The sequence below is a fragment of the Herpailurus yagouaroundi genome, unplaced genomic scaffold, assembly GCF_014898765.1.
Source record: "Herpailurus yagouaroundi ecotype Mexico unplaced genomic scaffold, PumYag 182, whole genome shotgun sequence".
Taxonomy (NCBI): domain Eukaryota; kingdom Metazoa; phylum Chordata; class Mammalia; order Carnivora; family Felidae; genus Herpailurus; species Herpailurus yagouaroundi.
Window position 1 is genome coordinate 18,481,267 of NW_024412413.1, and position 72,089 is coordinate 18,553,355.

Below are 72,089 nucleotides of genomic sequence, written 5' to 3' on the forward strand. Positions count from 1 at the left end.
TATTGTTTCTTGAGCACTTATTATGGGTCAGGTTATTCCCTTATTTCACTTTCAAAATGACCCTCAAACTTAACTTCTATTGCTGTCATTACCATTCCCACAGTTAAGGATGGGGAACTTGAGAGGCAAGAGAAGTTAGCTTGTCTGGGCTGCCAAAACCAGTAAGTGCAGGATGCAGAATTTGAAGCCAGTGCTCGTAGTTTTGCCACAATATTATCCTGACCATGATATTTAGGGAAGTGTTTTATAAATAGTAGATGTCCATAAAAAGTTAGAGGTTAGTGTAGTTTGGTGGAAATAGCATGGACTCTAGAGTCAAAAATGGCCTCTATTTACTTTTCAGCTTCATCTCTCCCAGCTGAGTGGTCTTGGACTCCTAATTCCTCTGAGTCAGTTTTTCAACCGAGAAAATGGCAACAGTGATACGTGACTTGATGCCTTTTTGTGAGGGTTTGAAAGACTGTATATGGAGATCCTAGCACAATGTCTGAAAGAGTAGATTCTAGATCAGTGATAACTGTTATTCCAGACTCCTCGCAGTCCCTCACGTGCTTTTACACCCAGTGATTTTTTTCTTATTCGATGCTACGTAGTTATCGTCAAAGAATGGAGAACAAGGGGTAGCAGTAAGAGATTCCATTATTACAGCTGACCCCAGAGAGACAGATCGAGTGTGTAGATTCATTTATCAGCTCATTCCCACACATTTATTTCATGCCCATGTTGTATGAGCAACCGGGAGAGGCATGTCTGGGGGCAAGCAACAGACACAGTGGAGTGTGGCCTCCAAGGGCTTCACTTCCGCATGGTGATAGGTGTAGATGTGACAACACTCTCCATCCATCTACTTGCCAAAGTGGGCCAAATGCCATACAGTACATGCAATCGTAGCAAAAGTATAAACTACACAAACCACCAGTGTCCTGCACTTTAAAAAAAAAAAAAAATCCATCTTCAGTTGATAGAGTTGAGTGAATTTTGAGATGAAGCAAATGAAGACATTTCTTACAAACATTTCAACAGAATCCCAAATCACTCAGGAATGATTTTCAACTTGCTACCTTTTAAGGGGATGCCGAGAGCTTTGACTTCATTGGGAATGTTCATTTGCCATAATTCTTTCTTTTTTTTTTTTTTCCGAAACTCATTAAATATTAACTAGATGCAGACTCTTCCTGCTCAACTTGGGGGAAAGCATCTTTTAAATATCTGTCAAGTCCGTCCCCATTACACGTAGAAACGTACCTAGTTGTGCGCCTCAAAATGCTCGTCTCCTTGCAGGAGTGCCATGATATGTCACCCAGTGCCCATGCGAGGGAAGCACATGGACAAACAGTGGAGCACAAAATCTTCCCAGAAGTTTCCTGGTGCATTAAAACTGGAAGGCTTGATTTGGAAATTTCCCATTCAACCCTACTAAAGACTTGGGGGGTGGGGTGGGGAGAGAAAACCCACTTATCTTAAAGATTCATGATTCAAGCGCCTGATAGAATCTGCAGTTTCCATAGTGCTGGGCTCTAGATTTCCCTTTAATGTAATTAAGCCTCAAGATTTATGAATACAACAGGCCAGAACTTGATCCGTGTTCATTTTCAATTACTGCAGTGAAAGGGCCCTATCCAGATGTCTCTATTTACAGCATTCAGGCAGGCCGGACCAGGGGCCGAGGGGGGAGGGCCCACAAATTGTCACACTTGTTAATTCTTCACAGAGGATACTCAGCCGAGGTCCTGGCTTTGACCCTGTGACAAAAGGCTGGGGGCCCCCGGGGCAAGGGCATCAATGCTTCCAGGGACAACACAGTGACCCAAGGGGGTCACTCCCTCTGCTTTGTAGGTATTTGTGTAATAATGGGGTCCATTCCTTATTTTTATTTCTGTTACAGTTCTGGGAGCATCCAAGGGAAAAAGACTGGCTCTGATGTGAAAGACAAACATATATAATGAGAGCATCAAGTGTCCCCTGGCAACAGTAACCACGATAAAATGCTACAGGGGAAATACACAGTATGCAGTGACCCACATAATCGGGCCTATTTTGGGAGCATTGTTTTATTTTTCTTTTGAAGGGTGTTGTGTTTCTTTTTCTTCCTTCTTTCTTTCTTTCTTTCTTTCTTTCTTTCTTTCTTTCTTTCTTTCTTTCTTTCTTTCTTTCTTTCTTTTTTTTTTAATGTTCCCAGGTCTGCAATTTAGTTTTGTCGGGATGATTGGAACACAAGTGTCTTTTCTATTGTTACAGTTACAGTCCTGCTTGTGTGAGAGCAGGTTTTCAACCATCAAATACCCACCTGCCAGAGCAGCCTAAAATATTCCATTTTGTTCCCTTTATTTTTGCTTTAAAATATTTCTGTGCTTTCTATGACCATTCTACAGGTTTCTTAGGCGTGTGCTAAGTGTTTTCTTACATAATGTGGACGTTTGCATTGAGGTATCATTTTAAAAGGAAAATCTCACACAAAAGGCTTAGAAATAAGAGCCCAGCGGGAGACTCAGAACCTCTAATGAATGAACTGCCACCAGTAAAAAGCCCCAAATCCTACCCCACACTTTTCCTCTGTGGCGTGTGTCCAGTCCATCATTTCATATTCTCAACTCACAGACCAGAGTCGTTACCTTGAGGAAAAGAATGAACTGGGAAACTGCTTTTGCTGAACAATAATTGGCTGTTATATTAACGTGATGCTCAGTAAAATGGACTTGTTGGCCAATTCTCTTCCATTTCAGAAGGTTGTTTCATGAAAGTGCTGCAAATCTCTCCTTGATTAGCCTCTTTCAATCAGTTTTGGGTTTCTTTTTTTGAGTCATGACCTTCACAGGACTCAAATTCATTTCTCTCAGTTTAAAGAGATTTGAATAGAACAAGGGATCTTTTAAAAATAGAGTTTTCTCCCAGATTTATTCCATTCTTGCCTCTCAGAACAACACCTTTTTTTTTTCTTTAAGAACTGATTTAATAATTCAATACCGACTCTAATCAAATTCAATACTTCATTATACATATATTTATCGCTCTGGCTCCATTGAATATATTTCAGATACAAATGGCATAATTCCTGACCATCTTATTTCCCTCTGTGGAAGATGATTGTACTAGGTGGATAGGACCAGAGAATAGGACTGAAGCTTTTTGTGATTAGTCATTCCTTCTGGAAAGCTCTTCTCTCGAGGATTTTAGCAATTTATGTGTACCTTGCGCAGACATCCTTGTGAACATTCAGGCAGCAAGCACCCTTCAGTTATGAGAGGGAATCATACCCCAGTGCTGTTTACTGGAACAGTTGTTTGGGAACAGCACTGAGACAATTCAACTGTATGCGAATATTTGCTTTCTATTTGCTTTCTCAAGTTGTTTTAACGTCGTTCTTTCGCTATTTCTGATTGTTGATATTAGTACATCTTGTTTTCTTTTTTTTTTTCAACGTTTATTTATTTTTGGGACAGAGAGAGACAGAGCATGAACGGGGGGGAGGGGCAGAGAGAGAGGGAGACACAGAATCGGAAACAGGCTCCAGGCCCTGAGCCATCAGCCCAGAGCCCGACGCGGGGCTCGAACTCACGGACTGCGAGATCGTGACCTGGCTGAAGTCGGACGCTCAACCGACTGCGCCACCCAGGCGCCCCAGTACATCTTGTTTTCTAAAGCATTTTAAAGTTCATGTGTATTTGGTCTTACTCTGCTTGTTGCCTCTTTACCTCTCTCTACATTCTTTCCCTCCCTTCTGTCTTTTTCTCATTTTATATCAGTCTCTGGATCCGACCCCCCCCCCATGCCTTTATGTTTTTGTTTATGGTGATAACAACCATGTAAATGGGTGCGTATGAAGTACAGTGCACCTTTTCGCCTTTCCAACTTTTCCTTTGATTTCTAAAAAAATGCAGTTGTGGACGAAATATATATCTGTATATAAATTTTGCACAGCTCTTCATAATTATGGAAGCTTTTGTTGCAGAAAACTCTCCACAAGTTCAGTTTTGTGCCGGAACACCCCTTGGGTAAAATCCCTGCTCGGGGGACGCTGCAGAGATTTGACATCAGGTTTGGGCTCTAGGAGGCAGAGCTTGGGCAGTGCATCCCCAGAGGAGGCCCAAAATGGAAATCACCAAAAGTTGATTCTCAGAGAAGGTTCTCTGAAAATGCAAAGGTCAGGCCAGAGAAGCCAAGTTCAGCGAAAGGGGTGGACATAAACACATCCAGAGGACTAGTGTGGGCAGAATTGGAGAATCTGGGGGTCCAGCCTGGAGGACTCTGGGCAGGGGCCATTCCAAGAGTTGGGGTCACTGGGATACTTGCGGTCATCAACGGCAAGATCTCCTAAGTCTTACTCTGCCTCTAGTCTTTTCTTATCCCATAAAATCTCCACATTTGGGGCCTCTCTAAATGTGATCTCTCTAAAATGTATCTTTGCTTGAAAAGTCACGCTTTGGTTTCAAAGCTTCTACGGCCCCCCCCCCCCCCCACTGAGTACAGAATAAATTCCAAACTTCTTTACAAATATATAAATATAAATAAGTTCTTTTGCCATCTAATCCCTGCTTCCCCTCTAGGTTTTTTTTCTGCCGCTAACCTCCCTTTCTTCTCTCTGCTGCCATTTCTCTGAATTATTTCTCTAAATTGCGTGTGGTTCTGTGCACATGGCCGTCATCTTTCTGCCATCATATGTGTTGCCTCCCCACTTGTCAGTCTGGGCTAGTTGGATGACACTTCCTTTAGGAAGTCTTCTGTGGTTTCCCAGGACCGGATAAATGACTCTCCTCTAGTGCAGCTGTCTGGGACACATCTATTGAATTCTCTGTTTCACTGATGGGTTCAGAGAACCAGAAGCACATGTAGAAAAAACTCCGGACTTTTGTCAACAGTAGAGGCTGTTATATACAGTAAGTTATATAATATGGCTACCAAAACAAAAAACAAAAAACACCCCAAACCCCAAACCAAAAACTTAATGAGATGTTGCATATAGGAAATGAGCTTCTTGGAACAGTTTTAAGAAGTTTTCCTGCACTCTGCTTGGCAGTTGGCGGTAAATCATCAGTTTTTACTGCAGTACATACGTGGGTTGATGCCAGATCCTCTTGCTGTATCCAAGTAGTGGCTTGCAATCTGGGGCTTGTTGGAGATCAAATCATCTTGGTAACATTGTGTGTTGTCTAAGAGTCTATAGGCTTTGAGTGAAGGCTGCACACCCCTGTCTAAGCAGAGCACATGCCTGCTGATATCAGGCTTTTCCCATCCTTGCTTTGGAATCTCAAAGACCCGTGCCTAGATGTTGATTATTCTAGAAACCTGATTTTTGATCATTTTATTGAGAAAACAAAATGTTTTGCCAGTCAGTGAAAGGAGAATCTGGTTAGGTAGTACTTTAGAAATAGATCTGGATTGAGATTAATTTAAATACCATTCCTGTGCTAACTATATAAATAGCTATTCCAAACAGCTCTTGGCTGTAAGGCAGAGTAGCAAAGTTATCTTTTAAAAATGTCTTTGACAACAAAGTTGGATGAGACCAGAATCAGAGTTCAATTCCACAAATTTGTTAGTGTCAAGTGACTTTATTAGATGTTTTTTTTCTCTTACTTGGATCTCGTGTAATAAGATACAGTCCATGAGTTCATTCAGCCAACCATTGGCTCATCTATCCTTTTATCCACTTACCTCCTCAGGCCTCCCACCCACCTATCAATCTGACCATCTTTCCTCCTATCCATCTCTGCATGCGTCCATTTATCTACCCGGGAAATATTTGTAAGCATCTACCCAGAATAAGGCCTTCTTAGTTACAGAGGGGACTGAAAAACAAGCAAGACAGTCTCTGTTCTCAAAGTACTTAAAGGTTACTAATGGGCTCTTAGATCATTACAATGGGGACCTGGATAGAGATAAGGAGAGAGAGTGTGTCAAGGCAGAGGACAGACTATGAATGCTGCTTGGAGCTGGGAGTGTGTGAAGCATGGTGGGATAAGTGAGGTGTGTGTATGCGGTAGGGGTGGGGGTCTGGGGGGGTGGTTGACTAGGGGAGAATGGTGGCTCTGGCTGGGAAGGTGGTCTGTGTAAAGACACAGAGGGACTTAAATGCCAAACAAAAGAGTGTGGAGAACCTTTGGTGATTTCTCACCAGGGAAAATAACGTGACGAGTAAGTAGTCTTCAGGAAGATCCATCTGGTCAATTTGGGAGAGGGACTGGAAGAGAGAAATAAGAGAGAGATAAGAGGCAGAGAGACCGGTTAGTGCTTCCAGATAATTAAGTTTACTTTGATCTGGGTCACTTACAACACATGGACTGGGCCACAGTTAAGTTAGGGGACTTTCCCATTAAAACTACTCAGGTACCGGTCATATTTCAGGGATAGAAGATAGAAGTTATGTTTATGTTACTCTTTTTAGCTGACGTTTAATGTTGACTTTCTCCTAAATGTTGAGGAGGGTGATTTATTTAGTCACAAGAATTGTTCTGGAACATTGAGCTGGAACATTCAGGTAGCTTTTGCTTAGGAGGAAGACACAATTATCAGGCACAAGTTTACGAGTGGGGGAAGGAAAAGTCCTTTCTCTTAGTAAAATAACATCGACATTAGAAACCAATCTTTTGTCCTTGCACATACTAGTTGTAATATCTTTTATGTAACTACTGTGATGACAAATATTTGGCTCATCAGTGATGTAGTTTTGAAACACAATGCTCTGGGAAGGGAAGGCTAAAAAGAGAAGTGAAGAATTTTGAATCCGTTCTCAAGGTCACCAATATAAAAGAAAACAAAATCAGAACCATGCAAAGTATGGAACAGTAGATTCTTCTTACAGAGTGGCTAGGATGTTTGTAAAGTTACTTCAGGGCAAAATATCTTTGCTGTCTCGGGAGCAAACTGTTTCAGCTCCCTGCATACAGCAGTAAACGGCATGTATGTGAATAAACTTGCTCCTTTTTGGGGAGCGGACCATTTTAATGCTTTCTCCGGTATCAAGAAAATGTCTTGTCCCCACGAATTTATTATTCCTGCATAGCCCCATTGAAGACAACCTAAAACCTCACTGCAGAAATGTTCTCTGGTTACCACTGGATTTCCAGCCTCCCAAGGAAGTTGTCCTAGTATGTTGAGCTCGGCCCAGGTCTGTGTGTCATCCCCTAAAATGCACTGAACCTTTTGGTTCATAGAATTCTCTCTCAGATCTTGAGGGCTTGCCCCGCTCCTCACATTGATTAAAAAACTCTGTGAGTCAAAACCCTTTTCCTACATTGCATTTATATCAACTTCTGTATTATCTTATATAAATGTACATACCTTTATTGAAGAACACACATTTTAATTATAAAAGAACCAGCAACCCAAATGATACCCCAGCTACATACATGAACACACAGTTGCAAAAAGGCTGGTAAGAAACATATTGGGAGTGCCTAGGTGGCTCAGTCGGTTAAGCATCCAACTTCTGCTCAGGTCATGATCTCACAGTTCGTGAGTTTGATCCCCACATCGGGCTCTGTGCTATCAGCACAGGCACACTTCGGATGCCTTGTCCTCCTCTCTCTTTGCCCCTCCCCAGCTCGTTCTCTCTCTCTCTCCCTCAAAATAAATCAAAACTAAAAAAATAAAAATAAAAAAAACACTTTGAAACAAAGACAAAGGTGTCTCAGTAATTACCACAAAGTCATCAGGACCCATCAGAAGAACAAGAATACTTGCAAGAGAAGACAGAGGGGGTTTTCTCTTCCTGGAAACGGGCGAAAAATGAATAAAATTTGGCACTTTCTCAGTGTAACAGCTGTGCCTGTCTCCACAAGAAAACACCATCAAGCAATTCGTGAATTCATGTTAAATAATTGCTCTTCACGTAAGGTGACCATTGTGTTCTGTCCCTCATTATGAATATCTTGTGGTCTGATTTTCAGCACATTTAATCCTGTTCAAAACCAAATTAAACTCTGAAAGCATATGTTACTGTAAAGTATGAGTCACAGACTGTCATGATATTTTGCAGAAGATTATTCAGCAGCTGTCTTAAAAATAAAAAAAGCAAAGAGCTACATCTACGCGAAGCTTGTTATGTGCCAGAGGCTGTATTAACTGATTTGAGGCCAACGTTAGGGGAGTGTGGCTAGGGACACATGAGGTCTGCATTCAAAGGGTCTGGGATTCGAACCCACAGCATCACCTCCTATCAGAGAGGCGAGCTCACCTGAAGGAGGACCTGCTTCACTCTCCAGAAAATCCCCGCAAGAGACCATCTGGCTGACCCCTTGGGGAGGCCCCACATTCCTGGGCAGTGCTGGGAAGAGGGGAGACCATCAAGAATAGCCCACCTAGGGGCACCCGGGTGGCTCAGTCCCTTAAGCCCCTGTCTTCAGCTCAGGTCATGATCTTGTGGTTTGTGGGATCCAGCCCCCCATCAGGCTGTCTGCTGTCAGCATGGAGGCAGCTTCAGATCCTCTGTCTCCCTCTCTCTCTGCCCCTCCCCACTCTCTCTCTCTCTCTCTCTCTCAAAAAAAAAAAAAAAAAAAAAAAAGAAAGAACAGGCCACCTAATGGCTGTGGTGTTTCAGTCTGTGGTTTTCTACCAGTAGCAGGGTTGAGTGGGTTGAGGGACATGTGAGACAACGTGAATGTGCAGTTATAGAACGTATTAATTTCATTGACCAGAATCTACAAGAAAGGAAAGGGGCCCCTGACACCCAGGCATTTTTAGACACGCATGCTTGAATTTACAATTTAAACAATTACTCCCCTCTAAATATTGATTTGTTTTTATTGCTTCTTCTTGATTTCTATAAAGTACCCCCCCCCCCCCATTCAGGGGAGTCTCACAGGGCTGTCTAACTCTTTGACCGAAGGAGGCGTATTCATCACCGTTTTTATAACCACTATCATTATGGTGCCTGGACTACCTTCGTTGCTGGCCATGCAGCCCTCTCTTGGGTGACACCAGGTACATACAACTCCAGTGTGCTCCTGACATCTTATAGACCCATTCGGTCTGACAATCGTAGGTTTCCACTGCCCTCGTATATTGTGCTTGGTGAAGCCTGGCGTTTCCTCAGATGATTAAAGTTAATTTCTCAGATACATCTTTAACTTGATCACTTCACATATGTCATGGTAAGTTTTATTTACCACATGAATTCCCTAACATCTACTTCATCAGACTGTGATTAAAAGAGCTAACTGGTGTAGATGCTTGGCACAGCGTAGGTGTTTGATAAATGCTCGCTTTTGTTATTAGTCACTGGAGATCACAGCGCCAGCAAAGGAAGGAAGAGACAAATGAAACATGTCAGGCTCCAGAGCCCAGGCTTTCCCCGCCTCACACACAACTCGGCCTCTCCTGTGAACAGAAAAGCCAAGTTCACTCTTTGATATGGAAGATTAGTATCTCTCAAATTTTGTTCTGGCTCATCTGATAAACACCACAGCACGTGTTTGTATTACAATCATATTTATTTGGTTATCACTGTTTAGTTGAGGGAAAAGAATCTCAGTGTTTAGCTTCAAGGCTCTTAATAATAAAGGGCTTGATGTTCAAAGTATTCTCATTTTGATTCTGACATATGACATTTTACTCGTGCTCATTCAAAGGTTAAAAATTTGGACCTAGTTAAAATGTTAGTGAGCAGAAAGAGTTCCAGAACATGCGCTTTATGAAGCTGGGGTATCAGATGGCGTTTGCTGCCTTGGTAACAAGTCCAGTTGTGGCACCTGTGTTTCTGTGTCATCTACTTAATTACGCTCTACAGGGGCGCCTGGGTGGCGCAGTCGGTTAAGCGTCCGACTTCAGCCAGGTCACGATCTCGTGGTCCGTGAGTTCGAGCCCCGCGTCAGGCTCTGGGCTGATGGCTCAGAGCCTGGAGCCTGTTTCCGATTCTGTGTCTCCCTCTCTCTCTGCCCCTCCCCCGTTCATGCTCTGTCTCTCTCTGTACCCTCCCCACTCTCTCAAAATAAATAAACGTTGAAAAAAAATAATAATTATTCTCTACAAACTCAGAGCACCCTAGTTAGTTGCGAGGTCTCATTGCATTGGTCATTCAGGCCGTTACCAGGGGAAACACTATTGGGCTCCTTTATGACTTATATTTAGAGTAGGAGTAGGGTATGGAATTCCAACAATCAGTTTTATGTCTCTCTCTCTCTCTCTCTTTCCAATTGTGCTTATCAGAAATTTACTTTCTGTAATTTTACTTTTGGATAGAACATTTTATAGTACCTGGCGGTGCTATATCAAATGGAAGAAAATTAGAGGGTTCTGTGAAGAATATACTGCTATAGTTTTGCATAATAAAATCGACAAGTAAGTCTTCCTTGATCATTAGTTTGCTTATTGGGGCCATTGGTTAAGCACCTTGGCTCTGATCACGACCTCACGGATTTGTGGTCTGTGTGCTGATGGCCTGCATTCGTCTTCTAGCTGATGGCACAGAGCCCGCTTGGGATTCTGTGTCTCCTTCTCTCTGCCCCTCCCCTGCTGGTGCTCTCGCTCGCTCGCTCTCTCTCAAAATAAATAAATAAATTTAAAATAAATAAATAAAGTGTTTGCTTATTAAGAAAGATTAATAGGGTTCAATGTATATCCTTGTTAGAATAGCGTTATTACTATAAAAGATTGATTTAAAAAAATTTTTTTAATGCTTATCTTTGAGAGAGACAGAGAGAGTGAGTGGAGGAGGGACAGAGAGAGAGGGAGACACAGAATCCAAAGTAGGTTCCAGGCTCCCAGCTGTCAGCACAGAGCCCAACTTAGGGCTTGAACTCATGAACTGTGACATCATGACCAGAGCCAAAGTCAAATGGTCGACCGTCTGAGCCAGTCAGGTGCCCCAAGATTGGTGTTTTATTTTTAGGTATGTAGCAAGTTAATTAGTTGCGTATTCACTTGATATAATGGATAAAACTGGTAAAGGAATCTGCAGTTGTGCGATGCACTAGAATAGACGGGAGAGTATGGGAGCGACACAGCAGAGTATTTTTCTGTACTTCTATCTTGAAGGGAAATAAAACAATAGTGAAAGCTAGTGGGGGTATATTTTGAGGAAAAATCTTAATTCAAATCCGCCTGATTTAGTAGCAGCTACTCTTTCTGTTTTCTCACCTGGAGACAGACTGTCATACCTACTCTGTAGGGTTGTTGAGATGTGTTCAGTCACTGCTGATCCTACTTCCTCCTTAACCTAGTGCTTGACTTTCAAGACAGGGAATGGATATGAGCTTAGAGGCTCTTTTACTTTTAGCCCTGATTTGCTGATCAAAGGTTGCTCTGAACTCTAAGAACAAGAACTTCTCTGGGAGTAATTCTCACGTGCCCTGGTCTCCCAGCTGTTCTTGCTGGACAAAGTTACGACCCCAGATGTCCTCCTCATAGCTCTTTTCTAGGCATTACTTACGGCTAATATGGTAAACATGGGCATATGTTTCCCCATCCACCCTGGAACTTGCTTGTGCCCATGATAATCATGGTGCTCTTTCCCAAGAACCCTGGGAAAGCTCCACATCTTGGTAACATTCCAGGGAGCCGCTGCCAGTTGATCTGAGCTGATGTTCAAGTTGAAGCTGATTTTTTGCCCTGACCAAACAGCCCTGCAGGAAAAAAATTTACAGCACACAAATTTGAACACAAGGATCTTGACTCAGAGATGGGCACACAGATATTTTTACCTTTTATTTACACAAGCATGGAGAGATTAAATGAGCTGCTCAAAATCCCAAGTTGGTTGAAGAACCAGGATTAAAACTGGGGGGCTCTTGATCTCAAAATTAAGGCTCCTCTCAGTCTGGATTTTCACATTTTTGCTTATTAAAAGGTTGTCCCACTGCAAATGAATGGCTGCAGGAAACAGTGACTCGGAAGTCTTTCTGGGATGTTCAGCTATAGCCTGGATGACAGAGAAGGGGAGTGTTAGAGGGGGGCTCAGACATCAGCTGGGATGTTGGATTAAATGATCCTTAATATGTCTTCCGGGCCCCAGATTCCAAGATTCTCCTAACAGGGTCCCTGAAGAATGCAATTTCCTAAACATGAAACATCTCAGGAAGTGAGTTCCATGTCTGGGGCTCATTTGTAATTAGCCATGCAAGGCTCTAAATAAAATTTGGGTTAATTAGCTTTTGTCTGGTTGCATGAAACACAGTTAGCACTTCTGACCGTGTCAGTGCATTTGCTCATGGAAACGTCGTTAGCAGACTTGTGAAAACGGAGATTTGGAAAATAAGGATTGCTATGTCAGTACCTCATGGTTTTAAAGTCAGGGAGCTCCTGAATGCATGACCAGAAATCACTTTCTTTTTGGTAGGGAAGAAATCTTACTCACTTAAATACCATTTTTAAATAGGCTGTATAAGAAAGTTGGCAACTTGAGATAATCCTAGAATACGAAATTTCAGAAGTGCACATCTGTCCATTTCTGACAACAATGAATGTTAAGTAGATGTTCAAGGTTTTTTTTTTTTTAATGGATAACACAGTTTTGTTCTTATTGAACCTTAAAAACCATAGTGAGCCTCTCTTGTCTCCCACCTTCCCCTTCCTGTGCTGTAAATCTAACTTCCGCCTGTCCTATTGTTCAGAAAAAAGCAGCCATATTGTGCTGATTGCTATAAAATTAAAGCAGAAAGAGAGAGGCACAAATGTGGGAGCCCATCTTACCAGCAGGGATACCGCTATCTTTTATTTTGCATTTTGGGAGGGTCAGAAAGTCATGACAGGCATCTGACCTCTGATAACCTCTTCAGTGCTTCTGTGTGCAGTTTTTGGGGGAAGAACTTAATTAAATACAATTGAATTTCCCTGCTAACATTGCCACTGAAAAGACTCCTTTTAAATGGCTTGGTGTTTGCTGGTGAGGAACAAACAAAGATGCTTCTTTTGTTCCTCAAAGAAAAGTTAGCATATGTTAGTTAAGGATTTGTGATTTTCTTTTGACTAGCCTGGCGGGTTCCTAAAAAATTCAATGAGTCTTCTGAAATGGGACCCACAATAAAAGATAAAGCATATGAAGAGCTAAAACCCTAACTCTTCTTATTCCTGATAATTTTTGTGAAGGTTAATGCTTTTAAGACTTTACTAGGTTTGTTTATGCTCAAATAAAAATGATGACCTTAGATTTATAATGTAGTTGCTAATACTTGGCCACAAAAAATATAACTTGTCCATCTCCCGCATTCTCCAGCTACCAGAGGAAGAGAAGAACTGCCAGCAGATGTATTTCTAGTACTTTCTGTTAGGAAACTGTTACAAGAGGTGTTGAGAAAGAATGCACAGTTTTTGGTTACAAGCAATTTCTCATGTATAGTAATTGTTGATAAGAAGCTCATCTGCAAGTTACACATCAATAAAAAGCAATAACTACATAAATATGTGGCTTAAAATCCATTTTCCCATTGTTATTCTTGGGCTTCTGAAACCAGAGGAATTGGAGAACCAGTTTTATAATCATGACCTACAGAAAGAGTAAATTATTTTATTCAAGTTTGAGTCTTGGTGCTTATTTTGAGAGGAATCAGGTTTATGTCTTAGATTCAAAGAATCTTTTAATCCCACATGATTTTGTTTTCCTTGAAGAGAGGATTAGAATGAGGAATTGGTGCTTTTGAATTTAAAGTTGACTATTGTGTGTGTTAAGCCCACTTCCTCAACTCACACCCCCTTCCTCTGTTTCTGAGCTTTCTCAGGTCTCTCTAATTATTTAGGGGGTGAAGGAAGTCACCACTTGACCCCGCTGACCTGTCTGGCTTCTGAATCATCTCTTGTTTAATACCCTTGGTTGAACTCCTGAAAGTAGTATGTGTTATACCCATGGCTTTTCTTTCCAGATCACTGTGTCTCCAGAATCTAGTTTCTGTGTTCACCCATGTACCATGTACTATGTACCCCAGCTGCAGTCACCAACACTGGGGCTACCATGTAAGTTTGGAAGTGAATATCCTACACAAGCTTTCCAGGACAAGGGGCTAAGTGGAGGCTGAAATCCAGAGACATTTCCTGGCCCCACCAAACCCTGTCGTAGGGATGTAACAGTCCAGAGGGGTCAGCGTTTTATTTTCTGTTTTTTTTTTTTTTTGTACTTTTCCCAAAGTCTCCATAGTGCTAGCTGTGGCTTTGTCAACAATTCCCTTGACCCCAGTCTCAGCCTTTCCTGTCTGATCTTATTCTTCCAAATCTAGACCTTTAAAAAGATAATAAATAAGTATCTGATCAAGAGTGAAATCATTAGCAAACTGGTGTGGCCACTCTAGAAAACAGTATGGAGATTTCCTCAAAAAATTATAAATAGAACCACCCTACAGCCCAGAAATTGTACTACTAAGTATTTACCCAAAGGATACAGGAATGCTGTTTTGAAGGGGCACATACACCCCAATGTTTAGAGCAGCACTATCAACAATAGCCAAAGTATGGAAAAAGCCCAAATGTCTATCGACAGATGAACAGATAAAGGAGATGGCATATATACAATGGAATATTACTCGGTGATCAAAAAGAATGAAATCTTGCCATTTGCAGCAATGTGGATGGAACTAGAGTCTATTATGCTAAGCAAAATAAGTCAGAGAAAGACAAGTATCATATAATTTCACTCATATGTGGAATTTAAGATACAAAACAGATGAACATAAGGGAAGGGAAACCAAAATAAGATAAAAGCGGGGAGGAAGACAAACCATAAGAGACTCTCAAATACAGAGAAAAAACTGAGGATCATTGGAGGGGTGTTGCGTTGGGGGGATGAGCTAAATGGGCAAGGAGCATTAAGGAGGACACTTGCTGGGATGAACACTGGGTGTTATATGTAAGTGATGAATCACTAAATTCTATTCCTGAAAAAAAAAGGTAAAGGTACAAAGCTCAAAAAAAAAAAAAAAAAAAAAAAGTTCAACCTTGTGCCATATTTGGTTGCATGTTAGCAACGGGTTTGTGAGATGCCATAGTCCTATATGTGACCTACCAGTTACAACCATGGATCCAGCTAGTAGTGGTGATTTCTGTGAAGAAGACAGTCTATGTTACCTTTGTTAAGAGAAAATTACCCAAAACGTGGAAATAAAGTAGAAGAATGAATATACAAAGAAAAAAAAAAGAGAGAGTGAAATCATTAGTTTTTTAAGGGGACAAAATTTTTTTTGTAAACTGGATCCTGTCCAAGGTTGTTAAAATCTTAAATCACCATGGGATTGGATGTGTCATTTTTCTGTTTATTGAGCAAAATTATAGTTGAGGGAAGGAAAAATCAAGGCTGGAATCCTTAAAAAAAATGCCATGTCAATTCCTTATCAGATCAATCCTGCCTCCCATTCCACAGCCCAGTTGCTGAAGTCCTCAGAGCACAGGCAAAGAACAAAGCCTGTACGACCAGGCAGACCCATGTTGGAATCCCAGGGCCACCACTTAGTGATATGGCCTTGGGCTGTCATAAATCCTCTGGGCTTCAGAGTTCTCCTCTACAAAATAGTGATAAGAATAGGCGCCTCTCTGTAGTTCTTTGGTGGAGGATTAGGGGAGCTATTGGAGGGACTCACCTCCCATCTTGTGGGGAGTTGGGATATTCTCACAATGGAGACGTTTCTCCATGCTGATTATCTGCTAATGATACTCTTACTTCCTCTTCTTCAACTAGATATTTTTTTTTGCTCATGCTTCAGGATTCAACATCTCTTCCAAGAATTGTCTCCTGATATTTTTGGCCTGACTAAACATTCTTCTTAGCTCTGGGTTAGTTGCTCCTCTGGTACCTTAAGCATCTTTTTTTATCATAGATTTTATCCTGCTGTGTTGTAATCTCCCTGGGGGACACTTATGGAGGTTATGCTTCATTTACGTTTACATCCTGGGTGCTTAATGTAGTGCATAGTATTTCGATAATTATTTGGTAAACTCAGTTGTCTGGATTTCAACAGCTGGAGAAATGTTAAAAAAAACAGCTATGGCAGCTGGGAAGCGCATATTATGGAGTAGTGGGGACTGAACCATTTTCCTTGCATATTTCATTTCTAACGAGTATTCATTCCTCATTCTTAATTTCTGGACAATTAAACTTTCCAGGTTTCTTCTTGGAGAGGAACTGACCTATTTCCAAGGCTTCAGTTACCTCTGGTCCTGATCCTACAAACTTTTCAAACCAGTTACCTACTACAAAGCTGAGGAGATCAGCACCTTGCTGAATGGAACTCAACATCGCCTGGGAGCTTACTATAAAGGCAGAGGCTGAGGCTCCACTCTAGACCTCCTGAGTCAGGATCTGCATTTTAACTAGTTTCCCAAGTGATTTCAATATGCTATAAAATGTAAGAATCGCTCGATTGGTAGCAAGTGCTTTAAGAACAGTGTATTCCTTGAATATCCTTATATAAACGTATTTGTCTATGAAGAATCAGGAAAAGGTATTAGGATTGTTGCAAAGAGTGTGAGATAGGACACTGATAGATCAATGAGGTCTTGGTCAAAACCAGGAAGTAATTCTGTGACCAAGAAAACCTCAAATAAAACACTCCATATTAGATCAGAACAAGGCAGACAATCTAAATATTTTAAATGGTTTCAAATAAGTGAGAAATGAATTTTTCAGCTTAATGTCTTGATCTTATGCTTGGAAATAAACATGTTTATATTTTTAAAGAAAGGCCACATTTCTAGGAAGAAACATACACACCCCATTGTGGCAAACACATTTTTTTTTTTTTTTTTTGGTAGCAGTTAAATGATCTAAGTGAAGATTTCAGAGCTCTCTCCTAGTTTCCGTTTTCTGTTCCAATCCCTAGGCAAAGCAAGTATTTGCTTTTAGCATAGTTGATACCCAAGCACTTTGCAAATGTTTCCACAAAGCCAGCTGCCCTTTATAGATCCCCCTGGGAACCTTTCTTTTGGTTACTAACCCTCAAGCTCCCACAACCCCTGTTTGCGAAGGTATTTGTCATATGGGAAGGGCTCATGAATCTTCAGATCTTTTGCGTGAACATGTTCAAGACTCCAGTCTGGAAAACTTTTTGCTTTGGCTCAGATCTTTGGGCTCATCTGAAGACTAGGTCCTCCAGCCTAGTCATAGATTGTAGCCCTTGGAAAGAAAAAACTAAACCAAACAACACCTCTGTAGTATGTCTTGGCTAACTCTTATAGGATCGAAAGTTCTGAGAAAATTCATCTTGAAAGCTTTATTGGATTCCAAATATAGTTTTGGAGCAAAGTTTCTCATTATGAGTGTTGGGGCCACATGGAATCTTGGGTTTACTTGCTTTGTCTCTTCTCTAGTTCAGTCCTGATTTGTCCCTGGGGCGGTTCATTCATTATACCTACCATTGAACCTCATTTTTCTTCTCTTTCCTGAGTGCATTCAACGATGGACCTTTAAATTGAATAAAGGACTATAGTCAAACGCTGGGGGAATCAAGTTGCAAGATTGTCAGTGACAGAGACCTGGTAACTCCTGAGATGTAGTGGCTGTCCAAGAACCTGACTGTGGATTCAGGTTTTACTGTTCACACATCTAATAGCTATTTCAATTATGTAGACGGTGTGTGGGTGTACGTGTGCATCTATGTGCATGCCTCTGTGCGCAAACAGAACAAAAACTTGAACTCTCCAGCACATACCACCTGTTTTCACATCATTGTTGTTACAAAAGGGTTTTCTTTCTTTCTTTTAATTAGCTGAGCTGTCCTATTTTTCAGTAACTTGCCTCTTCCCTAACATATGGGCTGTAACCGTATTTCTTTTCATTAGACCTGGGCCTTGTTTGTCATTTATACCATACTTTTGCCTTTCTCTTTCATTTTGAAAGAAAGAGAGGTTTTTCTATTATTTTAGAGCAAAGCACCTCTGGTTTATGTGGCGACTCTTGTGGCTTTCTAAATGCACTTGATTTAGCTTTCAATGTGTAATTACTGCCAAACAAGTTAATTGCTTTATAACTGTCCAAAATTCCCTGGTTTAATTTTGCTTTCATTTTCCAACCTTCATTATACATCCACTGTTCAACATAAACACAAATGATTGTTAATGAATGCCTAATGCCATATTCATTAGAAAATCAGGTTAATGACTGGCAATGAATATCCCAGCTCCTTTATTCTTTCAAGACATTTTTTTTTTGCTTGTTGATTACAATAGTGTTTTTGTTTACAAAGAAATCCTACCTGCATTATAGGCTTGCTTAAAAGTTTAAGATAAAGCTTTTCTAAGAAATCAGATAACCCCAATCCCTGATTCTTCTTTCTGCATATGGGTGCCTTTACCCTTTAGAAGGAGTATCCTATAAAATGGAACAGTCAGAATGCACACGATTTCCTTGGACTGTCATAGATAGCCTGTTGGTTATCATGAAGCCTTATTGTTTGGAGAGCAAAAATCTCAGGATTGCTGTGTACAGGTGTTTAGGTGGTGCACTGAACAACCTTAAGAGGTATCGTTTGCTTTACACTCTGAATGATGCCACCTACTTGTGCTACCATATAACTCAGAGCAGTGACACAAGAAATCTCCACTGAAATAAGAAGTGTGCATAGTAGTGTGGTTTGGGGCAGCATTTAGTGCTTGGTGCTGACCACCGTGGACAAGGGTTATCTCTACTCAGAAGACTACCAGATAGGGTTGGAATGAGTGGTAAGAAGTCCCCTGAGGAGGAGAATGGAGGTAAAAATCGTGGAGATGGGCCTTACTCTCCACCTGGTGATTCTTGTTTTGTGAGACCCCTTCCTTTCCCCACAGATGTGGGGTTACTTTCCTAAGAAAACTTGACTTCTGGGTTTTGACGGCCATTTGTGTGCTGATTACTGAACGGGGGATTACGTGTGTACCTAAACACAGAGCCCAGACTTTTGTCTCTACATGCTTAGGTGGACCTGTGTGGTGTCCTCATCTGTCAAATAAGGATGTTGGGGATGTAGTATTCCTTCTAGATCTTGCGCTCTGTGACTCCTTTTGGGATCGTAAATAAAGTCCATCTGCATTCTTTAAAACGATTGATTGGATGCTTACCGTGTGCCTGGCACAGAGCTGATGCCAGGGATCCTGGCTTTGTGGGAAGACAAATAAGTGTGGCCTGATGCCCCCCATTACACCTGCCAGGAAGTACAAGTGTGACACACAGTACCAGTCATTGTCAGTGCTCTGGAATCTTGTGATGCTCCCCAGTCTCTTTCAATCTTCTTTCTTTCTTCTTCCATCTGGAACCTTCTTCTACTTCTCTTGTCACCTTCCTTTAGTCATGGTACTTTGATCTCAGAGACATCCCTGTCTCTTTTGGTTTTGTCTCTTTTTGAGGTTCTGCTCTCCACCAGCCAGATCTGCATAATCCACACTCCTTGGCTGCACGCATGTCTGTCTGTACTCCACGTGGCTCTCCATCATCACATCCAGTAGTATTGAAATTTCTTGTGGTTCTTTGGGTTCTAGCTTCTGCCTTGGACTCCAATCTCCTCAAGGAAATGAAGTGGTAGACTATTGCTTTTATGGTGTCTAGACATTTGCCAGTGTCCTGGTAATAGGTCTGTTAATGTATTGTTGTCATGACAACGGGCTCCTCAGGCGAACAAAAGGCTGAGGCACAATTTTAACAAATATTAACCACCAAAAAAAAGTCAAGAACCCTGAAGATTGTGACTAATTCAACAAAAATAGTATCAAATTGAAGAGCAAAAGTATGAAAATAAATCCTGATGTTGTCTTATTAAGGTTTGGTATTTTAATATTAAAATTACAAGATTCCCTACCTTTGTCACATCCTCAGGGGTACCTCTTCTGACTCCTGAGTGGACCTATTGCGTGTATATTTGTATCAGTCAGGTTTCTGCTCTGATCATTCTGCATAACAAACAACTCCAAAATCAGCGATTTTTCAGCATGAGGCATTTGTTTCTTATTTATGTTCACTGGTCTGCATGTTGGGCTTGGCTCTGTTGGGCTCAGCTGGGATCGCCTCAGGGCTGTGGGTTGGGGTCTAGTCTGTTACATTTGTCTCCTGGGTCTAGGAAGAGTAACTACTTCCGGCATGTTTTTTTTTCTCGCTAAGACGGAAACACAAGAGGCCAAGGCAAACTCTGCATGTGCATTTAAAGCCTCTGTTCATCTCACTGGCTAGAGCAAGTCACAGGGCTTAGCTCCACATCAATGAGACAAAGAAACATTCTTCATTTACTCAAGCGGGAAGTACTTCAAAGCCTCCCGGCAAAGGATGTAAATGTTTAAATCTATTTCATCCTAATACAGTATAATGTTCTTAAAATACTTTGTCTTTCTCATTCATGCATTTGTCACGGTTGAAAATTTGCATTTATTTGTTTTATTCTTTAGCCACTACCTGTGTTTACTTCTGGACTTTTGAAGGTAGGGATTTGTGTCTGTCTGCCTTCATGGTTGATCCCCTAGCCCCTAGCACAGTGTTCTGGACAATATCAAGTACTCAACAAATGAAGAGCCATTGTTCAAATGAATTAGCTTATAATCTACCTAAAAATCATCTCAGGAATGGAAATATATCTTTGTGAAAATTACTGAAGTGATACTAAGTGCCTTGTAGCAAATCTTTCAGAAATCCTCTTTTGCTATATTCCCATGGTGAGACGTGCAACCCTCTCCCATGCAGATGTGAGTTAGCAGAGGAGGACTGTGGAGTTTAATTGTTTGGGGTTCTGTTGCTTGATACATGGGAAAATATGTTCCTTTATATCTGTTTTTTTTCTTTTTTTCTTTTTTTTTTACTTTTTAGCTGGGAAGGATTTTTTTTTTTTTAATTTCAAAATAAGGAGAATATGGAAACACATCCTATGGAACTTTGGATCTCTGTCTGGGATTTACACTACCTTTTTATCCTGTATACACAGATATGTATCCTGAGAAAATAACATTCATTTGATAAACAACTGGCTTGTATCAAACAACTAGGAATCACAGCGCATCAGGTGTATGTGCAGTGCTTGTCCGTGGCACAATGTGCAGAAACTAGGACAAGAGTTCTATCTAAATAAGCAATAGAAATAAACAATTGAGTTCATTCATCATGCAAAAGGCTGACTGGTTAGTGATGTTCTCCCCCATCCCACCTTGTACCCACTGGTTCCTAGCGCTCTCCTCACGGTGAGAGCCACAGTGAGTGTTGCTACAGCGTGCCTATGCATGTCTATAAATGACTGCAGTGTGCACATGGAGATGGTCACCATAGCTGGCCTGTCCAGTTGTCATGGAGCTGTGGTAGCTTCCCAGGTTTCATCCTACCAGAGCTGTGTGTACAAAAGCAGGATTGGGAGAGAAAGAACCTTTCAGCCAACACTTATATTTACATCCTAGGGGCTCCAGTTGCCTTCATTTCCTTCCTATTTACCACGGAGGGAATGGCAATGTCTTTTGGAGAAGACCACAGAGCTCACTGACACTGATGACATCCCAAGCTCCGAATTCCTGCTTGCTGAAAAGTAGCATATGGGGACTGCAAATAGGATTCAAGGGCAGAAATCCAGGGATGCGGGACATCATATTTTAAGAGTAAGGAAAAAGACCAGAGGGAAGAGGAGAAACATAACCTAGTTAAAAAACATGCCCTGGTTTTCTAACTGTTCTTATACACCACTAAACAGCAAGCACAGGAATCTAGACAAATAAGGCACCTGAAGTATGCCGTTTCATCCCTTATTTTTCCATTTGAATTTCAGGCAGTTGACCTCTTAAGAATCTTTGCAACTAAAGGATTCCATGAGTCCCAGTATGGACTGTGTTGAGGACGGAAGAGACCCCGAGAGAGTCCCTGCACTGCTGTCATTCCACCACTAGTACCTTAAGGCTCCAAGAAGGCAAAGCTTTGTGGGAGGGGACCACGGGCCCATTCACTTGACAAGCAGTGACGCAAGTCACAGTGAGGATCGGAGGTTGTTAATTAGCTTATAGTACAGACACGTAATGCCTCTCAAGCTTACAGACAGGTACCACCTGGGCACATAACGCCCTCTTCTTCCTGCAGCTGAGTGAGCACCGGGCCACCGTGAGGTCAGGGGCTTGGCACCAGCTGGATCCTCTTTCAGATTGTTTTATCCCCTCTTTTTCTCTTCCCCTTTTTTCTTTCCACGTTTGTGTGACTTCAGAGGAATTCTCGAATAGGACTAGAACATTTTAAGATTTGTGTCTTTAAAAGATTTTCCTATTATTTGTCATTGTCTGTTTTATATTGACTATTATATTCTTTATTACCTATTATATATTATGTGTTCTATATTGTGTGTTGCACATTATATATTATATATATAACATACCTTATATAATAGGTTGGGCATCCTGTCTAATATATGGCCATATATTATAGATCAAATGGTCCATATTGTATATGTGTGTTACATATACTGGCTGCCTTTGGTCAGGAGTCTGTTCTGAAAGCAACAGTAAAGAAAAACTCTTTACCTTCTAAGAGCCTGTCAGATAAGGAAGAATATAAACAATGGAAAATTAGCAAACAAACAAAAAAAAATCAAGTAATTGCAGGGAGTGAAAAGTGCAATGCTGTGAAGAAGGTAAATTGGGGTAATCAGGTCAAAGATTAAATGGGTGGCAGGGAGGATGTGGCCTTAGCGAGGGTAAGGTGGTCTGGGTAGACTTTGCAAAGAGGTGATATTTGAGCCTCGTCCAGAACTATGAGAGAGAGACACCCAGGTGACGTCCTGGTTGGCAGAAAGTTCTTGGAGGCACACTATTTAAAGCAGAAAGAGCAGCCTGAGACAGACTGGGCTTAGCACATTGAAGAGTGGACAGGATGTGAACGCACTGTAGTGGAGAGCAAAGGAGTGGATGAGATGGTAGCAGGAGCCACTAGATCACACGGGGCCTCATGGCCGATGAAAGGAGTTTGTCTTCTACATGCAAGGCAGAAGCCATAATGAGAGTTTATTTTATAGCAGGAGAAGAAATAATCTGAACTTCTTAAAGTTCACTGGGCACTGAATACAGGATGAATTTTAGGGAAATAGGAGACCTTGAATCCAATAAAGAAGTTACTGGAATATTCCAGAGAGGGGAGATGGTGACTAGGACTAGGTTTGTAGCAGTTGAATGAGTTGGAGGAGGTGGTTAGACTTGAGAAATATTTTGGTAGTGGAGCTAACAAGACATCATGATCGAATGTGGGGTGTGAAGAAAAGAATAATCAGGGAAGGCTTTTGGATTTTTGCCTCAAAAAAAGGATGCATGATAGTGGAGGTGGTAGGAATCTTGAGAATAGATTTTTGGTGGCAATCATCAGTGGTTGCATTTGGAGAATGCTAAGCTTGAGATGCTTAGTAGTTAATGTCATATTAGTTAGAACTTAGTCTCATGGTCAGACCTCACTGCAAGAGAGGTGAGGGAATGTCCACTAACTGGGCACATGTGGCTTCAAACTAGTGCTCTATTACAGAGGAAGAGCAGAGAAAGAATGTGAGGGTAGGTGCCTCACAGTATCTGCCCCAGAAATAAATAATAAAAATATGACCCACAATATGGCTTCCAAAAATAATTACGTTGGAATGATTCATAGGTCAAAGAAGAAATAATGACGGAAAAGAAGGAAAATGCTCAGGATTGAATGATAATAATTTTAAAAACGTGAGATGTAGCTAAAGTGGTTCTTAGGGGATAGATATATGCCTTAAATGTCATATTAGAGAAGAATGGAGGTTGAAAATTAAAGAGTGAGGCATTCAACTTAAGAGTTACTCAGACAACAAAATGAATTCAAAGGGAGCAGAAAGAAGGAACTAATCAAAGTAAGAAGAAAAAATCACCAAAAATAGAAAACAGATGCAACTAAAGATAATTTAAAAAGCCAAAAGACTGTTATTTATTGGAAGGGGTGTATAAATGAGATAATCCAAGCAAGACTGATCTAGAAAAAAAAGAATATTATGAATGAAAAGGCAGATATAAGTACAAATACAATGGAGACTTATAAAATCCAGAGTCAATACTATATAAATAACTTGTGTCAACAATTAAAAACACACTACTGAGTCAATATTCAGAAATTTCCATACCCTCAAAAATAGCATGCTAAGAGTTTTGTAGCTGAGTTTTATTAAAATTTCAAATGTGAGATCACCCTTATTTGGAGAAAGAGAAAAAGCCCCCTAAGTTAATTTTTGAAGTTAGCAAAACATTTAAAATAAAATGGGATAAACTATGGCTCAATCTCATTTATGAAGAATATTAAATTGAGAACTAGCCAAATTATATTCAGCGATGTATACAATAAAATACCAAGTAGAATTTATTCTAGGGATGCAAGAATAGTTTCATGTCAAAGCATCAATTCGTGAAATATATATTAATAGATTTACAGAGTAAAGTCCTAGAACCATCCCAGTAGATACTTCAGCATTAATTTATGAGAGGAAAAAAATCTTTTTAGAATACTGGAAATAGAAGGGAACCTCCCTAACTTGAAAAAAAGCTATAAAAATCTACAGAAAAAATAATTAGATTTAACGGTGTGTTTTTGGAAACATCTCCATTAAAGTAAGGGAAAACAAGGGGCTCCTGGGTGGCTCAGTTGGTTAAGCATCCAACTTCAGCTCAGGTCATGATTTCACTGATCATGAATTTGAGCCCCTTGTCAGACTCTGTGTTGACAGCTCAGAGCCTGAAGCCTGCTTCTGATTCTGTGTCTCCCTCTCCCTCTCGGGCTCTGTCTCTTTCTCTCAAAAATAAATAAACGTTAAAAAAATTTAATTAAAGGGGCGCCTGGGTGGCGCGGTCGGTTAAGCGTCCGACTTCAGCCAGGTCAGGATCTCGCGGTCCGTGAGTTCGAGCCCCGCGTCGGGCTCTGGGCTGATGGCTCGGAGCCTGGAGCCTGTTTCCGATTCTGTGTCTCCCTCTCTCTCTGCCCCTCCCCCGTTCATGCTCTGTCTCTCTCTCTCTGTCCCAAAAATAAATAAACGTTGAAAAAAAATTTTTTTTTTTTTTTAAATTTAATTAAAAAAAAGTAAGGGAAAACAAGAATGTTTACTATCTTTGCTTCTATTCAAAAATATCCTGGGGGCTCAAGGCAATGAAATACAAGGAAAAAAAAAAAAAAAGAGGTGTAAGACTTTTTTGGAAAAAAAGATAATATCTATTATGTACCCTCAAAATCTAAAATTATACTCATATTACTAAAACTTATAAATTATTAAAACCAAAAGTATAAATTACTTTGGAAAAAAACTAACAAAATGTTTGTAAGACCTACAAGGATGAAAGTACAAAGCATTACTTAAGGATGTACAATGAGGGTCTGAATACAGGAAGGGATGCTATGCTAATGAATGAAAAGATTATCACGGTACTTTGATGAAGTTAAAGAGCTGATCCTACAAGTTACATGAAAGATAAAAGACTAAGAGAAGAAAGAATTATGAAGAATAAGATATGGGAGCTTATCTGACCAGATATCAAAATTTTTTATAAAGCTACAATAAGACAATGAGCTATTGGCTCAAGAATAAGTTGATGGAATATAATAGAATACATAAATCTGATGTGTGAAAGAAGGGACATAAGAGACTAATGGAGAATGGAAGTACTACCTAATTAATGGATCTGGACAACTGGCCATTCCTACACAAAAAAAGTGAAATTAAATGTCTACTTCACACTATATAGCAAAGTAAATTTGGAGGGTTCCTGGGTGACTCAGTCAAGTTGAGCATCTGACTCTTGATTTCGGCTCAGGTCATTATCCCAGGGTCATGAGATCGAGCCCTGTGTAGGGCTCCGTACTGAACATGAAGCTTGTTTGGGATTCTCTCTCTCTCTCTCTCTCTCTCTCTCTCTCTCTCTCTCTCTCGTTCTGTTTCTCTCACTCCCCTACTCCTCCCCTGCTTGCATTCTCTCAAAGAAAGAAAGAAAGAAAGAAAGAAAGAAAGAAAGAAAAGTAAATTTGGCATGAGTTTAAGACTTAAACGTGAAAGGAATAACTTTTAGAAGAAAATAAAAATCATTTTTGTGACCTTAAACCCTTAGGAAGGATTTGTTAAACAAGGCATACATACAAAGCACAAACTTTAAAAGTACATCGATATGTTTACTACATTAAAATTAAAATGTTTTATTCACCAAGATTTATAATAAAAGCCAAAAGACAAGTTATAAATTAATGATAAATACTGGGAAAGCAAATACTAACAGGAGATTGGTATCTAGCATTTATGGAGAATTCCTAGCAGTTGGTAAGAGGAAGGTAGGTAATGAGGTTGGAAAATGAGCAAAGGATATGAATTGACAATTCACAAAGAGGAAACCTAATATCCAATAAGTGTGCAAACAACTGCTCATGCTTGCTAGTGTTGAGGGAAATGCAGATAAAAACCATAATTAAGGATCGTTTCATATTCATCAGTTGACATGAGCTAAAAAGTTTGTTGATAACAAGTGTTGGCAGAGGTGTAGAGAAATGCTCATACCCACTGTTGCAGAATCACTTTGGAGAGTGTTTTCAGGATCCAACACAGTTGTATATTCCACAGACACCTTTGACTCAACCATGTCCCCTCAAGTGTGAAATTTGAGACTAAGTGTAGTTAAGCAGACACATAGAATAGTTCTGTTGCATTGATTTTTGATAATAGAAGATTGAAAGGACATACATGTCCATTAACGGGAGAATGGATAAATACATTGCGGTCTATTTATACAGTAGACTATTGCAAGTAGCTTAGAGGAATGAATGAAAACTACATATATCATCAAGGATAAATCTCAATAACCTAATGCTGAGTGGAAAAATCAAGTTATAGAATTAACTCCATGTTTAGTGTGATAGATACTGTCATTTAGGGGATAAATTTATACGTCTTTGCTGTCCCTTCCCAGTTCAGAGTCATTTGAGACGTAGACTCACAAATCAGACAGATGGTGGTAAAAATATATTCCAGGTCAAAGATGGATTTAAGGACTTATTAATGTTTCCCAAAATATAACAGATCATATCATCTTCTGTTCACAAATGGCCAATGGTCTTCGATTTCACTTCCAATAAAATCCAAAGTCTTTATTATGACTCCAAGACGCTATGCAGTCTGGTTCCCACTACCCTCCTGACCTTGTCACTTACCCTTTTCTTTCCAGCCATTCACGACTTCAGCCCTTCATGGATACTTCCCTCCTAGTCCCTTTGCACTTATTGTTCTGTCTACCTGGAATGCACTTTGCTCCCTCCCTTCTTTCAGGGCTTGGCCCCACTTGCCTCAGAACCAGCAGAGCCTGGTCTGGAGGGACATGCAGGGCTGGTGCTCTCCTCGGTGAATGGACTTGAAATTACCCACCTGCTAGTCTGTGCCCAAGGATCTAAAATAACTGTGTCCAAATTTTAATTGCAAACTCTTAGCAATGAAAGAAAAGTTCCCATTTCCAATGTATTTATATTTATTTATGTAACACATTCTACTCCATTCATTGGAATGTTATAACTATATTATAAATATATTATAAAATACGTATCCCATCAAATTTAAAAATAAATGGGACCAAAGTCAAAGTGAATATTATTTTTTCATGTCTGATCATGATCATTTCATACTACCTTTAATTAATATGCCAAGAAATATTATACACAAGGGTCATTGTTAAAACAGGATATAAAATCTTTATATAAAGTCTTCAGTAAGTCTTCTTACTAAATTTCAAATATTTTGGCCAACTTCTTGACAACCCATTTGAGATCATCATTTTTTTTTTTTACCCTGTAATGTGGTGGATGAAGACATTATACTAGAAAAAAGAGAAGTGCTAACACAGCCATTTTCTTCAAATGATTAATTCAACAAATACTGATTCAAGGCCTGCTATGTGCTAGAATGTAAACTTTGTAAGGGCAGGGTGTAGGCTATTTGTTTTACTTTTGGTTGTATCTCCTTACTTTTGGTTGGACGCCTGATACATATTAGATGCTCAGTTGGTATTTGCCGAATAAATGAGTGAATGAGCTGGGCACTCTGCTGGTGCTAGAGATAGTCTGGTGAGCCTTTGTCCCTGATTTTCTACTGCCGTGTTTAGCTGTTGTTTCTAGCATGACCTTGCTTTGCTTTGCAAGCTCCCCCATCTGTACCACCACTTCCACTGGTCTTGTTTCCCAGCATGTAACCCCACACTGGATGGGATTTGTTCTACAGGGTTTGGAGTCAACCTCAGTTGTTGCGTCCCTCCTCAAGGCATGGGAATGGAAAGGGGATTCCATCCAAAGAGCTTCCCACCAACTCCATCCTTCCAATGCTTGCTTTTCCTCATAACACTGTTGGGATACAACTGTTGGTACTTGTGGAAAAAATTGCATTTTCTTCTGGAAAGTATGGTTTCAAGTGATTCCACATTTTAAACATTTAGCCAAATCAGTGATTGCACGCTAAGCACATATTTTAAAGTTATGTGCAATTCAAGGCTTGAATACAAGCTGTGGTGGTTTCGAATGGGAAAACATGGAGGAGAGTTGGTCATAAACAGGTTAGTAACTTGGAATGCATCGTTTCCATTGCAAGTATTAAGAATGAGCCAGGAAGTAGGTATGCCGTGGATGAGCTGAAGGCTGCGAGAAGTAAGGTAAATGTAGGGCAGGTCATGACACTTGTGACCTAGAAAAGGGCATCAGTTTCTCAGCAGGTGTGAGTCAGATTTGCACAGGAAGACATTTTCAGATATTCTGGGAATGAGTAATTTGAGAAGTGGAGTGTCTTCATCTCAGCATGCCATGGTAGCAAGCTTGTTCTCTATCTCCTGTGTGATTTCAGCAGGAAATTAATCCTGCTGTGTCTGAGATGGTCTGGGGACACCTTTTATATTCAACTAAGTGCTTCTCCAGACGTTTAAGTGTGGCCCCTGGATGATTTTAGAAATGTTTGGCTTTTCTAATATCCACTATGAAAGTCTGAAAGAAAGAGGAATGTCCATTCACTTAGACCCAAAACCAATAGTAATTGGCCCAGATGATAACTGGCAAGTCAGTGCCCTACAGAAATGACACAAGGAGCTTATCTGCATCCCTGGAGGAGGTCCCACTAGAGACTCTGCTGGTGTCCAGGAATTGTCTCTGCCTGGATTCATAGGGTACGAGTTGCATTGCAGGGTGGAATCATTGGCATAGAAACTGAATGAACACACTCAGTTTTGCCTTTTAACAGACCTGAGTTGTTGTCAGTGTTAAATGAGTTGACAAGAGTTAGATGTTTCATTCAACCAACAAATTGCATTAAGTGAAATATGTACCAGGCATGGTTTTAGGCAGCTAGCAGTGAACAAAATAAAAGACTTTGACCTCATGGAGATTCCATTTCAGTGTGAAAGTCAGGCAGTACATCAACAGGTCAGACAGTGGTAAGTACTATAGAGAAAAAGTAGGACCAGAGAATGGGTGCATGGGCCATTGTTGATAGTGTATCAGATAGGATTCTTATTTGCACTCAAGAAAAGCTAACTCTGGTCAATTAATCAGAAAAGGGAGTGAGTAAAATGAAACTGGGTGGTTTACAGGATCTTCAGGAGGGCTACGGAACCAGATCCAAGGGTGAGCTTCCAGGAACACTGACTCCAAGTCCACTGCAGAACTGAGCTGATAATCTGCTGTCACCTCCACACCTCCACAGCTGAGAACCAGATGCCCAGACCGCACTGCCGTCACTTCCATGCAACACTCTAACTTGCAGCAGAAGGAGAAAGAGCTTCCTGCCCTTTCCTTGCATGTTACTAGCTCATGAGTCTGGCTGCTGCTGTCAGTGTCTGTGCCTTGACAGTGTCGGTTAGTCAGATTTATTTCAAGATCAAAAGAGTTAGGGCTTTCTCTGCCCGACCGCCGCTGCACCGCCATCAGGGTCATGAGCCGTGTGCAGTCTATCAAGTTGACCTGGGTCACCAAGGATGTGTGGCAGGACCGGCTTCCAGGGACAGTGCACGCAGGTGCACATGCAGTTCATGGACGACAGGAGACACTCCATCATCTGCAACATGAAAGGCCCCATGTGTGAGGGATATGGGCTCACCCTTTTGGAGCCAGAGTGAGCAGCTCAGAGTTTGCACGAACCTGTGGCTGGGTCCTGGGTGTCTGGGTTGACCACTTGGCTCACGGGGATGATCTGTGATTGTTAATAAAGTGTTTATGTTGTACGTTAAAAAAAAAAGGATCAAATAAGTTAGGGTTAATAAACTTCAGCCAGACTGCAGGACACAAAATCAACCAAAAAACCGGTTGTGTTTCTGCACGCTAGCAATAAACAATCTGAAAAGGAAATTAAAACAATTCTATTTACATATGTATCCATTTACATACTTAGGAATAAGTTTAACCAAGGAAGCTTAGGTTTTATATGTTGAAAATTATTAAAAAATGCTGAAAGAAATTAAAGAAGACCCAAATAAATGGAGAGACATCTGCATTCATAGATCAAAAGGCTTAGCATTACTAATATGATACCACTATCCAAAGTGATCGAGAAATGTAATGCGACCCTATCAAAATCCCAACTTTTTCTTTTAAGAAATAGAAAAAAATCATCCTAAAATCCATGGAATCTCAAGGGATCCCAAATAGCCAAAGCAATGTTGAAAAAGTACAAATTAGGAGAGCTCACACTTCTTGATTTCAAAACTTACTACAAAGCTACAATAATCTAAACAGTGTGGTACTGTCATAAAGACAGACATAAAGACCAAAGGAATAGAACTGACAGCCCAGAAATAAACCCTCCCAGATATGGTCAATTGATATTTGACAAGTATGCTAAGACCATTCAATGTGGAAAGGTCAGTCTTTTCAAGAAATTGTGCTAGAATAACTGGATATTCACATGCAAAAGAATGTAATTGGACCTTACACAATATATAAAAATTAGCTCAGAGTGGATCAAAGACCTAAACGTAAGAGCTAAAAAGGTAAAGCTCTTAGAATAAAACAGGGAAAAATCCTCATTATTCACCCTCATTGCCATATTTATGGCCATGACTTCTTAAATATGATATTATGACAGGCGACAAAAGAAAAAATGAGTTGGACTTCATCAGATTAAATGCTTTTATGCATCAAAGGACACTATCAAGAGAATGAAAAGACAACCACAAAATAAGAGAACATATTCGCAAATTTTTATCTGGTAAGGGATTAATATCCAGAATATGTAAAGAATTCCTACAACTCAACTACAAAAAACAAATAATTTGATTAAAAAATCGGCAAAGGACTTGAATAAACACTTCTCTGAAGAACTTATACAAATGGCTAATAAACATATAAAAAAGATATTCAACACCATTAGCCATTAGGGAAATGCAAAAACAAAACCACAGTAAGATATTACTTTATACCCATTAGATGACCATTATTAGAAAAACAGAAAATATCAAATGTTGGCAAGAATACAAAAAAATTGGAACCCCCCGTGCATTGCTGGCAGGAATGTAAAATGGTATAGCTGCTGTGGGAATATGTCCAAATGAACTGAAAACAGAGATTCAAACAGATATGTGTGTGACAATCAGAGCAGCCCATTCACAATAGCCAAAACATAGAAGCAACTCAGGATCATCAACAGATAAAGGAATAAACATACTGTGATGTATACAAACAATGGAATATTATTCAACCATTAAAAGGAATGAAGTTTTGATACATGCTAACACACGGATGAAACTTGGAAGCATTATGCTAAGTGAAAAGTTTTTGTTTTAATTTATTTATTTTGAGACAGAGAGAGAGAGAGAGAGAGAGAGAGAGAGAGAGAGAGAGAGTGAGTAAGGGGAGGGGCAGAGAGAGAGAGGGAGAAAGAGAATCCCAAGTAGGCTCCATGCTGCCAGTGCAGAGCTTAATGTGGGGCTCGATCCCATGAACCATAAGATCATGACCTGAGCCAAAATCAAGAGTTGGGTGTTCAACTGACTGAGCCACCCATGCATCCCCTGAGTGAAAATTATTATATGATTACACTTACATGCAGCATGTTGCCCCAAGGTCAGGAACTAATTGGGTGGCTTGTTGAATGAATGCATAAACATTGGGTAGAAAGAAGAGGGGAACTCAAGGGCAGTTCTGTGGTTTTCACTCATGGAAAGAGAAAGAATGGAGCTGGTAAACAGGTCCTTGGACAGTCAAGAAGGTCACTACATAAAGAGTAAGCATGTTCCAGGCAGAAAGAATGACAAGTGTAAAGTCCTGAGACAATAACAAGTCTAGGATATTGAGGGAATAGCAAAGCATCTGGGGTAGGGTCCCGAGGGGAGAGTAGTAGATGAAATAAGAGAGGTAACAGGGACTTCCCTCTTTGCCCGGCAGAGTCCAGGTTTACGCCTGTTGTTTCAGGATAATTATTGGTAGGCTCCCTTTTTATGCTAAAAAACACACTGAATTGGTCAAAGCCATTATGTGTGCACCAGATCCTGTTCAGATTGTCTGTATGTGTGCGTGCAGGTACCAGTCCTATTAAGTTCAGTAAGAAGCCATTGGGGATTGTACTCTGAATGAGGTGAGGAGCCGCTGGGGGGCTGTGAGTGGCAGGATATGATTTCCCTTTAACAGGACCGTTCATCTGACTTCTGGAGGTGACAGACAAACTAGCAGGTGTGGATTTCCCCCCAAGAGAGGGGGCTTCTGCAGGAAGCATTCCCAGGGAGCTGTCCTGACTCTCAAGACATCCTCCCAGGTCTAATACCTGGAGCCTCAGTCAACACTCTAGGGTACCTACTTGAGGGTGTTCAACCCACTTCAAAGATGCGTTGCCTTATGAGGGAGGGAGGGCGACTTCAGTCAGCTCTGTGTCTTTTAAGCAATCCCATAGTACAGGATGGGTTGCTATAATTGGGATCATGTCAAATCTCTTCTGTGATACACTTTATGCCTGAGGATCAAGGGCTCACATTAACAACTATTTCAGGAAGGCTGTGAGTGGCAGCCTCCTTCACTAATGGTGGATGTCACATTGTTCAGATGATTTTGGGGTTTTAGAGTGTTGAGAAAGGATGAAATAAGCCAGAGATAACCAGGGTGCAGGACAAGATGGGTTTCCAAAAGGCCAATTCACTTCCAGAGTAGAGTTTGGAATTACCATCGAGCTCTTGCCTGTATTCCAGGTTCCTTAGCAATGTGATGCTGAGGATGCTCGCACCTGCTTTCAGATGGCTATTGCTAGACTGGGTGGCAAATGGAAAAAAATGGTGAAGGATGGTGATTATACAAGCAAACCCTGGGGTCAGTCTTGGCTTTGCTGCTTTCTGCTCTGTGAGGTAGGTCTTGCCTTCCTATGTCTTAGCTTCCTCATCTGCAAGATGGGATGATATTAGCACCAACCTCGAATGTTGTTGTGGGAATTGAGTTCAGCGTATCTCTCAAAATTAAATAAATGTTAAAAAATAAATAAATAAACCTGTTGTCCTTTTGTTTTTTGACTCACACTAACTGATATTGAGTTGTATAGACTAATGTATTGAAGGCTGGTTTTTTGAGACTGGCCCATTTCGATCACTGTGATTGGGATTGCTGTTGTCTTTCTGTTTGGGGAAGTAGGTGGGTTGTTTCCTATGGAGGGCTCTGCACGTCTATCAGCCAACACTGTTGGTTTTAAATAAAGCCAAGCTTAGCCTTTGTCTCAAATTTTCATTTTCATTTCAAATTTGAGGAAAATAAAACGAAACTTGTCAAATTTCAAGGTAAAACTTTTTTTTTTTTTTAATCTGACGAGACAGGTAAAATTTAGAACCTCGGGAAACAGAAATGATGACATCAATTATCCTAAGAAAAATAAGGCAAAGATTCTCTAATATAGTAGGTGACATCATTACAGTTCATTATAATCATTTAAAAACTTTATTGAGTATGATCTGGATGTATTTATGAATCCTGTTTCGCCTGAGTAGTTTGCATGTTCTGTTAATGGGTTACTTATCACACAAGAAAGAGTACATCTCGAGGAAAGATATATTTGGATCCATTACTCATCATAAGTATAATTATTGTTTAACAATATTATGAAGGGCTAATGATGAGATGCAGGTGTTTAAACATGCAGTGCCAATAGACTTGACACGGTATTCAGTTCTAGGCATATACATTTTTAAAGGCTCCTATTCACCAGGGGGGACAATAAAACTCCACACAATGGTAAGTGTGTTTGCTAAAAACATGACGTGACTGGTTAAGTTTTCGTCTTTAGATTTTAAAATGGATTTTTTTTTCAGTGATACTTGTTTCTTAACTCACTGGTCTATACTTTAAAATTCAGAGTAAAAAACAAAACAGAGCTATATTGATAAAGGCCACTTCTCTGGGCCTTTCCAATCATATCTGGAAGGTGTTGGGAGGTTGGAGGACCCATGTGCAGTTCACCCTCAGACTGAACAAATAAACTCCAAAGTGGTGTTCTGAAGTTTTGACAAGTACCATTTACCTGGAATTATTGGTACCTTAGAAAGGATGCAGCTTCACCTTCTAGTTCCCCAAGTGAGAAGACTGAGTCTGGAAAAGGTCATGATTTGTCCAAGGAAACACAGCTGGCGGACCACACTTCATAAACTCAAACCGGAGCCTTGAATTGTTGTGCCAGAACTTTTCCTAGTGTGCTATGTTGCCTCTTGTCAAAGGGGAGACTCTAATTATTTGAATTCTTGATTAGTACACCCGATCGATAGACATTTTTAAGTATTTACTATGTGCCTAATTGAGGCTCTAGGATCTCTGAAATTCTCAGACTTGGTTTTGATGTAACTATTTTGCTCTTTATTTTCTTATGTGCTAATATTGTCTTCATTAAGTTCTGTGAGGGTGTTAATATGTTTTTGGCTTGTCTTGAATCTTTAGCCCTTAATTGGGAAGGAATAGGAGAAACCAACACTTACTACACAGTGCTTTACACTTGATATGTGTTACTTTTATGAAAAACTTACAAAGTTGACATTGCACCCTAGAAAAAGAGACGCTAAGTCATTTTTTAAAAATCTTTTTTCTTAACGTTTATTTATTTTTGAGAGAGACAGAGACAGAGCGTGAGTGGGGGAGGAGCAGTGAGAAAGGGAGACACAGGATCCAAAGCAGGCTCCAGGCTCTGAGTTGTCAGCACAGAACCCAAGGCAGGGCTCGAGCCCATGAACTATGAGATCATGACCTGAGCGGGAGTTGGATGCTTAACTGACTGAGCCACCCAGGCACCCTGGGAAGCTAAGTCATTTGATAAGGTTTAAATATCTTTTAAGTGACAATAAAAGAGATTTGTTTACTTAAAAGTTAGGATAAGTGTCTGCCATTCAAACCACTTAAATTTTGTTGAATGAATGAATGATTGAATGAACGATTGAATGCTGGGCTTTGAACTCAAGTCTATGTGGCTCCAAAGATCTTTCCACAATATTTAGTTGCCTTCTTTGTATCCCCTAAGGTCAAGAACACAATGGCTTAAATATCAGCTAGCATATAAGCAATGGTTTAATAAATGTTTTTGCTTATGATGGCATATCAGTTCCCTAAGGCTTAGAATACTTTATAGCTGTCATAGATTTCTTTTAAGAATAGAAACTATGCACCTAAAAAAATTAATTTTTGAAATTGTCATTGGAAGATCAAAGGACATAACAATGGCCATAACAGGGCTGTGAATGCTACTCAAAATCCTGGAGGCATGAACATGCCCTCCAGGAACTGAGGCAGCTCTTTCTGCACCAAACACTTCTGGTGATTTTCCGTATCCATGAAAGGGTCACGGCACCCAGACTCCACTTAAACATTTTATGTGGACATATGATTTTAGTTCAATAATAGCTTACATTGGCCTGGGTTCACCACCTTTTTGATGTCATTTAATCTAATCATTCAACAGTATTTAAAAGCATGTCCCCATTTTACAGGTGAAGAAAGTTGCATTCAAGAATGGCTAAGTAGAGATTAAATCCTATTGTACAAGCCCACTGTTATGTCATTTACCTTGGTTGTGGTTTATTATCACATTCCTAGCTATTTGCTGACTCATTCATTCATTCATTCATTCATTCATTTAAAGAATGAGTATTAGTTGTTATTATATCATAGGAAGCGGAGCCAGAGAAACACAAGTCAAATTGTTGTCAAGAGCACATCTACACTCCCTCATGTATCAAGAAATATGTGAACAAGAAATATGTGAACAATTATTCATTGCAGTATTCCTTAAGGTAGTCTCAAATCAGAAACAGCCTATATATTTACCAGCAGGGACTGGTTAAATGCATTCTCAACACTATATGATACCATGTCCTTTGAAAAAGAATGAGGCAGAACACCATGGGCTGAAGAGAAAACCTGCCTGTGATGAATTCATAAGTCGAAGAAGCAAACTGTAGACAGTATCATATCGTGACAAGGGGGACAAGGGCAAGATGTGTGTGTGTATTCACAACCTTGACCTCTCCACTGGCTTTTGGAAGAGAAAAGTGCCTTTGCTGCTTGGGCCCACTAGCCATGTCCAGCTTTTCATTGGGTTCATCCAGTATTGGCTCTAGAGAAGAACTAAAAGAATCCTAGGAGGACTATTGATTTTGGAATGAGCTAAAGCTATGAAGGGATAAAAGTATATTCAGGAGAGGAAGGAGGAAAGGGGGAAAAACTAAAGCTAGCATGGATTAAAATTTGAAGAGTTTCTGTTTTTGTTTTTTGTTTTTTGATTTTGTTTTGAGTAGGGAGGACAAAGGGTGTGAGAGAGGTGAAAAGGCAGAGGGGGTGGGTGGGAAGGAGGGAGAGAGAAATAGAGAGACAGAGGGGGGGGAGGGAGAGAGAAAGAGAAAGCTATCATGGTGTGAAGAGCAGGACCTTCGGGAGAAAGGGGAAGATGTGAGACACAATTTCAGAACACATTGCTATTTGCCATGCAAGGCAATACTTCTTTTATTTGCTGATTGTTTATAATACTGATGGGAAGATTTTACTTGCTTTCCTACTAGTTTTTGGATGTAGGGCCTGGCCTTGCTTTCTTTTGAGTGTGGCACCCATGCTGAAGTGGTGGACCATGACAAAACAGTTTTATCCGGGTTCCATCGTGCTCTCATTTGTGTAAAAAAATGTATGTGTATAATGGCACTCTATATGCATCAAAACTTTCTGAAAGCAACCCAAGAACATTTTTGTAATTTTAATGACTTCTTGAGAGTAGTGGGATCATCACACTCATCTATACTGTTTAAGTTTTTAGAGGGAGCACTCATTACTTTTATAATTTTAAAAAATAGGTGTATTTTAGTGATACCACTTTATTTCTGATAAATGGAATAGCAATATTAAGAGGCGCTGCCCCAAGCAACAGTTATATTTTTTGCCTCTAAAGGCTTTAAATATGTAAGATTGTGGAGAAAATTGCTTCTGATGCCTATCTTAAGTTTAAACAATTGCACCAAGACTTATTGGAAGGGGAGCAGTGCACAGACCAAAAGGAAGATGTAGCTAAACCACTAAGGGTTTAATTCCTCACAATGGCTCTAGGGAGTATATTAGGGAGAATCTTTATATTTTCAAACTGCAGAAAGGACCTGAGGGGTTCATTGCATCTAAATGGATCTAGACAGCTGAGTTTGGAAAATAGCATGAAGGCATTTCTATAGGTTGAGAAACAAAGGTATTTGCCAAGGGTTGAGGAGATGATGGAAGGTCTGTCTCTTCAATTTCTGCTGGGTGCTGCCTCCTGACATAGCGAAGAATTGGTTTGATGCTGAATAGACCAGAAAACAAAACAACCAAAAATAACAACAACAACAACAACAACAAACCAGACACATGTTTATATTGGGGTCTAAGGGATCAATACACAGCTCTTATTTTTATTTTGCATAATTTTGAACCAGGCAGAGACAGAGTAGCTGGCTGATAGACATCGAAATATCAAATAGGTTAGGAATGTGATTTAGGTGTGTGGCCAAAATGGGCTTTCTATTCAGACCCCCAGAATGGCAGCCTTGCCTGAACCAAGATGATAGCTCTCGGAAATGGCAGCACTCCCCTGAAGGGTGGGAGACAACAGACACTTCCTGACAAGCTTCACTCATGACTAAAGGCAGACTAGAGTCAACCGATTTCTGTAGACCCCAGAGACGAAGGAGAGTGAACGGAGTCAACCATGCTCAGTTCTTTCCTCCAAACTCCTCCATCAAGTAGGTCACTACACCTGTAGAGAGTGATGAGAAGGCAGGACTGATTTTTCAGGCAGAGTCTTCTCTCCAGTATAAAACTGAAGCATATTTTTTTCTAAAAAAAAAACCCTGAGAGGTTTAATGGGGGAGGACCTGGACTCTTCATATAAGAACTGGTGTCTTAGCATGAAGCCCTCTTGGGGCACCTGGGTGACTCCGTTGGTTAAGCGACTGACTTTGGCTCAGGTCATGATCTCATGGTTCATGGGTTTGAACCCCACATTAGTCTCTCTGCTGTCAGCACAGTGCCTACTTCTGATCCTCTGTCTCCCTCTATCTCTGCCCCTCCTACACTTGCTCTCTCTCTCGCTCTTTCTCTCTCTCTCAAAAATAAGTAAACTTAAAAAAAAAAAAAAAGAATGAAACCCTCTCATTCTGTTTGGAGGAGCCCCAGCCAGCCCACCCACCCACCCAGAAGTGAAGCCAGTTGGTTCACATGTCTTGGCTGCCTCTACCAGGCTCATGGTCATGGGAAGAAACCCCGAATTCTCTAATAAGAGAAGCACATTTGCACAAACAGAAAGGAAATTCATCAACTAGGCTTTTATTCACAATACAGGCATACCTTGCAGATACTGTGGGTTTGGTCCCAGACCACTGCAGCAAAGTGAATATCACAATAAAGTAAGTCAAATGAATTTTTTTGTTTACAGTGCATATAAAAGTTATGTTTACACTATACTATACTTTGTTAAGTGTGCAATAGCATTATGTCTAAAAAAAAACCCCATGTTTATACCTTAATTGATACTTTATTGCTACAAAATGCTAACCATCTGAGCTTTCAGTGAGTTGTAATCGTCAGTCACAGATCACTATAACAAACATAAGACTAATTAAAAAGTTTGAAATATTATGAGAATTGCCAAAATGTGACACGAACACAGGAAGTGAGCAAATGTTGTTGGAAAAATGGTGCCCATAGACTTGTTGTATGCAGAGTTTCCACAAAACTTCAATTTGTAAAAAATATAATATCTGTGAAGCACAATAAAGCAAAATGCTATAAAGTGAGGTATGCCTTTACCAAGAACTACCAGAATTTAAGGAAAGCCAATTGCACAAAAAGGACCAAGAAGACCCCATAGAGAAATTGACATTCGAAGAAACTGACATAATTCAGAAGCCAGAAGAAACTTTTCACTTTTGGAGATATCTAATTAGCGCCTTCTGGGGAATGCTGAGGAAATCTATAAAATAAGAACAGCTCTGTCCTTGAAAAAGAAGCACGGAACAAGTAGAAAGAGTTCATGGAATCAAATATATGCCGGCTAAAAGTAAGTAGTTTAGGGGCGCCTGGGTGGCGCAGTCGGTTAAGCGTCCGACTTCGGCCAGGTCACGATCTCGCGGTCCGTGGGTTCAAGCCCCTCGTCAGGCTCTGGGCTGATGGCTCAGAGCCTGGAGCCTGTTTCCGATTCTGTGTCTCCCTCTCTCTCTGCCACTCCCCCATTCATGCTCTGTCTCTCTCTGTCCCAAAAGTAAATAAACGTTGAAAAAAAAACTTTTTTTAAAGTAAGTAGTTTAACAGAAGACTGTAAGAAGAAGTTGCAAAATATCTCCCAGAATGTAAGGCAAAAAGAAAAAAACAAGAAAAATTCAAGAGGAAAAGTTAAGGCATGGGGAATCAATCAAAAAGTGATCAAAGCAAATATAGAAAATAGGAAGTCCACAGGGTGGACCCAGCCTGAAGCACCAATGATTCCTTACTGGTGGATCTGAGTCTGGCAGCAGGAGGCTGTAGGGCCGCCAGGCCCAGGTACCGACACTTGTCTCCTTCCATCAAGTTCTGTTATCATCCCCTCTCCTACTTCCATTGTTCCCATTTGACTTCTGTTTAGCAGAGAGCTTAGTGATCCGCCCCAGGTCGGAGCGCTCATTGTTAAGGCCTGAGCCCACAGAACTACCCTGACCAGTCCTAAGGAACCTTTGGCTTCAGGATGGTGTCAGAGGGAGCATTGCTGTAATACAAGTAGCCTGGGTATAAATCACACAGAATAAATTCTGGAAGCCCCAGGGGAAAAATTATTTGAGCTAAAGTTTAGAAGTTTAATATCTAAAACCAAATCCAGTTATGAAGATGACTAAAATTGAGATTTTGTTAGATATATTTGTATGTGTGTGTTTGGAACAGTGGGAGCCATTTGGGCAGTTACTGCACCTCTGTGGGATTCATTTTCCTCCTTTGTGAAATGGGGAGAGGAAAGTATTGGCTTCATCAGGTTGCCATAAGGATTTGATGAATTCCTGTGTCTAAAGTATTTAAAGCAATGCCTGGTCTATACCAGGTACTCAATAAAATGTTTGTTGCTACTGGTTTATAATGAGTAGTAGATCATTAATAAAAGCTACTCCTAAAAAAATAAAAATCTATAGAGAAGGACAAGCATGCTTTTTCTTCTAAAAAGCAGGTGACTCTTCATGTTTTGGAGGATCTCAACATTCTTGTCTGAAATTTTAGAAATTTAGAAATTTTTGAAATTTCCGAAATTTCACAACTTGATTTTCTTTTCATCCTCTTCATTAGATATGGGCTTATATATCAAACCTCTAACCCCTATTTCAAATAACTTTTTCCCTCTGAGTTCCCCAAATTTATTCTGCATGATATATGCTCAGGTTGCTTGCTTGTATTACAGCAATGCTCACTCTGACACGATCAGCTTTGCCAAGAATTGCTTTTCAGTCTTCAGGTTTTTGGTATTGTTTGGTAGGAAGCATTGTATTTATTTTCAACAGCACAGGATTAAGAAATCACACCTTACGAAAGAAAAAAAAACCTCACGGCAGAAGCTTAACATCTGTTTGTGCAATGGCCTCAATAGGTAACTCTGAATCCCCTTTGGTAAACTTCCTATTAGAATTCTGGCTGGTCTACTTCTTATTTGTTAGAAATAACTTTCACCAGAGGAAATTGGGCCAAAAACCTTGCCAGCGTATTTAACTCTTGTCCTTTAAGAAATTATACTTTGATTTTCGAGGTTTGACTTTGCTAGATAATGAAATTATCATGGTGGAACAAGCCATAGAAATAATAAATACAGTAATTCTTCTTTGCCTATTGTGTGTCTTTGCTATTCATAAATTTTAGGGCCTTAGATATTAGATACACTTACGTAAGGCCTCACGAACGGTAATTATCTTTTGGCCAAAGAAAAAGCCCAAACGAATGCTAAGCTGCATTATCGCTTGGCTTCTGACATGAGCTGATAATCAGATTTTCTTGCTTAAATCCATGGTGCTCGAACAATGCTACCCACTGTCTGTGCTTCCCGATATTACCCTTAATTAGAAAGAACAGAAACACAAATCTGAATTATTTCAAAATCTGGTTTCCATGGTCAGTGGTTTGAAGGGCTTAACTTTATTATAAATAAACCTGGCTTTATTGGCTAATGAAATCTGAAATGTGAAGCCTGGAATACAGGGAGTGTAATACTCTGATGTTTACACATCAAAATATCCAGTGTGGGCAAAGTGTTTTGTAATAAATCTTTGGATGATTGAATTATGATTCCTTTGTCCGAGTACAATCTAAAACCCCAGCCCTAAGGAGAACCTGAAAGGAACTTCAGTTTACGTTTCCTTGAGACGTGACACCTTTAGGTTTAATAATGTATGTACCCATAGCTGTCAAGGAGGTGTTGACCTTTTATTTATTTTCTTCCACTTTAGTAGGTTTTTTTTTGACAAGTTAGGGCACATAGTTGTAAGTGTGTGATGGTCTGGCCTTGTACACATGCACATACATCCCTCAATGTATTAGTTTTAAATATTCACATTGGGCCCTTTGTGCTACGTAGAATAGTGTGTGGGTTGGCATCTGAGGATAAAATGAGAGATCGGTTGTATTCTTATTTATGGTCATGTAAAAAGAAGGCAAGGATGCCTGACCCTATTTGAAGGGCTAATTAGTAACTAAGTGAAGATGGTGACTTTGTTATTTTCCTGGAAAACAACATCGGGAAGCTAATTCCTAGAACTTCTATTGCATATAAGGACCTCAGTGCTGTTGACAAATGTGTACACACATACACATCCCACACACACATATATATATATATATATATATATATATATATATATATATATGTCCTATTTTATACATAGCATATCTCTCTATATCCTGCTTCTCTGTGGCTAGTGGGGTCCTAAGTATCAGCATGTTTGTAGACTGTGGCCTTGATCCCTTTCATTCTCCGTTTAATGGTATTTTTTTCCAAGACCCTATCTTTTCTTCTTTGTGAATATTATGCTTTTCCTTTCAACCCCTCATTAATATTTTCTCCCCACTCATTCCTTCATGACCTCTGTGCTATAGGTGCTTTGTAGTTGCTTCATCACCTAAACATTCATGGCAGCAGGAATTACTTTTCCATCTGTTTTCCAGAGGAAGATATTGAAGATATTGAGAAAGATAGAATAATTTTCCTAGGATCACATATCCAGTAGATGGTGGAGGCAGGATTCCAACACAGATACCATTAATTCCAAATCCCATGATCTTGAGTACTCTGTTGTACTGTCCCACCAAATGGTATGTATGTTAGTTTCTTTTGGTTTATTTCCTTTGTCTTCATTGCAGTTCTATTTCATTGGCTGGGCTAGATGTCCTCTTTCTCCAGTTACCAGGGACTAGACTGGATTGGATTTGTCTGGAGTTCAGGCTCCTGTGATTTAAGAGTTATCATGGAGCTAGGTATTTGCTTTAGATGGAGGTATTGGGGTAAGAAGCATCGCTTTTACTACTTCCTGGGATAGCAACCATAAGTGCATATGGCGCTCCTGGCAGGAAGTATCAGGAAGATGCCATTTGGAAAAGCTAGATGGATCCTCCAGGACTATGAAATGGCTGACCACAGGGGGAAAAATACCATCTAACCTGGATAATATAGGAGACTGAGCAGTGAGGGGTGGCTGGTTAAACATGGTAGACTGACCACATCTACTTATCTCCTCTCCCTCTCTCCAAACGCCGCAGAATTAGCAACAGAACAAAGCCTCTCAGGTGGTATGCTGCAAATGGGTCACAGGTGGGCAGAGATATTAATCTATTTAGCCCTCTTGATAGTGTTATGAGGGCTGGGATAGCAAGTAAAGTCAGACCAGTTGGCCTTGGCCTTGAATAGTCTTATCCATTTACCCCAGTGTTCCCTACAAATGCCATCTACTTTTTGTCTTATGTGATTTTGAAAATAATTGGGAACCACTGCTTTTAAACAAAATGCATTCACTCACCAGAAAGAAAAACAAAGAGAGGAGATAACATCAAGTGAACAATTTGAACAATTCTTCTGAAAGCTGTGAAGTTGGCTAGAATGTGGTCGCTGACCTAAGAGAATGGAGTGATTCCCAACACAAGTCTACATGGGGGTCCTACAAGGAGAAGTGAATCAATTCATTCTACCACCAAGAAACCTGGGACTTGAAGGTTTCACATAGCGTCTAAAGCAGGAAAGGAGCCAGGGGCTTAAAACAAGGGGCTGGTGGCAGTCTGGATCCAGAACTCCATTTTTCCTTTGCTCACCCTTGCAGAGTCAGACAAGGATTTATTCTCTGGCAAAATTAAGGCAGAGTGGCTCTCAACCCAGGGACAGTGGACTCTCCAAATAGGGGTTTCTTGAAATTTTAGGCGGTAGTCTGTGGGACCTTCAGACCCTTTTTCCCGGTCTATTCCCAGAATTCGATCAACCAGACAAATATTTCCTGGAGCATTCTTCTGTGGAGAAACCAGAGAAATGCCCTTCACATTCTGACCTTGAGGGATCTGTCATGGGAAAGTCAAGCTCACTGCTTGTGATGCAACAGTGAAGCCGGGTAATCAACAAGCGAATCTAGAGTTTGCAGATAGCTTGTAGTGCCTTACTATTAACTATCAATGGATAGCCAAAATTGCAAATAAGTTTTTATAATTTTTAATTTTCAGAAGAATTTTTATGCTGATGCAACTGTTACTCAAGCTGTTAAGAGTATTTTTAGAGATGGTGACAACATTGGGACACATTTATGATAAATTGTTTTGAAATATAAACTTTAGTATGTCTAGAGTTGATGATTTTTGCAGACAATTTTTCTAAAAATATTTAACTCTTCATACAAATCTGTTTTGTGTAAATCTGAATTTAATTTTAAATTTAAATTTATACAATGGTATTTTCAGGTTTCCTCTGGACATTTCTGTAATTTGTGAAGGTCTTACAAGAAACTAAAAGTGGCTTGATGTGTTTCATATAATTCAAAACACTTGTTATGCAATTCCATGTAGATCTTCCTACCTCACTGCACATAGGGAGGCTGGTTTTAGCTCCGTACACTGTGGTTCAGTCCATATATTGAAAACAGAAAAATACCCCTTTATTTTAGTTGTAAGGGTTTGTAGCAAATGTCATCTTTTTCATTTGGGGGCTAAGGAAATGACCTAGGATTTTTGGGCCCAGCTAATTGGATAATGATGTCAACTAAGGCAAAATGGGCCTCATCCTTATCAGTATCAGTACTGTCTTTATCAGAATTGATCAGTTTTACCAAGAGTGAAATAAACCATTCCATGACCACAGAATCCTCATATCACAAACAGGTCCCTGGGCACCAGGCAGAACAGTCAAGAGAGTACACTTCACCCAACTCAAGCCGTCCTATGCAAAAAGCAATTCAAAGCCAACATGTGCTTGCCTCATTGGTAAGGTGGCGGTGGTGGCCCCGGAGTCTGTAGTGCCCCACTGTCAAACCTTGATGCTGGAAGTCTCAACAAAACCTCATGATATCCCATTGGTTCTGAATTTCAATCCCTGCAGCCAACAAAATGTAATGGGCTATTGTAATCAGATGTGGACATTTGCTTTATCCTTGAAGTCTGGGGGGAAGCACTCAACGTAAACCACACGGATCAAGATTTGAAGTCACGTAGGGGTGCCTGGGTGGCTCAGTCAGGTGGCTCAGTCGGTTCAGCATCCCATTCTTGGTTTTGGCTCAGGTCATGATCTCATGGTTTGTGAGTTCAAGCCCTGCATTGGGCTGGGTTTCTCGCTCCCTCTCTTTCTGCCTCTGCTTGCTCTCTTTGTCTCTCAGAATAAATGAATAAACTTAAAAAAAATATTTGGAGTCACATGGATGCCTAAATACTTGTTCCTAGAAGTAGAATAAAAGTATGTAGAGTCTGAAAAGTAACAAATGCCTTCCCCAGGGGTGATGGTAATGGAGGCTGTACCCCTCTCATTGAGTGAGAAGTCAGCTTTGGGCTAGAGAAAGGGCTAAAGTTTTAAACGTAGACTGTCCCTACACTCAGTTTTTCATCGACGTTGGACAGTCACAGTGACTGGCTGCAGTGCATTTTACTCTAATACTGAGTGGGAAGAGATTAAGAGCAGTGATTAAGACCACACAGGGCATGATCCTACTTCACCAAACGGTGGGTAACGCTTCACATAGAAGAAATAATCTTTTTATTCTATATTTATATTTAGACCCCCGGGGTAATATTCTAAGTGGCTATTTTCAATCACAATTCGAATTTCCTCTTGCTGAAATCCCATCCTTATTTCTTACTGTGGGTCTTCACGTTCAGTTAAAGGAAGGTTTTGGATTTCCCAAAATCAAGTTTAAGCACTCTCTGCCAAATACTACGGTATTGAGGAAACCCAAACCTTTCTTTCCGGACTGCAGCGGTGGTCCATTTTCATTATCATGTGGGGACACATACTCAGACAGAGAAGCCCCAATTTCTGTTCCTCTCTTCCCGTGTCTCTAATTACAGTTGCTGCTAGGTGTCCTGAAGTTGATGCTTCCCCTATAGATTTTGCCAGGAGAGAAAGAAAAGTCACCGCCATTGGCTACTGTACTTAGAATGGTTCCTAAGCCCAAGCAAGAAAACCACAGTGATGTTGGCAAGCAAACAATTGAACAGTACAGGTGCTGGCAGTAGGCACTGCCCCAAAATCAACATGACTTGGGAGGAGAGGGGGTTGGCGAACAATGAAAGGTGCTTTTCATTCAGAGAAATTTATTTCTTTTAAATATTTGCAATCTGCGGCCGATAGCACAGGAGGCCACTTGGCATTATTCCCCCACAAAGGGGAGGGCTGGGTGGTAATGAGCAGATGCTCGAGAGGCCTGTGGCGTGAGGTGCACCATCCGTCAAGAAGATCAATATTGACTGTTCTTGTATCTTTGTGGGGAAAGTTTGCTCTTCTTAAACAAAACAAAACACAAAAAAAGTGGGGGCTGTGCCTTAATATATAGAGCATGGATTTGACTTCAGGCAGCAAATCAACTGCGAACAGCAAGGACTTCAGAGGTGGAACTGAGTACTCCCCTCCCCCGCCCAGTGACGACAGGTTCAGCGTTTTAAGGAATAAAATGTATCTGGCTCCTGACACTGATCGTCTTTGCTCCCTCCATTCTTTTTCACTCCAGCTAAATCAGACCTTGACGAAGATACAATACGGCTGTAATACTGTACTTCAAAATCTGTTTAAAAATATGCGTTAATGTAGTTCACTTTGACTCCATGTGTATCAATAAAGCAGCATGTCTTTTGCCGCAGGGAGTGTGCTATGCACTGGGGTGACCAAGGTGAAGAAGACAGCTGCTTTTGGTGCCTCAGTTTCCCCAGTGTGTCAAACTTAGATCACAGCAAGAATGCTGGTCATGACTGGCCTCTCATACCACGGAAAAGATTTTATAATTGATTCTTTAGATCAACGTGTAGTCTACTTCTTTAATATGCATACAAATCAGGGCTGCCTAGATGGCTTAGTCAGTTGAGCGTCTGACTTCAGCTCAGATTGTGATCTCAAGGTTTGTGGGTTCAAGCCCCACATTGGGCTCCCTGCTGTCAGTGTGGTGCTCACTTCGGATCCTCTTTCCCCCTCTCTCTCTGCACCTCCCCCTCTGTCTCCTTCTCTCTCTCTCTCAAAAATAAACGAAATAAAACATAAAAAAAAAAAATGCATACAAATCAGCTGGGAACTTTGTTAAAATTCAGATTCTGATTCTAAGGCCAGGCCACAGAGTCTCCATTTCTAACAAGCTCCCAGATGATGTTAATAATGCTGGTCCATGGACACACTTTGAGTAAGAAGAATCCACATATTATTGTACCAATCACCTGTGTGACACCTGTTAGCCATGTACATTCCTGGGCCCCCTTCTTAACTTTTTGAATCAAAATCTGCACCTTATTTACTTTTAAGTTTATTTATTTTGAGAGAGAGAGAGAGACAGAGACAGAGAGAGAGAGGGAGAAAGAGAATCCCAAGCAGATTTTGAGCTGTCAGCACAGAGCCTGACGCAGGGCTTGATCTCACAAACTGTGTGATCATGACCTGAGCTAAGATCAAGAGTCAGAGGCTTAACCGACTGAGCCACCCAGGCACCCCAATCAAAATCTGCATTAACATGTTCTCCAGGTGATATTTATGCATACTAAAGTTAGTTGATCATCAGTTAGTTGATGAGAAACCATTGAACAGTTAAGAAGGTGAGTGCTTTGTTTATTATTGTATTTATTATGTTGGATTGTAGAAAGAGAAGGTGTAAAGGGAATCCCAGTGAGGTGAACCACAGGCAGGAAATGGGTGGAGAAGCTAAGACAGGACTGTAGGGGGGGATGGGTCTGAAGGATACTGAGAGTGTAAGGCTGACAGGATTCACGCTTGATCTTAGCCAAAAGGCCTAGAAGCGATGAGGCTGACAGGATTCAGTTATGAGTGGATCTACGGGTCAAGAAAGTTGGGGGAGGCCACAGTGACCTTCTAGGTTCTGGTTTGGATGTCTAAATTGCTGGTTGTGCTAATCAGATGGGGAAGCAATGGGGTGCGGGGTTAAGAACACGGGCTGGGGAGTGGGAAAGAGTAGATTTGATGCTGTCTTTAACGCTGACTACTTACACAGACTTGGCAAGTTCATTTTTCATCAGCAAAACATGGACGATGGTGTTTGTGAGGTAATATTAGGCCCATTTTGCAAAGGTAGAAATGGAGGAGTGGGGAGGGTGAGTTGTCCCAGCTCCCCTGAGTGGAGAGGAGTGGAGGTGAGGTTTCCATATGGACCTTCACTGTTTGGCAGTCCCCGCTCTGAACGTTTAGCTCCAAGGTTTGTCCATGTAGAGATGCTCTCAGGTAGTCAGAGGTACTCACCCAGCTATGAAAAGTTCCTTCTCATTTCACGTTCTCTCGAGGTTTCTTACTTCACCCCTGAGCTACCCCTGCCTCTCTACAATTGTAGAAAGCCCTTCCCTTTCATTTCCGTTAGCTCATCTAAGATGATTTTCAGAAAGACTTGACTTAAGATGGAACAAATACTGCTAGAAAAAATGCTGGCAGTGGAGGAAATTTATAAGCTACAGGTTTCTGAGCTTGCCTCAGTTAATCTCTCACACCCTGTTGCTGGGGCAGCTGGCCTGGGGTACTCAGTTCCTGGCCCTCTTCCCACTTTTAACAGATTATGTGTCCTCTTAAGTTTCATCCCTGCAGGTCTGCCCTGCTCCTTGGTTTGTCGTCATGGCCAAGGGAGAGTTCCTAAGATCCTCCTTCTCGGTGTAAAGGTTCCGGCTTGCAATACAAGCCTTTTCCTCAGGGAATGGATGGGCTGGGGGAGTATGGGTGTGGGGTGAAAACTTCACCTTTCAGGTAAGATCCTATTCCTCATGCAAGAGTGGTTTGGACTCATAGATCCACTGGGTTAACACCACCTTAAACATACAGCATCCAAACAGTAATACACAATCATATCCAAGCAACCTATCTCACACACAAACATTAATAGGAAGTTAGAACTGACTACATGTTTGCTGAATTGTTTTATTTAAAATTGAATCAGATTGTCCTAATTTATGACCTGATTCATGTTAATTATCTGATACCTTTCTCCTCTTTATTTTCCATTTTTATTTTTTATAATATTATTTCAAGATGGCAAAGCCCAACCTGAAACCTCTTTTTGCTTCAATCTTCTGTTTTCCTTCCCTATGGCCTGTGTCTCCCTGTGCCCTGTGACTGTAGTGGGAATTACCCCCATCAAGAAATCACATGGCTACCCCGTCTCTGCTTTCGAATCTTTGCTTTAAAGCCCTCTTGTCCAAGAAAGCATCTCTTATTTCTGTATATAAATTAGTACACTATCCTTAACATTTTTCCATCCCCCTTACCTTGTCTTGCTTTTCTTCTTAGCAATAAAACAATTGTCATCAGATATATTATACATGTATTTATTTATTTTTATGTCATCTCCACTAGAATGTCACTTTTATGAGCACAGAGACTTCATCTATTACCAGTTTCTAGAATAATGTCTAGTATGTAGTATAACTCAGTAAAAATACGTTGAATGGACAGATAAGTAACTTAATTAGCTGCATGAATAAAATATATGGGAAGGATGTGCATGTATAGGTAATGGAAGTTCATTGCTTTCAGGATCATCTTATTTAAAGGATAAAGAAGCAAAAAAAAAAATTAAAATATCACTTACTTACGGAAGTAAGAATGGCAGATGGCATGGATTATTTTAGGAACCAGAGACCTAATTTTATTTTGTATATTTCCCCTCTACCTTATAGCCCAGCACTTCTCATGAGAGAACTTGCTTACCTTCCTTCAGATTCACTGATCACATGAAGAATTTCTCTGAATCTCTTAAACTTAGAAGTTTATGTTTTCTGCATTTTCAGGTAAATTAAGAAACAATCCCAAGAAAGACCAGAGTTTCTTTAGAAACTCTAGAATATGTACAAATAAAAGCATAAAGACTTTGTTGAGGAGCATTTGAAATATGTTTCAAATAGCAACAATGAAGAATTCATTGGCTTATGAAGTTGGTAAATCCACGGGACGGACTGGCTCAAAGCATGGCTGGATCCACTCTTCACTGATATTATCACAATTTTCTTTCTTTCTTTATTTTTTAAATCTCCATTTGATATAATTCTCACTTTGGGTTTATTTTCAGAATGGATAGCAATAATGGGTCCTGGCAGCTACAGGCTTATAAAATCCTTAGAGCTTCTAATTTGAAAAGCAGAGAAACCTTCTTTTGCTCTGCATCTTTAACAATCCTCACCTCCCACCCAGTGATTCTGCTTGGCCAGACTTGAGTCTCATGTTCATTTCTGGAGCAATCAGATTTGTGGGAGAATAGAGCACACCGGTCAACTTTTGGTACTTTGGCATTTAACTTTGATGGCTGCATTAATTACACAAAATGCATGTGTGTGTGAGGGGTGGGTGGGTGGAGAGGACAGTGGGAGGCATAGTTTCCCCAAATAAATTGATACAGGACATTTTACTTTGACATTTTGTGTCAAGCCAAAATGATACATATATGCATTAATTATATTCTATACAATGCGGCCACCTGAAGTATTATGACAACTTTGGACCATTTGGCTGACCTGAAAAGATAAATGAATTTACATGTCCAGTTTCCTACCTAAGAGAAAATAAGTTTTTAGGGCAATTGATAAGGCTGATAATTGTTACACTCTCATTTGGACAATGTATCATTTTAGAATGTATTTATTTATTTACTTGTATTTATATAGCAACAAGTCTGTTGCTTATGTGTAGATACCAGGATTATTTGAAAGGTTTTGTTTATTTAATGATAGTTTCAAAGACCTGGAGTAATGCAATTTGAATGAGATCTGTTGAGAATCACACTGTGATGCCCACTCAAACTCTTTTTTTTTTTTTTTTTTTAACAACACGTTAGGAAACTGAGTGGAAGGCAGACATATATTCACCTGGTTCAAAACCCCAAATATAAAGAGGTATTGTTCCCCTTTGCTGCAGTCTGCCTTATTCCCCTTCCCCCACAGGAAGCCACTTTTCCTGGTTTCTTGGGAATCCTTCCACATTTTCTCTACGCAAATAAACGTGTGTATATGAGCAAATAGAGGAGTGCAGGTAAGCTGCAGCAGTCTGGACTTTGCTGTCTTCACTTAACATAATAACTTGGGGGCTCTATACATAGCAGTGCACGGAGAGTTTACTTTTTCTTTTTCTTACAATTTCAGAGTAACATATTTGAAGAATATACCTTAATTTAGCCAGTCTCCTTGATGGACCCTGGTGATTCCCCCTCATCCTCTCCCCTCCCCAATTCCCCAATCCCAATGAAATAATTAGGATTTCATATTTTGGAGCCTTGATGGCATGTATTAAAATTTATAAAAAAAATAAAATATAAAATAAAATAAAAATTATTTAGATTTTTGACCCAGTCCACTTTCGTTAGTTTTATAGAGAGTAATTTGGGCTTAGTGCCAGCCAAGTGATGTAATTCAATTCCAACCTCCTAATTATTTTCAAAATACAATGAAAGGATGGAAAATAATTGCCACTACTGGTCTCTGAAAAGTGTGTGGCTTCAAGAGTCAGTATACTAGAATTTGATGGTTTTGATGGGCAACCATACCTTTGAGAAACATCATGGTTAACAATTACATGGCTTGCTCTGAAAGCTCTAAATTCCTTGCCTTGTTGATATTTGTCTTAAATTTGGGGACATAAAGTCTTCAGGCATGCTGGGATTGAAGGGGCACCCCCTTGAGGGGTATATGAAGACAGCAGGGACTCTGCAGAGACGAGGGGCTTACTTGGCTGTAAACAGCACAGATGAGCAGCAGCCTTTGGTCCTGGGAACCATATCTAGATAGGAGCAGAGCCCTATAAGTAGCAAGGAGGGTAGTTAGTGTTAGGCACCTGGGAGCAGAGGACAGTCGAGCTAGTTTGGTTCGGTTGCGAGGCAATGGGGAAGCATTTCTTTTTTCTTTCTTAAACAAAGGAGTGATATCATTCAATTGTACCTAACAGCAGCCATAGGCAGTGATTGAGGGGGCGAGCTTGCAGCCAGGAAAACCATTTTTGAGGCGATTACAATCATCTAAGTGAGGAACAAGGAGAGCAGAAACACAGCAGGGGAGTTAGAGGAAAGGGAGTGACCAAGAGAGACATTTAAGAGGTAACATCCATAGGACGTGACCATGGATTACAGATGAAGACTGAGGGAGAGGGCCAAGTTGGGGAGGGTTATATATTCATTAAGCCTTTCAACAAAGGAAGATTGAGCACCTATTTGGTGACTGGCCCCATGCTAGCTTCTGGAGACATACAAGGTTTCCGTCCTGTTGGGATGTGTCTTTTGAGAAAGGCAGAAATTAGCAAGTAAACAAATAAGCAAGATGGGTGAGTTGCCTCATGCCTCTTCACAATCAGCTTCTCCTCTACCCCAGTCTGAGACAACCACTGATTTATTTAATGTTCCTATAGTTTTGCCTTTTCTAGAATGCCATATGCATAACTGTGAAAATGGTTACAAATTTGTATGTATTTGATGAAACTCATACAGCTGGACACTAAAAAGAATGAGGTCTACTCTATATAAATCATGCCTCAGTAAAACCTACATGAAAAAAGCTTGTATACCAAAAATGTAAAAAGATAAGAAAAAATGGATTAATGGATAAGAATAACCGGCATGGCAGAGGGCTGGGGGTGTTTAAAATATGGAGGTCAGGAAAGCTGTTTATGAAGGGTTTACATTCTGCCCACGATTTGTATATTTCATGTGTTCGGTGGGGGGGGGGGGAAGAAAAAGAGACCATTGTGGCTAGAATATAGTTAATAAAGAAGAGAGTTGCATACACTGAGATTAAGAGGCAAGCAAAGTGCAGATTGTGAAGAGCTTTTTAGGTCGCAGTGAGGAGCTTTGGATATTATCCTAAATGTAATGGGAGGCCATTGAAGATTTGGGGTGGAGCTGTACCATCTTCTGCTTTCCTTTTTTAAATGATCTCAGTGTTGTCATTTGGGTAATTAACTATAAAGGGAACAAGTGCGAAAGCAGGGAGACCAATTAGGAGACTACAGTAAAAGTCCAAGTGAAAGATGAAGGGGAACCAGATGGCCACTATGGCAGTAAGATGGGAGCAGGTGGGCGGGAGTTAGAAATAAGTTGTAGATGGATAAAACCAATAATCCTGCTGACGGTCAGGATATGAGGATAAGGGGATCCAGAGTGATTCTTATTTCTTTGGTTTGAACCAACTGGATGATGGTACTGTCACTTACCTGGTTGGAGAATTAGTGAGGATTCATTTTAGGGAGGAGAGTAAAGAGTAGAATAAGATCTTATTTCCCTCATAGACACAGAGAGAGTCACACAGTTTGGGAGATTTTGGAGATTGCCATCTTGATTAGTTTAGATCAATCACATTCACCCTTGAAATGGCTTCTCCCAGATTTTGCCTCTCAACGCACTGTTCCTTGAATAACCCCAGTAATCTCACATCCCTGGATCTTTCAAGTTTCTATTCTTGTGGACTAAGGACAATCCACAAAATTACAAAAATGGCTACAATAATTCATTGCACCCCCAAAAGTATGCCTCTTTAAAATGTTTTTTTTTTTTTTTCCATCCTCCTATCAAGAGGTAAAGCTCATTTCTCCACTCCTTGAATCTGTGCTTGGCCAAATGACTTATTCTGGCCATTGGAACCTTAGAAAACATGACATAAATAGAAAGTTGGAAAGTACTTGTACATTGAGGCTTGTCTTCCATCTTTCCATGAATGAGTTCAGCCTACCTTCCTGGATGATACGAAACTTGAGGTTGTCACTCCAGCTAACGTTATCAATAGAACATTAGCCTTGGACTTTCCTTTCTGGGCTATGATCGCAATGTCAGATGCCAGGCCCAGGATGGTGGCAATGGTCAAAGAAGGAATTTTTGGAGTCCCAATTGGCCTACTAAGCAATTAGTAGGGAAGGAAGGATCTTCCCTTCAGCAGACAGATGGAATGCTCCTCTTGTAACATACCTAACCTTTTGGTTAAAAGCAACAAATGCACATATACTTAAATAACAAGAAGGAATTAGAGTGCTATTTTTGCTCTAAATGAACCAAACCCAAGTGGCATGAAGAGAAAAAGGAAGCTAAACCTATTTTCTTATCAGCTGAGCAGAAGTTAGCGAAGGAGACCGTTCTGTCTAATGGAACTGAACAGACACATTCAAATGGGCATATTTATAGATGTTTTATTTGTTTGTGACTTAGAATAAAGCTCTGAACTTGAGGAAAATATTGTGAAGTCCTGAGAAGGTTGTAAGGAAGTCTTGGGAGCAGATGACCTGATTAAGAAAGGGAAGAAAATCTGGGGGCTGAGATCAGAACTCAAAGAAATAGTATTTAAGGAGTATGCACGGGAGGGGAATTGAGAGGCAAGATCTAGAATGGTGAGGAAGAAGCAGAAGCCAACAAGAGGCATGGCGATTTGAAGTACCCAATCAATATTTAGATTTTTGAGTTTGAATTCCAGAGTAACCAATGACTAGCTGTGTAATGTTGGGCAAGTTTCTTAACCTCTCTTTTCTTTAACTTTCCTAAGTTAAAATGGGGGGATACTAATATATTTAACTCCTAAGGTTTATTCCTAAGGTTTATTGTGTGGGATAAATATCACAGTATAGTTAGAGTTTTTGGAACAGTGCCTGGCCCATAGTACATACCCAGTAATCATTAGCATTATTGTCATGACACTTAAAGGAGGCAATGGGTTTCAACAAGGAGTGAGAAACTATCTGTCATCAAATACTAAGGAAAGACGAGTAAGAAACACACTAAGAATGTTTATTTGATCTAATAACTAGATGTGTTGGGAACACTGGCAAGAATAGTTTTCCCAGAGTCATAGAGCTCAAAGTAGGCTGCTGAGACTTGAGGCTCAAGGAGGAAATGAGACTTCTGGTGATCCAGGCTTGGCTCCATCGTTGGCTGTGTGACCTTGCACAAGCTTCCTAAACTCTCTGGATCAGTCTTCTCTGCTATAAAGCAGGAGGAGGAGGAGACTTGGTGATCTGTCCTCCATTTTGAAATGTTGTCAGTCAACCAATGGGAATTCAGATGGTCAGTCAGAAAAATGTTCTAGAAGTGATTTTTTAAAAATTTTTCAGATGGGAGGGTCGATGACCAGCCAAAGTTTATGGCTTCCCACTTCTCATTTTCCTTGGTGCTGCTCCTTTCAGAGCCAGACATGCATGCCAATATAGTAATAAATGCAGACGAGAGTGCGTTCATGTATGTGTGCACCAACAAACACAAATTGTTGTGCTGAGACCCATACAACAAGACTATACATAAGCAGATTATGTCACAGACCACAGATTCGATCCTCCACCTACTAAAAACCTACCATGTTCTGGGTTTTCTGCTAGATATTGGGGGACACATGAATAAATCCATTAGGATGGTTGTCATTGAAGAGCTTATAATTTAATGGGATGATTAGGAATTTACCAAAGACAAGGTAGCTGAATGGTAATAAGATCTATGATACAATTCAACAAACATTTATTGAATGCTCTGTGAACAACTGTGCTGGGTACTGGGGAGAGAGGCCTGAGAAAAATAAGGAGAGTGTAAAATTATTTCTAATCAGAAGTCTCATAAACTTTCTGTTTTTTGTTTTTTTTTTCTATGAGGTACGTTGATTGATAGTCACCAGGTGATCTCAACATGTCACCTGGGAGGTCTGCTGCTGGCCTCAGTCTTTGCAGTAGAGAAAGGGAACCATGGCAAGATGGGGGTTGGGATGGGGGGAACAAGCTGGGATCTTGCTTTCCTACACTCACCCAGTTTCACTGGGAAGCCACCATTCTCTTTCCAGAACTGAGAGGGTAGCACTTCCCACATCCCTAAGTGTGCTTTGGGAAGGTTTCTGTGATCACTACCCTGCTCCACTATTCTGTTGGCACTGATATCAGCCTCAGCACAATTCATTGTCTGGAAAAGTCTCACCAAGTTTGGAGACCCCTGTGTTGGAGACCACAGAGGCTTCCTGGGGAAGACTCATTTCTGCTCTTCCCATAAGAGAGGAAATAGCTTCAAAATAAGGAGACATATCTCCTGCCCGTTCTCAGAATCACATTATAGCTGACTAAGGGCAGATGAAACTGATTGGGTCTTGCAGGGTCTGTGTCCCTGAAGCTCTCTTGCTCTTTCTTTGTCATATCCAGAGGCTCTCATTCCTCTCCTACTAAAACTTGTGAGAAAACTCTCCTATTCTGACAAGACTCTTTCAGGTCACTTGCCCTCATGAGAAAATGGTGGCTCCCACTGGAACCTTAAATGTACAGTTCTCACCACTTTCTTGCAAAGAGCTTGGGGTGAGACTTGCCATCCACCCATCCCTTGGTGAAAACCACTTTTCATGGGTTGACAGAAATCTGCATTTGGGGGCAATTTCCAGTCATTTGGCTTTTGAGAGGAAACGGTGCAAATACAAATCCAGGGATTAGTTCTTGGGAAATTCAGGAAGTGTTTTGCAGAAAGGGAGGGAGAGAAGGACATTTGTCAAAGTGCCTGTGCTGCTAGTCCTCATATAAATGCTCTCTCTCCTTTGTTCCTACCGGCCTCTGAAGAATACAACTCAAGCACAAAGCAAAGGAGGCACTGGCAAGTGAATGCAACAGTGTTTTCTAATCTGTGTGGATCAAAATCACACAAATTTTGATTCTGTAAAGAGTCTTCCTTAGCATGCTGGATTAATCGCATGGATTAATAAAGCACAGTCGCCTCCACTCACTGGTGCCTCCTGGCCTTTGTACTTGCCTTTCCCCCACCGCCTTGCTTTTTTTTTTTTTTTTTTTTAATTTTTTTTTAACGTTTATTTATTTTTGAGACAGAGAGAGACAGAGCATGAACAGGGGAGGGGCAGAGAGAGAGGGAGACACAGAATCGGAAGCAGGCTCCAGGCTCTGAGCTGTCAGCCCAGAGCCTGACACGGGGCTCGAACTCACGGACCGTGAGATCGTGACCTGAGCCAAAGTTGGACGCCGAACTGACTGAGCCACCCAGGCACCCCATCCACCTTGCGTTTTTAAATTCTTAAAAAAATTTTTTTTTCAACGTTTATTTATTTTTGGGACAGAGAGAGACAGAGCATGAACGGGGGAGGGGCAGAGAGAGAGGGAGACACAGAATCGGAAACAGGCTCCAGGCTCTGAGCCATCAATCAGCCCAGAGCCCGACGTGGGGCTCGAACTCACGGACCGCGAGATCGTGACCTGGCTGAAGTTGGACGCTTAACCGACTGCGCCACCCAGGCGCCCCTCGTTTTTAAATTCTATGGAAAAAAAATTCTATGGAACTTTGAAGGAACAAAAGGCATTTTCTATGAGTAAATTTCTCATTTTCTATGAGGCATTTTCTATGCTGGCCATTGGTCCATCGGTTCAACCCGCCTAGAAGGTAGGCTCTCTGAGTTTCTCAGTGTGCAGAACCCTTGTTTGAGCTTGTATGCCAACCTCTGTGCCTTGGGGAAAACCCAGGGTGTCTTTTGGACCCTACACTTTGCATAGTTTGCTGTGAGTGAAGAGTAGCACATTACAGAACAAAGACTAAATTAAAGGCATGTAGTGCATGGTGAAGGATACTAGATAAGGGCTTGGTTAGGAATGCGTATGCTGGTCTCGACTCTATTTTAGCCTATTTAACTTTCATAAACCCAAGCCACCTTGTTTTCTGGGATAAGATCATTCAGCCCAGGTCTAAATGAACAACAACCAATTTTCGATGAGTGGGACTGTGGTACCGGACGTTGTTTTACGCCTACACCTGAAGTATTCATTTAATCCTCAGAGACCTTATGAGGTGCCATGGTATTATTTCTATATTCTGAAACAGTAATTGGGACCAGCGATGTCCAGTATCTGACTGGAGTTCATGCCACTGCTGCGGGGTGGAAACTGAGACAAGGCTGAGATCCAGCATTCTCCCAAGCTGTGATCCTAACCAGTGGTACTTCCTTGCCTAGAGCTGGTTCGTTTAAGCCTTGTTTAATGGTGCCTTCATCCAGTAGAGAGATTTCTGTGCTTCGTCTGCACACTTCTTTAAAAATTTTTTTTAATGTTTATTTTTATTTTTGAGAGAGACAGAGAAAGAGAGAGAGCACGCGTGTGCACACACACACACACACACACACACACACACATGCATGAGTGGGGGAGGGCAGAGAGAGAGAGGGAGGCACAAATCTGAAGCAGGTTCCAGGCTCTGAGCTGTCAGCACACAGCCCAAACCCACAAGTGGTGGGTTTGGGTCAGCAGGGCCCAAACCCACAAATGGTGAGATCATGACCTGAGCCGAAGTCCAAAGCTTAACCAACTGAGCCACCCAGGTGCTCCCTTTTAAAAAATTTTTTTAAATGTTTTATAAATTTATTTTATTGAGTCATCTAGGCACACCGAGGCAAGAGGGGCCACAGGTGGGCTCCCCCTTTAGGAGCTACCTGCTACCCATCTTAGAATCTCCGGGTGGTGGGTACATGTGCCATCTTTTTCTTGGTCCAGCTTCAGTGCCCTCACTAAAATACGGGGGGCATGCCCATTGTCTCTCTTTGTCCATATATGGGGTAGCTGGTCTCTTTACTTTTGATTCAAAATCGTATTTGCCGAGTGCCCACTCTGTGCCAACCAGTAGCAAGCAAGACATGGTCTTTGACATTTCAGAACTGGCTTTGTAGGAGAGGATGCAGCAAATGAAGCCACTAAAATGTATAAGCAACATAATTATGGATTGTGCAAAAAAACACAATAGAAGTAAACTTGGCACAACTCCCTGCATAAGTGACGGTTAAGTCTGGATCAGAAAAATAAGGAGGACCTAGTGACATGAAGAGCTCGGGGAAGAAAAGTATGTTACTAATTTTTAGGGCAAGACCTAGGAAGTATATTTTTAACAAGATTTCCTCGCATCTCTCTTTAAAAAAAAAATAAAGTCTTCAGAAAGATCAATAGAATGTATCCAAGCTGAACAGAAGAGAGAAAACACACTGCAAAGAAAAGAACGTTCTAGTGGTTATGTGGAATAGGTACCAAAGTGTTTATTGTTGGAAGCCCAGAAAGGGGGGAGGAAGTGAGGCTGAAGAATAATTTGAAGCAATAATGTCTGGAAATGTGCTAAATTTGGTGAAAAATGTAAACACACACATTCGAGAAGCTATGAGAATTGCAAATAGATAAACTCAAAGAAATCCACATAAAGACACATCCAAATTCAACTTCTGAAAACTAAAGATAAAATCACCATGATCCATTACCCTTAAATGCCTGGTGTAAATTTTTAAAAGTGCAGATTTGGGGGCACCTGGGTGGTTCAGTCAGTTAAGCATCTGGCTCTTCATTTCTGCTCAGGTCATGATCTCATGGTTTGTGAGTTTGAGCCCTGCACCAGGCTGACAGTGGGGAGCCTGCTTAGGATTCTCTCTGCCTCTCTCACTCTCTCTCTCTCTCTCTCTCTCTCTCTCTCTCTGTCTCTCTCTCAAAATAATTAAATAAATAATTTTTTAAGAAGTGAAAATTTAGTGTTTTAAGGGCACAGAAAAAGTGATAATTGGTTTTATTAGTAGGGCACAGCAAGAAATATTTGGCACACATTCAAGGGTTTCACAGATAATAATTCAGTGAAAGGGACAATAGGCAGAGAGGGGTCTTGCCCATCTTGAGAGGAATGGCACATTCATTTATCCTTTCTTCTGAGGGAAGATTTTATTCATTTATTTTTAATTTAAAACAATTTTTTTTAATGTTTATCTTAGAGAGAGAGACAGAGCATGAGCAGGGGAGGGGCAGAGAGAGAGAGGGAGACACAGAATCTGAAGCAGGCTCCAGGCTCCGAACTGTCAGCACAGAGCCTGATGCAGGGCTCAAACTCACAAACTGAGATCATGACCTGAGCCGAAGTCGGACGCTTAACCGACTGAGCCCCCTAGATGCCCCTGAGGGAAGATTTTAATCTGTCTGTACCTTTTCCTCCTACTGTAACACTCAGATTATAATAGGGTCTTATGTTAGTGGCAATCTTTAATATTTTATGAAATATTCTTCGATATGTATTTCTAGGATGGAAAATGTATGCAAAAAGTGTATTTTGGGGGCGCCTGGGTGGCGCAGTCGGTTAAGCGTCCGACTTCAGCCAGGTCACGATCTCGCGGTCCGTGAGTTCGAGCCCCGCGTCGGGCTCTGGGCTGATGGCTCAGAGCCTGGAGCCTGTTTCCGATTCTGTGTCTCCCTCTCTCTCTGCCCCTCCCCCGTTCATGCTCTGTCTCTCTCTGTCCCCAAAATAAATAAAGGTTGAAAAAAATTAAAAAAAAAAAAAAGTGTATTTTGACTTTTCCTTCATAAGCAAGGAATTTAGCAAGCCATGCTTATTCCCAGTGCCCCTTAACTTCCCAGTCTGTAGTTATGTCATTTAGAATTTGGATTACTATTTATTAAAGTAAATCTTTCATTTAATTAGTTATAAGTACATTGATTTTAATTCAACTATATAGCTCCCCTGATGTGTTTGAACCATATTATTTACCACAATCATTTAAAACCAATTTTTATGCTTACATTTTGTTTTCTGTGTTCACCCTCAGCCTTCTGCTAACTCTGATTTTTAATTTTTTTTTAAGTTTATTCATTTTTGAGAGAGAGAGAGAGAGACAGAGCATGGGCAGGGGAGGGGCAGAGAGAGAGAGAGAGAAGAGACACAGAAAATCCAAAGCAGGCTCCAGGCTCTGAGCTGTCAACACAGAGCCCTACACCAGGCTTGAACCCACTAACTGTGAGATCATGACCTGAGCCAAAGTCGGAAGCTTAACATACTGAGCCACCCCAGCGCCCCACCTTTCATTTTTAATTCTTACTCTTGATTAACTTTTCAGGTTATTAGGGACACTATCAAGTAAAATTTTAAAGGAGTATACTTATTTGGTTTGTTCTTTTTAAAAATTTTTTAAATGTTTATTTATTTTTGAAAGAGAGACAGAGTGCAAGCAGGGGAGGGGCAGAGAGAGAGGGAGACACAGAATCCGAAGCAGGTTCCAGGCTCTGAGCTGTCAGCACAAAGCCCGACACGGGGCTTGAACTCACGAGCCATGAGATCATGACCTGAGCCAAAGTTGGATGCTTAACCGACTGAGCTACCCAGGTGTCCCTGGTTTGTTCTTTCTTTATTTCACAAGGCGTGAGCTTCCTGTTTGTCCTCCATACCAGAATTCTTTTAAATCCAACCAGCAGAAGCCTGCCAAGCGCAGTGCGGGGGCCTGCTTTCAAATTAGTTCCCCTCCCACTAGTAAGACAGACTTACCTTCTAGAAGAAGAGCTGTCTTCTGGGTGCGGTCATCTTCCTGAGCAAACTCCTCTAGAAGGCCCCAGCCGACCTGCCTGCAGGTCTCATCACATTTAACTAAGTCACGTGTCCTCCTCTAAGCCAATCACGGTGAACAGAATGAGATTATCATTAACAGAGATTTTTCCTCGGGGGAGGGGGGGGGTGTCAGGCTACTTCTCAGAGGTGTGGCTACCCGAAAGAAAGGTGGCTTCTGTTTGTAGACAACCTGGTGTCATGCTGTAGCTGTTTTCACAACAGCGTCTGCTGCATTTTCCTTACTATTAATTTGGGGGTTTTGTTTTGTTTTGTTTTTGTAATGTTGGTGATTCCGTTTAGTCGTCCCAAGAAGATCTTGATGTTGTTATTGGACATTTAATTTACTTGGAAGTGGTCCTTATCTCAGCCTGCTCTGTCTTGTCTCTGCTTACTAGCTTTGCCTGGCATCCTGTTGTTTTTTAGTCACCAAATGCTTCTGTGCTTTTGTCTCATCCTGTTCTTTTGCAGGTTTCTGATCTTATTCAGTAAGGCTATGTTCTTCCCATTAAGGACGCTGAGCTCTGTTTTGTTGGTTTGTTCATTTGTTTTTTCCTTACTCAAACCCTACTTATTCTTTCTCCATCAGACACTTTTATTTTCCTTCCAAATTCGAAGCTCCCCTCTCCGGAAATCTCTTCCGCTCTCCAGCGCAATGGTGCCTCCCTTCACGTTCATTTCCTGCCCTGAGCCTAAGACCGTCCAAGCAGTTTGACAGCTGGATCTACCATATCATCTTTCATCATTGAACTGAGCAAATGCAGACGTCTTCCAGCCAGCCCTGAAAGCCTGCCTCCATAGAGCCTTCGAAACCCTTCACGTCATCTCTCTCTTCCTCAAGGTCTTTCGGTGACTTCCAGTCTCACGTTCCAGTTTGTGAAAGATGTCCTGCTTGCAGGACTCTGCCTCTCGCCAGCCAGGAAAACCAGTCTGTGTCTACATCTCCAAGCTCTGTTTCTTTCAAATTCCCCAAATGATTGGTTGCAGGAGGTTTTTTTGTGAGCCTTCAGGATGATTCATTCTCGCCTTCCTTTTGCCGTATGTAACTACATTTCCATTTTATACAGCATTATATAAAGTCATATTTTTTCATCTTTGAGTGAGCAGCCGTCTGTGGTCCTTGGTGCTTTCTAGAAGACATGATGTACAAGTGCCATTTGCCTCTGTTCATTATCCACCCGGAAGCTGTTAGAATCTTTTTCAGGCCTACTGCTGACAAGTAGGTTGATGGTACAGGGCCGGACCTGTTCCCAGGGTTTAGCCTCCATCGTACCCCTAACCACACCTCCACCTGGTGTTGCTTTCCCAAGGTGAGGTGGGACCTCCCACCCACTGCCTGATTCTCTGGTACTCCTAGATTGTAAGAGGGATTACAACTCCAGCAAGCATCGTTACCACGAAGCTAGCCTCTGTCCTAACACTTGACATATAGGATCTATATCTTTTGGGATAGACTGTTCATCTGCTACTCTGCTCTGTCCCTCATAGATTCAAGCACGGTGTTAGGGCATGGATCAGAGAAATACATGGCCTGCCTCAAAATCTCGGTGTGCAGTACATAGAGGTGACTATTTGTTTTTATTTTTTTTCTGGCCCACAGACCCTTGTTATCTGGGCTGGGCTGGGTGGACAACTGGGTGGGGGAAATATCTCCCTCCTATTTTCCCATTAGCTGGGGCTCCTTTGTTAATCTTCCAAAGTAAGGCTATGGCATTGGCAGTTGCTCTCTTTCCATCTCATTCTTTATAAAAATGCTCTTAGAATTCATCATAGAGTGTCTCACAGGCTTAGCTTTTCATAAAATGTGAGGAGAGGCCGTACCGGGGAATGATGGCTAGAAGTTCACACTGTTCTTCCAATAATGGATTTTTACTCGGAAATGTTGAGATGATAGAACTTTTGCTGTGTAACCTCATTTACATTTTATAGCATCCACAAAAGTGGTAATTACATGGCACAGGCTCTCCGTGACTCTGTGATGTCAGCTCTGAGATGGGCTGACAACAGCTCCTCCATACTTCTCATGGCTTGGTAAATCACTTCATTTTTCACACTGAGCTTCTCGCCCCTTTCTCTCACCATTAAGGCTTGGAATGAGACTACACAGATAAGCAAGAATGCATTTTTGACGTTATGTAGTGAAACTTGTCTTCATTCATAAATACCTTGTGAGCTAGTCTTCGCTTCAACCTGTGACTCTACCAAGATTCTACCTGACATGACAACAGAATTCACAGGAGTAATGTCACAGAGCATCTGGACACAGGAGGCCTACTTAGTGAAATCATGTCAATTGCTGAGGGATTCTGCCCAGGATGGCCAAGCCACTGGAAACCGATGCATTTGTGTAGGAGTGCCTCCTGAAGTCACACGGAGGCTTCTAGAGAGGAATGAAAATTCTTCTTTGCTAACTACATCTGTTAGAGGCTTACTTGATTTCAACATTTTCTAGCATGGCATTGAGATGATTTATAAAAAGAAAGCTCTTTTGCACATTTGAGTCTTGAGCAACATAAGTTTAAACCACATAGGTCCACTTATATGTGATTTTTAAAAACATAATATACAGTACTGTAAAAATATTTTCTCTGCCTTATGATTTCCTTAATAACATTTTCTTTGCACTAGTTTATTTTATTGTAAGAATGTAGTATATAATACATATAACATACAAAATATTGCTAATCAACTACTTATGTTATTGGTAAGACTTCTGGCCAACAGTAGGCTATCAACAGTTAAGTTTTTGGGGAGTCAAAAGTTACTGCTCAAGGGCTGGTGCACTTAACCCCAAGTTGTTTGAGGGTTAACTGTATATAGTTAAGTGCTAGTGTTTATAATGTTTATCCACTCATGCACCACATGCTGCACCATATGCTGCAATGAATTAGGGTGAGTTAGCCCACAGTTATATCAGCAATAACATATTATTTATTTAAAGATTTAAACTTTGACAAATTTTAATTTAACATTTAATGGAGTGTAATTAAGGAAAGTGATCACTGTCAAAACTATGGAGGAATGGGTACCTGGGTGGCACATTTAAATTAAACATCCAACTCTTGATCTAAACTCAGGTCATGATCTCACAGTTTGTGGATTCAAGCCCCACATCAGTCTCTGTGGTGATGGCATGGAGTCTGCTTGGGATTCTGTCTCTCCTTTTCTCTGCCCTTCTCCTGCTTGTGCTCTCTCTCCCTCTCAAAATAGTAAACTTAAAAAAATTCAAAAAAAGAAACACATTAAAAAAAAACTATGGAGGATTATCATAAGCTTCCTCTATATTTGAAAACAACAGGACTTGTTTTCTATGACTTTTTCATCATTAAATGTTGGAAGAATCTAATTAATAGATCACAATATAATTATTTATATTATTATGAAAAAGTCATTGCAGAAAGTATGGCCAAAGCAGTGAGTTTTCAGATCCTCCTGACTTGACAAAACTTATCATTGTTTCAAAGACTTATTTAGACTTTCCCCATATGTGTAGGTATTACCAGAACCTCAATCATAGAAAATGTAAAACTGTATATATTCTGCTTGAATTTACCATCACATCATTTTTCTATAATGCCTCATCGTGTTGTCCAACAAACATTTTTTCATATTTTTTTTAAATATTCATTTTGAGAGAGAGAGAGAGAGAGAACAAGCAGAGGAAGGAGAGAGAGAGGGGCAGAGAGAATCCCAAGCAGGCTCCATGCTATTAGCACAGAGCCTGATGCAGGACTCAATCCCATGAACCTTGAGATCATGATCTGAGCCGAAATCAAGAGTCGGATGCTCAGCCAACTGAGCCACCCATGCGCCCCCATTTTTACACATTCTTTTAATGGTTCAACAATGCTATACCCAGTTGGCTTTCCATCATTGAATTAAGCATCTCTCCCTTATGGGACAAACAGGTTGCTTTTATTCATTTTTTTCCTTTCATGAATAACTTTGAAATGCTTGCCTGGATAGAATTCAAGAACCACATTAACATAAACTATTGCTCTGTGTCAGCATATTTAATAGGAGTGTCAGCAAGAATAGCCCTAATGAAGCATCCAAGATTTACAAAGTCCTGAACGGAGGCAAGAATAATTCTATCATTTGCTGATGAACTAGCTTAATCTGCAAAAATGGTGATGTTGAAAGCACTGCCGGGTTCTGCAAAGCACTGGGATGACAGTAATAATAGCAGTAGTAATTAACAACAGTGTCAACAATGCTAATAATGACAAATAAAATTTATGAGCCTTCACTTTATGCCAGGCGCTCTTCTCTGTGCTTTCTGTGTTCTTACAGCAACGCTGTGAGTTAGATATTGTTATTATTTTTATTTTGTAGAAGTGGAAACATACACAGAGAGGTTAATAATTCCTTATTATTGTAGAGCTGGTAGTTCTTGAATACCTTATGTCATTGACTTTACTAACTGCTTTACATGTATCCTTTTATTTATTCCTCCCCAAATTCTTATTAGAGGTAGAATTTCAATTTTCCATGTGAAATATTTGAAGTCAAAGAGGACAAGTCAGGTGATTGAGGTCACAGTGCTTGTGAAGATCAAAGTACAGATTTAAACCCAACTTTGCCAGACCCCAAAGTTGCTGAAGAGAGCTTAGATGTGAGCTATACTGTCAGCATGGAACCAGAACTGAGCAAAGTCAAGTGATTTATACGGAGCTACCTCATGAACAGCAGAAGATCCTGGATTGGAAGGCATCTGTTTTCTCCTAGGCAAATGCCCTTTCCCGCACCCTGTTGTGATTTCTATTGTCTTTTCTCATCCCCTTTTCCGGGGTTGCTCACGTGCACTCGCTTTCTCTCTCTCTCTCTCCTTCTTACTCCACGCACACCTGCTTCACTTTGCTTCTGTAGACCACCTTCCTCTGCTGCACTTATACTTGAACTATCACAGGCAGCCCCAAGTGTGCCCTTATCCCCGGGTCTACCGGACTTTTCGGCCAGTTGATTTAGTCCCTGGGTCTGGATTTCAGATTTCTGAGACTGGAGGGTCTGTTTGGTCCAATCTGGCCCAGGATTACCCAACCACCCACGCTGGGTGAGTGTGGGTCACATGGTACAAGGCTGTGGTGGGCCTGTTTCTCTCAGGAGGGGTATGGGCAGCAAAGCAGAGGGTGACGTATTTGTTACTGATTGGAATCAGGTAGGCAAACCTCAGAGCTTCCCAAGGAGAGGACAAGGACTGCCTTGCCACCTACTGGTGCTTTTGTTGATCAGCCCACAGAGTTCTCACACACAGTGAAGACTCCTGGAAGACTTCAGTGTCCATTGGCCACGCTCTGGCATCATCATGACCATATCAGCAGTGGCCCCTTTTGTGCCATGAGAACACAGCTTGGGGACACTTGATTAGATTAATTTTCATCTTTGTGGATGAAGTCTGGCAGATTTCTTTATTTTGATCCAAGACCCAGCTGCCCCACCTTCCCTATTTATTTGTATAACAAAGATGAAACCTACCGAAAAACAATTTAGTTTTTTTAGAGAGAGAAAGAGAGAGAGAGTACAAGCGGGGGAGGAGCAGAGGAAGGGTGAGAAACAGAATATTAAGCAGCCTCTACACTCAGCACAGAGCCCAGTGTGGGGTTTGATCTCATGACCCTGGGATCACGATCCGAGCTGAAATCAAGAGTCCGACGCTTAACTGACTGAAGGAGAGGCTTCAGATGCATGGCCTTTCTCTATTGTGGTCACATCAGCTGGTAACATGCTTGAACTTGGCCACTACTTGTCCAGATTTAAAGATGAAAAAGATAAAAACCTTTGCTTCTGGATATGTACATTCAGGGCACATAGATATACTAATTGGTAGTGCTTATTGTGGTGCCAGTTCAATAAGTTTGTACCATTAAAACTAGCAGCCCTGGAGAAAAATGTTGGACTTTCTCCCCGTGATTCTTTTCAAGCATTACTACAATTCTGGTTTCTGAAATGCCATTAAAATGCATCTCAGGAAGTATTCCTTAGCTGACCCTACTGCTTCTGTTAAGATGTTCAACTACATGATGACTTTTATAAATATTCTGTTTCAAATGGAGAACTTTGTCCACAGTCTGATTTGAGAAAGATCTTTGATTTTTCCCTTTTTAAAGCAAAGTTTTAATTTTATGGCACTGAATCTTCCCCCAACCCCTTGCAGGGTAAAAAGAAGTCAACTTGAATTGATTTTGTGCTTCAAATGCCTATATGGAAACAAATTAAAAGAAGATATTAAATATCTCCTTTTTTTTACAGGAAGTTATTTGGGGGAATCATTGTGTGTCTGCTGGAATATAGAAGAGCTTTGCTTTCATTCATGAGCATTAGAACTTCATTTTGTTATATAACGTTGGCCACAAACATTGAAATGTTGAAAGTGGATCACTGTATTTGGATTTGTACTAAAATTCTAACAGTTATGTATTTTCCTTTTTTTTTTTTTTTTTTTCAATATTACAACATCTCTGACAGGTTTTTAAGCTCTCTGCCCTCTGGACGCAGAGTAGGAGTTGTAAACAGGGGAGCAGGCAAAGTGCTCTCAAGCAGTGCCCTTGAATCTGTCCCCAGTGCTTGTCTGGTTATTTTCTTTCTGGCATCTGGAAGGGTGGCAGAGACCTGGTGACAGGACAATGAGGTTTTCCTATCAATGCTGACCCTCAGAAACTGACGTCATCTCTGTAATTTAATTCGTCCAGCTGTCTCTGCATTCTGTAGCCTCTATCGTGGAGTTTTGTTCAAGAGTGGGCTTGTTTTTATAGAAAGATAGAGGAAAATGCGTATGTGGTCTTTGAATTTGCATTTTTTTTTTTTATCTTCAAAGAGCAAGGGTGTTTTCTAGTTAACAAGTTTTCAGATTAACTTCGCTCAAGTTTCTTAAGGAGCATGTATTATGAGGTAATAATACTCAGGTACATTTGAGGACTAGAGATTGTATATATAGAATACCTAGTTCGGTGCCCAGTACAGTAGGTTCTCAATATATATTCATTTTTCTCTGTCACCTCTGTATTTGAGCATCATTTGTAATGGGATCCGGTAAGGCATCCTTCCTTGTCTAGATCTCCATAATCCCAGACTACACGGGATGAGAGATGAAGTGTGACACCGCTGCTTGATCTCTTTACAAGCTTTTCAGTCTTAGGAGATTGTTTCTTCTGTTAAAAGGTTGAGAAGGCCCATAAGTGTTTTGAGTATCTACTGAGTCTTGAGGTTCATCATGTGCCAGAGGTACCCTTCTAGCCGGGAGATCTGTAGAAATGCAAACACGCTTGCAAATTGATCAGTTTGGTGTAGATGTTTTATCCATCTGTCCAGCCAGCCATTTCTTCCTTTATCTTCTTCCTTTTTTTCTTTCTCCCTTCCTTTCATCCTTCCTTCCCTCCTTCCTTCCTTCCTTCCTTTGTCTCTTTTTCTTTCTTTCTTTCTTTCTTTCTTTCTTTCTTTCTTTCTTTCTCTTTCTTTCTTTCTTTCTTTCTTTCTTTCTTTCTTTCTTCTTCCTTCTTTCCTCTCTTTTCTTTCTCTTTCTTTCTTTCTTTCTTTCTTTCTTTCTTTCTTTCTTTCTTTCTTCTAGTTTTTATTCTTTCTCCTCTTCCTCTTCTTCTTTATCATCATCATCTATTTATTTATTTGAAGTATTGATTATACTAGCATGGTAGGTAGTGAATATCATAGACTAGGAAGAAACTGAAAGATGATGGGCCTGTAACACCAAAGTACATTCCCTCTAGTTAAGGGAACTTTTCTCTCTTTCTTTTTAAAATGTAAAATGGACTTAAGCTAGGCAATCTTTTAATCAAGGCATAATTGGCATAAAATAAACTGCATATATTTAAGGTACACAAATATAATAAATTTTGACCTATGTATACACCTGAGAAACCTCCAGCTCACTTCATGACAGTGAACATACCCACCACCCCCCAAGTTTCCTCATTTTTCTTTTGTAATCCCTCCTTCCCATCCCTTCCCCGGGCAACCACTCATTGGCCTGCTTTCTGTCACTAAAGGCTAGTTTGCATTTTCTAGAATTTTATGAGAATGGTGTAACAAGCAGTATGTGCTGTGTTTTTTTGTTTGTTTGTTTGGTTGGTTGGTTGGTTTTTTTGCGGGGGAGAGGACCTGTCGTCTTTCAGTGTCATTATTTTGAGATTCATCCATGGTGTTGCACATACCGGGGGGTTTGTTCCTCATCCTTGCTCAGGAGTGTAGCATTTTGTAGTACATCATGGTTTATTCATTCACCTGTTGAAAGGGATTGGGTTGTTTCCAGTTCAGAACTATTACAAATAAAGTTAGTGCAAACGTTTGTGTACAAACCTTCATATGGACATATGTTTTCATTTCTCCTGGATAAATACCTATTAGGGGAATGGTTCGATTGTCTGGTAGTTTAACTTTATTTCTTCACGTTGATCTTTGTAAAGTTCCAGCAGCAGTGGTGAAAGTTCCAGTTGCTCCATAATCTCCCCCAAGGGTTCACTGGTTTTGATTCCCATTCACACAGGTGAGTAATGGCTTAAATTTGCATGTTAATGACTAATGTTGAGAATCTTTTCACATGCTAATTTGTTATCCACAGATCTTCTTGGGTGAATTGACTGTTCAAATTGTTTGCCAAGGTTCCCCTATTGAGTGCCACCAGGGTGCCAAGGCTCAGGGCTCTGTGAAGGTGGTAAGCTGGACAGTCTCAAGGATCACCTCCATCCAGTGTCACTGTGCTTTCTGATTTACTTGTAAATTTTTTTCCCAACAGCTTTTAAGTCTTCTCCGCTTCCCAAGAAACACTGTTCAATGCATTTTATAATGTGATGATAGTTTATTTTACTTAAATTCCGATTGAATTATTTGAGTGCAGTGGATCTTTTGAATATCACTTGCAGTTCTGAAATAAATATCCTTGCTAGAGAAGCACGAAGATGAAATGTAAAGTCAAATACTATGCATATTTGAATTTACCCAATAATATATGCATCTCAGTATGTCATCCTACCTTAGAGACCCAAAATGGAAAAAAATATTTATGTCTTAAATTATTCTTATTGTGAAAGTTAAGAAAAGAGAAGTCTTCTAAATGTAATCTGTTTGGAGTTTAAAAATCAGGAAAATGATAAAACTTGGGCATATTTACATTAATTAATTCAAACAAATATTCCAGATGGCTCTTCTAAAAATGTGCTTTTCTGGGGCGCCTGGGTGGCTCAGTGGGTTAAGCGTCCGACTTCGGCTCAGGTCATAATCTTGAGGTTTGTGAGTTCGAGCCCCACGTCGGGCTCTGTGCTGACACCTCGGAGCCTGGAGTCTGCTTCAGATTCTGTGTCTCCCTCTCTCTCTGCCCCTCCCCTGCTCATGCTCTGTCTCTCTCTGTCTTAAAAATACATAAAAAATTAAAAAAATTAAAAACGTGCTTTTATATCGATCTTTACCATAAAAGAGACAGAAGTTCGTCCCCTGAGACTAGGTGGCTTAACAGAATTGGATTCAGCTAATAATTTGGTAAAAGTGTTGAGCAATTAGTCACAATGTCTCCTGTCATTGTCCTCCTCTCGGGCCCCCACTCCTGCCACCCTGCTTCCCATTCCAACCTGTCTGCAAATGGATATATCACCAGTCTTCATGAACTGAGAATCAGCCAGAGGATCCACCAAGCACCTCTGTTATTGGACACGTGCCAGGGACCCAAGAACTATAGGCAACGAGGTGAAGCTGTGGTCTGAAAACTGAAAGGAGTAAAGTGTTGGAAGAAAATAGAAACACATGAAGAAGCTCTTACCTTGAGAAAGGGCTTTATGAAGCCCTACAATCCGGAAGGACAGGATTCTAAAGATTAAATGCAACAGAGCAATCCCAAGTGACCAGGAAACACTGTTTCAGTCCTCATTAGAACAGCTTGCTGTACAGAAGCCAGACGCTACTCTGAACTTTGCCAGGATGACATCAGTTTCAAGTGCATCAGTGTAGCAGTAAAACACAGAATCTGAAATGTCGACTTCCAGGTGTTGGTCAGAGAGTTGTTAATAGATTTTCAAAGGCAACCAGGAAACATGGGGCTGTTTCTTTGTCCTGTTAGAGAGTATGGTTGTCCTCTGAAGAGAAGAGATAGGGCCAGATACAAGAGAGGGTAAAGTCTCTAAGGAAGGATATACCAAAGAAGAGACAGAACTTTGTGGCTGTGCTGCTTAAGATACTAGCCACTAGTGGGGCGCCTGGGTGGCGCAGTCGGTTAAGCGTCCGACTTCCGCCAGGTCACGATCTCGCGGTCCGTGAGTTCGAGCCCCGCATCAGACTCTGGGCTGATGGCTCGGAGCCTGGAGCCTGTTTCCGATTCTGTGTCTCCCTCTCTCTCTGCCCCTCCCCCGTTCATGCTCTGTCTCTCTCTCTGTCCCCCCCCCAAAAAAAAAAATTGAAAAAAAAAGATACTAGCCACTAGTAACATCTAGCAATTTATTTATTTATTTATTATTATTTTTTTTTAAAGTTGGTCGGCTTTTTTTTTTTTCCAACTTTTTTTTTATTTTTAATTTTTGGGACAGAGAGAGACAGAACATGAACAGGGGAGGGGCAGAGAGAGAGGGAGACACAGAATCGGAAACAGGCTCCAGGCTCCGAGCCATCAGCCCAGAGCCTGACGCGGGCTCGAACTCACGGACCGCGAGATCGTGACCTGGCTGAAGTCGGACGCTTAACCGACTGCGCCACCCAGGCGCCCCACATGTAGCAATTTAAATGCAACTTAAGTAAAATAAGATGTAAAATTTAGTTCTTCAGTTGCATTAACCACATGTCCTGTATTATCAGCCACATCTGGCTAGTGGCTGCTGCATTGGACAGAACATTTCCAT